The sequence below is a fragment of the Lynx canadensis genome, chromosome B1 (genome assembly GCF_007474595.2).
Source record: "Lynx canadensis isolate LIC74 chromosome B1, mLynCan4.pri.v2, whole genome shotgun sequence".
NCBI classification, from domain to species: domain Eukaryota; kingdom Metazoa; phylum Chordata; class Mammalia; order Carnivora; family Felidae; genus Lynx; species Lynx canadensis.
The window spans coordinates 198,105,690-198,177,392 of record NC_044306.2 but is presented as its reverse complement, the minus strand read 5'-3'; the positions used below and the strand labels follow the sequence as shown (position 1 = coordinate 198,177,392).

The 71,703-nt window shown below is 48.3% G+C and overlaps 1 protein-coding gene across 1 annotated transcript; it reads right to left on the bottom strand.

Annotated features, from left to right (window-relative positions):
• Positions 1–20,641: 20,641 nt before the first annotated feature.
• HS3ST1 (heparan sulfate-glucosamine 3-sulfotransferase 1) lies at positions 20,642–49,670 on the bottom strand. The gene is made up of 2 exons (XM_030314194.1): positions 49,393–49,670; positions 20,642–22,063 (listed from the first exon to the last, which is right to left on the bottom strand). The coding sequence occupies exon 2, from the start codon at positions 21,964–21,966 to the stop codon at positions 21,007–21,009; it is 960 nt and encodes a 319-aa protein (XP_030170054.1). The 5' UTR covers positions 21,967–22,063; positions 49,393–49,670; the 3' UTR covers positions 20,642–21,006.
• Positions 49,671–71,703: the final 22,033 nt, after the last annotated feature.

The following is a 71,703-nucleotide window of genomic DNA, read 5'->3' as shown; positions in this document are numbered from 1 at the left end:
TTTAATGTTATTCAATTTTTCATCTTAAACAACCAGTAAAAAATGGTAGGGAGGGGGGCGTGGGGAAAAGGAGAAAGCAGAGAAAAGGAAAAAAAGGACAGAAGTGGATCTGATACTTGCAAAATATTAAATCAAAACCTAACCTACATCAGGGGCGCCTGAGTGGCTCTTGTTGGTTGAGCGTCCGACTTCCACTCAGCTCACGATCTCACGCGGTTCACGAGATGGAGTCCTGCGTCGGGCTCTGTGTTGTCAGTTCAGGGCATGCTTGAGATTCTCTCTCCCCCTCCCTCTGCCCCTCTCCTGACTTGCACTTTCTCTCTCTCTCTCTCTCTCTCTCTCTCTCAAAATAAATAAATAACCTTAAAAAAATCTAACTTACATCAGTAAGGTCCTCTCAAAGTGCCTATGAAACGTTGGCTTGTGGTTTTTGAAAAGCGTATGCATCTTGAGAATGTGAGATACAGAAAGAAGAGAGATTCTCCTCTTAACATCTCCCTTAAAAGCCACCTAATTAAGTTCCCTCACATAGTTTTCTTTTCTCTGACATCTAGGATGCTTGAGGAACGACAGTCCATGTGAAGTGCTGTTCACACGGTCCAGCGTCTGATTGCTGCTTAAAGAAGGATCATGTATACGTTGACTCGAGAACTGCCCCTGTAGAGCTGTGTGACTTCAAGTAGGCAACTCAACCTCTCTGGGCTTTACTTGTTTTATCTACTGAGTTAAGATGTTATGTGAGCTCATTTCAGAGAGCTCCGTGATTGAGTGGTGTCAAAATCTATGAACCACAGTCCTAGATGTGACGGGGAGCTGTCGGACCCGCACCCTTCGTTCATTTAGGCCTTATCATGGAGAGGAAGAGAATGATGCTTGAGCGGGGACAGGCTGAGCCCTCCATCTGGGCTCCTATGCCCGCTCTACCACCCACCACAACTTACCACGGAGAAATGGCACAGAGACAGAACATACGTTATTTCTCCGCCGGGCTTTGCTCCGCGCCCAGATAACAGGTCAGGAGTGTGTGCGGGGCACAGCTGAGTTGAAGAGCTGAGCCGGAGTAGGGGGGATTCAAAGACAGCAGACACATCAAACCCATAGCAGGTGCTTCACTGGGTTGTCCTGCAGCACTTTTTCCCATCTCAAGGCTTCGCACTTCACGTGTCTGGCTCCTTCTCACCCCTCAGAGCTCAGCCCACATCTCACTCCACCCCAGATGCCGTCGCTGGCACTGACGACCCTATACCCCTCCTCCACCATGACCACATCATCCCGGGATGCTGTCCGAGGAGCAGTGGTCACCCCTAAAATTGCATGAGCGTGTATGCTCATCTTGTTTCCTGGGCCCCCTACTAGAATTCAAGCTCCACGAGATCTGGAATGCCTCTTTCCTGTTCATCATCATGTACCGATACCTGCCGTGTACTATAGCTGCATGAATATGTGTCAAATGAATAAACGAATGGGCTTCAGGAGAAAGCCCAACAGAAACAGGGTGCAGGACGGAAGTAGTCCGCAGAAAGGAGGAGATCATGAGCGATCCAGACGGTGACCTATAAAGTGGAGGAGAGGGGCAAGAGTGGTCTGTATGGAAGAATATTTTATCACTCATGTGAGTTAGCATCACCAGTGCATGGGAGTAATAAAAAGCAGACCTACTTTTACTTCCTTTCACTATTGGTTTTAAACTCTGGATAGACAATGTGCCCATCAGTGCCCACATCCAAGGCAGACTGTTCCCCCTGCCCTGCCCTTGGTACCACAGGATTCAGAAGCATGTCTTCTTCTAGATGGAGAGAAAGAAATATCCTCCCCCTTGGAGGACACGAGTATTTGTCTACTCTCTATTGGCTCTTGAAATATTCTCGCAGCAAACGTTTGTTGGTCACCCGCGATGAGGCCAGGGCTGCGTGAGGTAAAAGAGAGAGACAAGACGACACAGGCTTTGTGCCTGGTTGGGGACTCCAGCCAAGAATGACCGGGACACTGAATGATAAGGTCTGGACACACTTAAAAAGTGCTTCAGAGACGTTGTGAGGGTGTTTTCTACCTATGGGGTTAAATCCAAAAGGTGCATATCAGCTGGGCTCTGAAAGTCACACAGGCCACTGTACCAAGAAGAGGAAAATGTTTCGAGCCAAAAAGGCGTAGAGGTGTGAAAAATTATGGTCTGTCTGGGAATCCCGGCTGGTGTATCTGCCACTCTCGTGGCTTGACATGCCGCTAAGTACGTGGAGGAGTAGAGAAAGGGGACAGGAGGGTAAAGTCAGGCCAAGCTTGCAAAAGGCCTTGAGTGCTGCATTCAAAAAGCAAAAAACAAAAAGCAAATTTGCCTTCCCTCAACGGTCAGCCAACAAGGTACGTAAGTGGGGAGGGATCTCCTGTGAAGCAGAACCCCGTGTAAATGGTGGCCAACCGCGGAAGTGGAGCCCCAACGCCATCCACCTGCCTTCTGCATCTGTGTTCCTATCCCTTATTGACTGCCGTGTATCCACACCTCAAATACCCATTCGTGTTTATTAATGAGAGTCCAGAGTACATCACAGGAGTGTGGCGTTTAAAAACTGGAGGTTGTTTAAAGGATGAGATTTCCGGGCGCCTGGGTGGCTCAGTCGGTTAAGTGTCCGACTTCGGCTCAGGTCATGATCTCGCGGTCCGTGAGTTCGAGCCCCGCGTCGGGCTCTGTGCTGACTGCTCAGAGCCTGGAGCCTGTTTCAGATTCTGTGTCTCCCTCTCTCTGACCCTTCCCCATTCATGCTCTGTCTCTCTCTGTCTCAAAAATAAATAAATGTTAAAAAAAAAAAATGAAAGGATGAGATTTCCAAAGAAAACTAAATTCCTCCACATTTGAACCCCTCTCAGTTCTACCAGCTCCCATCACTTTGCAGCAAGAGCGTAAGGGTTTTTAAACTCCAAGTGCTTCTTACAGGTTGAGGACCCAAGCTTGAGGTGTTCCCAACATTGATTGTTGGCCTCGTATGCCATGCATATGACAGGGTCTTGGGCAGGAAAGGTCCATTGTCTCTTGTGTAGTGCTAGTAAAATATATAACGTGCTATGATTACGCATACATCGAATGCAAATGTAAAACCTTGCTTTGCGAGCATAATTCGTCCTGGAAACACGCTTATAATGCAAAGCACTCATATATCAAAGCGACTTCCAAGAACCATTGGCTCAGTTGTGACCATGTGACGTTTGATGTCACATACTACTCGTACTGCAAGACATCGCTCATTTATCGAGTTAAAATTCACTAGGAATGTTTGCTCGTCCTGCAGAACACTCGCAGAAACCAGGTACTGCGAGTTACAATCCAAGTTACAAACCAGTTACGATCCAAGGTTTTACTGTATTAAAATGACGCACGTGCAGGCAAAGGGAGCAGAGCAGAGAGAAACGGAGGACAGATTCAGTGTCCTGTGATGGGGAGAATCTGCCGGAGAGAGAGACCTTCCTGGGCTCAAACCCCAGCTTCAATTTCCTCTCCTCCAAGGAGGCAATCAATGTCAAGGTTCACGGAGACAGAATACACCGAAGATGTCCGCTCTGCGTCCAAGCAAGGCCACATATACATTTAGTTCAAAACGATAGTGCCATTGACGCCCCTGGCTTGATGGCAGGGTCCCGGTTCCTCTCATCCATGTCTTCCAGTTCTTTCCTCCATCCCCAACAGGAGCATGTCGCATGCTCACAGTGTACAGCTGTCATCACTGCCCAGTGAGTTGTCTGCTTAAGCTCAGGTTGTATCATACAACCCAAGGCATCTACAGTGGCAACGTCGCTGAATCTCAAAGGCTTGGTATCCAACCTTTGTTTCTAGCTCCCACAAATCCGCAGAGCATCCAGGGACTTCGGCACAGTTGGCCCCTTGTAACTTGTCCCTGCTGCCCGTGCGGCTGGGGAGGAAAGGGGCTGGGATGTGTACACGGAGCTACCATTTCGTTGGACTGCAAAGAAGCCCTGTGCCGCCCACAGCCCCACCAAAAGATCTCATGACACCAGATCCTTCTGCTACTCTCCATGCCTCCTCTCCTGCACGCAAGTCTGAGAAAGGACTTTCAAGGACCATCTCCATTTCCCCAGCGGTAAGGTACAGTTTAGAGCACATCCTACATCCATTGCCCTCTGCCGGTCCCTGCCAGGCCCCACTGGGGACCAGGACAGCGCCGACTTAGCCTCTTCCACTGCAATGACTGACTGATGTCCCGTGTGAAATAAAAATGGCTTGCCCTCCCAAACCATTGCTAACCACCTCCACTGAAACCCTCTGCAGGGCAGGGGTGACTTTTCTAGAACAAGATTTGCAAGTAGATGTGTCTCAGGACAGAGGGAGCCACGGCTGCGAAGAGATCCTCCAGTTTCCTCATCTAAGAGCATCCCAAAATGGTCACAGCTCTTCAGAGATCATTTTTCTGGCTCCTACCCAGGATGATGTAAAAAACAAAAACAAAAACAAAAACAAAAAAACAAAACTAAGGTACTAATTTCAGCCAGAGCGGCCTGCGAGTTAAGATCTTGGCACGTGACAAAAAGAAAAAGGAGAAAGAAAGACAAAAGGGAAAAAGAGAGGAGCACGGAGGAAGGAAGGGAGGGAGAGAAGGGCAGATAGGAAGAAGAACAGACAAAGCTCCCCTCTTTTTCTCACCTAGGAGAAGTCACAACTTTCTGGAACTTGCCAGGACCTTAAAGAGGTCTAGTTCTGTGACCTTTACCGGAGAAGGAAATCTGAGCCTTGCAGAGGCGAAGGTATTGGTCTCAAATCACAGAGCTGGTGAAGAGCTGGACCAAGACTTGGTGCCCTGCTGTTGTCTAGAGAAACGCCAGCTCGGGTGAGTATCGCTTCCAGGCTGGAACCAAAGATTCCAGCCTCCCGTCTGTACAGAGGTACTTGGTTTCTGCGCCGAGAGAGAAGTGCTTGTCTGAGCCCCTGGCCACCAGCCAGAGAAGCAGGGCCCTGGAAAGGGTTCAAGGGGACCGCAGGAACGGGAGGGAGCCTCCTGGCTGGGAGGAGTCTTGGCTCCCCACCGAGGAGTGCAGAGGAATCCTGCACAGGAAACTATTAAGAAACCCCTCCAAGAGAGTAAACAAGTCCAAGTGTATAGTTGCCGGCCGAGGATGAAATACTGACGTGAACACAAAGTGGGTTCAATGTCTTACTTTGTTACTTTCTTTTTTCTTCCTCCTTCCCTCCTCTTCTTCGCCCGTCCTTCCTCCCCTTCCTCCTCCCCTTGCCCCTCCCCCCGCTGCGCCCAGCTTTCTTCTTCTTCCTCCTCTTCCCCTTTCTTTCCCACCCCCCAAAGTGATTTATCTCTTCAGGTGTTCAAGCCCTAGCTGTCTAGAGATGCCAGCATCTGTCTGCTTTCCCTGGAGTGTCGCACACAGACATGCGGTGTGTGACTGAGGTCTTTGCCAATCCTTCGCGATGCCCTCCGGTCACTCAGCAGTAAGTTTGTGCCATTCTGAGTTCCGACCCTGTCCGCATCTGGCTGTGTGTCCTCGAGGAAGCTACTTGCCGTCTCTGCGCCTCACTTTCCAGAGCTGACCGCAGGGACAAAGCACAGACCGCAGGGAATCCTGAGGGTGATGTAGGAGATGCATCCAGTCACTCAAGTTCTTTGTCTCTTGGTGATCTTCAAAGTTGGCCTTCCTGTCCTCTCTGGTGTCAGTATCTATGCGCCTGATAAAAAAAGAAGAGCCATTTGTCCAAATATCGGCAGCATAAACCAGGCACTGTTGTAGGTCCCGAGGCTTCAGGAACGAACACAAAACACGAAATGCCGAACCCAGAGACTCGAACGCAGCAGCCAGACTCGGGCTGTGATTCAGCCACTAGGAGGCGCCCCTTCAATCCCATCAGGTAGGGGTACACTCTCCAGTTCCCCTCCTGAGATCCCAACTACAGAGCAAGTGTTTGATTACTCTGTGTGTTTCAGAAGAACCCATGGCTCTTAAAGAAAAAAAAAGAAAAAATCAGATTCCCTAAGCCCAGCCCCATTCCTGTAACTCAGCATCTGTCGGAAGTGGAGTCTACTTAGTTAAGCACTTCTTTTTAATTCAAGTTAGTTAACCTACAGCGTAGTCTTGGCTTCAGAAGCAGAACCACTGATTCACCACTTACATATAACACCCAGCGCTCAACCCAACAGGTGCCCTTCTTAATGCCCGTCACCCATTTAACCTACCCCCACCCACCCACCTCCCCTCCAGCAACCCTCAGTTTGTTCTCTGTATTTAAATGAGTCTTTTACGGTTTGCCACCCTCTCTGTTTTTATCTTATTTTTTCCTTCCTTTCCCCTGTGTTCCACTCTTGTGTTTCTCAAATTCTGCATATGCGTGAGATCATACGGTATTTGTCTTTCTCTGACCCACTGATTTCGCTTTGCATAATGCACTCTAGTTCCATCCATGTTGTTGCAGATGGCAAGATTTCATTCTTTTTGGTGGTCGAATAGTATTCCATTGTGTGTGTGTGTGTGTGTGTGTGTGTGTGTGTGTGTAGCACATCTCCGTCCATTCGTCAGTCAATAGACATTTGGGCTCTTTCTGTATTTTGGCTATTGTTGTTAGTGCCGCTGTAAACATTGGAGTACATGTGCTCCTTGGTACCTTGTATGTATAAGGCATCATTAGAACACAGAAGGAGGAGGGGAGAGGGGATTTAAGAAAACCTTCAGGAATCTACTGAAGAATGGGGGCTGTGGCCAGTGGTAGGAGGGAGGCAAACTCAAGACCATCCATCAAGTCTTGGGTCAGATGTCCCCTGTCCTGTGATACCTTCCCCAATCCAGGTGACCACCATGCCCCCTATGGACCCTCTGTCTCTGTCCACCACTCTATCAGGGCTTGAAGATCCAACTGCAGTCTTCCTCTCCTTTCTGTCTCCTCCTCTGGGCCATGGCCTCCTCCAGAACAGGAACTGTCTGAGCCATTGGTCCCCATTTTGATGTATATCAGAAGCCTCACGCAACGTGTCAGAAGAATGCCCAGAAGGACATACAGTAGGGTTTCAGGGTGCAGACTTAAAGACACAGACTGAAAAGGGGAGATGGGACAGGATGGCCTGGGAAAGGAAGAAAATGAGCGAAGACTGGCCTGACTTTACCTTTACCTGCTCCCATCTCTCAAAGTGCCCCAGGGCTGAGACTCAGAAAGAAGCTCCAAGCAGAACTCCTTAAACCAAGGATTCTCTCCCAGCCACCTCCATTCGCAAAACAACTGCACTCCCTTCCAGAGGTCCCCGGGTGTGGCTGGGTGTGACCCTCCTTTTATCTTGTGTTCTAAACCTGAGGCCCTTCAAAGATCAAGAGTCTGCATCTTGGGGCACGTCAGAGATCTGCCCAAGCCCTGTGGGAGGCCCCATAACGGTCCCAAGATGTCCACACCTTGATCCCCCCAATCCCTGTGAATATGTCACCTTACCTGGCAAAGGGACTTCGCTGATGTGCTGAAGGTAAGAATTTTGAGACAGGGAGGTTACCTGGGTTACCAGCGTCACCCAATGTAATCACAAGAACCCTTTTAAAAGGAACACAGAGGTCTGAAGAAGACTGAGGTGATGTGGGACGACTGGCCAAGGAATGAAAACAGCCTCTAGAAGCGAAAAAAAGACAGTTCCCCCGGAACCTCCCCACACTTTGACTTTAGCTCACTGATTCTGACTTTGGACTTCCAAGATCACGAAATGTAAGATCGTAAACGTGCATTGTCTAATGCCATCAGTTAAGTTTATGGTCATTTGTTTGTGTCCATAGAAAATGAATACAAGTGCCCTGCTAGATCTTTCGGGTTAACAGAAGCCCACTTGTAGGAGAAGATCCCATTCCTATACAAGGCAGGCATTCTGGGACTTCATTGTTATAAAAAAAAAAAGTAGAAAAAATGACCCAAAGCTGGCCTGTGTGCATTGGCACCTAGTTTGTTTACTTCTTCATGGCAGGCTGAGACCCCTGAGCTCAAAAGCCCACTGGCCCCTAACACAAATTTTTACATATCCAGTTATTTTTAACAGCCAAACAAGCAGATTTTCAGCCCTGGGGACACTGCCTGCTTTGCGTTCTCAGGGAAAACCTCACCCAGCAACTGTTAGCCCTTGATAAGAGACCGCCCTGTAGTTACAAGTCCCCAGGCAGCTCCCGCCCTCCAGAGTTCTCTGACTCAGAGACTGCTGGCCATGCTGTTGAGCGACATCCTCCAGATTTGTAAGCCCCATTGGCTGAGTGACATCCCCTAGATTTGTAAGCCCCATTGAGATACCCCTCTCCCTCAAGGCTCCCCTGCCCTCCTCCCCCTCTGGATGGTGACCCCCTTGCCTACGCTGTGTGGACTCCCCTCCGATGCTACCCTGTCCAAGTGCCACTCAGTAAATAATATTTTCCCTTGATCAGCCCCAAACGCCTCTCACCCTTTATACCTAGAAGTGTCACTTAGGAGAAATGCCCCCTCACCCGCCCGCCCTCCCCCCCCCCCCACCCAGGACTTCTTTTAAACTACTGAACTGTTATAGAAATCAAACTATAAACTCTAAGGTGTCAAATTCTCTCCTTACAAGACTGTGTGTATTTGCACAAGTAACTCTCTATGAAGTTAAACATAGAGCAGTCTCATTTCTAGTTCTACAGCTTTTTCGCACTCAATATCTAAGAAGTTGGTTTATGAGACATAATGATAGGTACTCAATCACTGCACCTATATGAATGATGGATAAAAAGCAAAAACAAACAAACAAAAACCTGGTATGTTAATGTGTCCCCCACTATTAATTTGTTCTTTCAGTTACTTTATTTTTTTTCAGTTCCTTTTAACAGGCATTAATTAAGCACATCATTTGTTTTTGCTTACTACTGACCTCATCTTTTTAGCGTCTATTTCAAATAGTGTGGTGAGCTAAGCTCAACCGGTGATGGTAAATTTTTGTCAAACAGAACTGACAAGGCCAGGGGTTCATTTTCACCCTGGAAAGATCAGACGGATGATGAACATGCCCTGCAGTTGTGACGCTGACCACTTCCCACATAGATTGGGAACAGCCTCATCTGGAGAGGCAGTAACGTCCTTTGCAGGATGGAGAGAATGTGAAAACTCTGTACAGTCGCCGAAATGATAAGGATGAATGATTTATTTGGTTTGAAGCTAAGCCAGCCACGAGTTAGGAACACAGAAAGTGGGTGTAATTAGGTCTGCTTCACGTCAAGTATCATGTTTATTTCCCATCTATAAACTGATAAATAATGTAGCAATTAGAAAGTGCAACCGTCAGTCAATGATTAGGCACAGAGTTAGCACTTTCCTGGAAGTCCTTCTGCATATATTGCAAATGAACCGAGAATGTGGTTGGGCTGGTTGCAATTAAATACAGGTAGTATAGAGCCTAAGGGTGCATTTTTGCCTTCTTATTTGGGTGTATGTATTTACGTGTGTGTATGTGCGTGCGTGTGTGTGTGTGTGTGTGTGTGTGTGTATGATAAAAATACAGCATAAGATTTGACGTTAACCTTTTTTAAGTGTACAATTTGAGATCATTAATTACATTCAAAATATATACCGGTCGCCCTGTCTATTTCCAAAACTTTGTCATTACCTTGGCAGGGACTTGGCACTTACTAAGCAATGACTCTTCACTCCTTCTTCTCTCTCCAGCTCCTGAGAACCTCTACTTTACGTCTTGTTTCTATGAATTTGCCCATTCAAGATATTCCATGTAAGTGGAACCATACAGTATGTGTCGTTTTGGGTCTGGTTTATTCCAATTAGCACAATGTTTTCCAAGTTTGTCCACGTGGTAGCACGGGTCAGAACTTCCTTCCTTTTCATGGCTGAATAGTGTTTCACTGTGTGGTGAGACCACGTTTCTTTATCCAGTCATCTTCTGATGAACACTTGAGTTGCTTCTGCCTTTTGGTGATTGTAAGATTGGAGTTTAATAAATAGATTGGCATGGCTAAACTATCCCCTGAACCTTAAAACTCTTCACGTTTCTTTTCCAAAGTTACCATAACCCCCCCTCCCCAGCAAGGTAAAAAAATACTAATACTAAAAATAAATAGGACATTGTACATTGGGAAGTGGGAAAAACCAAATTTTAAAGGAGAAATTTTGGTAAAAATGAGAGAAATGGAAGCTCATTGAAAACTAGTCATTTTGGATCCTTGGAAAACAGGAGCCTTCTCTACCAAAACAGGTACATTTCCAAACTATTTTATTTTTTAAATTCCCTTGAATCTGCATCTGTCATGTACAGAGAACAAAGAAACAAAGAGACCATTTTCTTCTTCATTATTTGAATATTTCAGGAAAATAAAAGGAGCTTTATGATCTGGGTAACTGTCTCAAAGATTGTGTTTGTCTATGGTTTGGATTTATATGCACGTTTATGTTTAGAGGCACAGACAAACTCGCTGACTTTGGATGTGTTGATTTTGAGGTTCATGATGAAAGGTAATGCTGAAGCTCTATTCTATTACCAACAGTGGGTTCTTATTCACAGACCCTTTGGATGGGTCCACAAAGGGTATATTAAAACAACATTGGGGGTGCCTGGGTGACTCTGTTGGTTAAGCCTCTGACTCTTTTCCACTCAGGTCATAATCTCGCAGTTTTTGAGTTCTAGCCCCGTGTCAGGCTCTGTGCTGACATGTGGGCCCTGCTTGGGATTCTCTCTTCCCCTCTGTCTCTGCCCAGCCCCCACTCGTGGGCGCGCACGCGTGTTTTTTCTCTCTCTCTCTCAAAATAAATAAACTCAAGGGAAAAAAAAGGAGCAATGAATGTACATGTACTGAATGCTTACTCGGTCCCTGGATGGGATCACAGCTTTTAAGATGCACAATAATTCAGGAAACAAAATCTTATTCCCATTTAATACGTGAGCAAACTGACCCTCTGAGACGGTTAATCAAATTTGCCCAGAGTTAGCCACATTTTAAGTGATTATGTCAAGATTTAGAAACCCAGTGTTCTTACTGGGAAGCAGATAAGCAGATAAATAGAGGGGGAAAAAATGTAAATCACAGCTGAATTGGATACTTGAAGTGCAAATCAGACCTAGGTACAGTCTTTAATTGTGTGGAAAATGTAAATTGCTACTAAAGATAGAACTTCCAAATTAAGGCAAGTGGAAATGGAGTCTGCCATGCATTCTTTTTTAAATTCTGTATAAAGCTTTTTACATGCAGAGTTCAAGGTCCCAGCAGCATCCTCTCGCGCTGGACAAATGATCTAAGAGGTCTTGTAGGTTTGCCAGGGTTCTGACCTACATAAGACAAAGTTTTCCACGCTGATCCCAGTCCACAGTTTGCTCTGAGCATATTTTTTTTTTTTTCTCAGATGGTTTGGCTGGGCTTTATCAAAATACAGAGAAAGAAGCTCAGTGTGCATGCCCGCACCCTACTTCTGGAACAAATGATTCATGCACAATCACTTCATCACCATCACCCACGATCAAAAGAGTGAACTGAAAATAGTCAAATGCTTTAGGTCAAAATAGTTGAAATTACATAGCAGGCCCAAGGACTTACAGTAATGATAGCTTACATTAGTATAATGGACTCTAAGGTTCATGAAAGCTTACACCTATATTAATCTCCCTTTTAAGTATGACCAAAGATCCATTAGGTGGGTGTTCTGTCCATTTTATTGTCAAGGAGCAACCAAGTATGGTAATGGGCCTCCAAAGAGGACCCACCCCCGAGGACCACACCCCTTATTATTTAGCTCCTTTTGTAGTCCTTTCCCACACCAAATCTGGGCTGGCCCTATTGAAACAATGGGATGTGGTAATAGTGTGGAACGTAACCCTTGCAACTTGGGCTTTGGGCTTCTGGAGCACGCACTCTTCGGGACAGCCAGCTGCCGTGTCAGAAGTCCCACCCATGACCCTAAGGCTGCCACCCTGCAAGGAAGCCCAAGCTGGCCACACGGAGCGACAATGATGCCTCGGCAGCCCCAGGGGATGTAGTTATCCCAACTGAGACATCGAACGTGCAGTGAAAGAAATCCCTTGGACATCCAACCCAGTCCAGCCTTCAGACAGTGTCAGTCCTAGCCACCGCCTGACCACAGGTGAGCGTCCAAGCGGGACCTGCACAGCTGTTCCCAGACCACCCACAGAGCTAGGGGAGAGAACAGATGGTGGCATTAAACCACTACATTTTGGGGTGGTTTCTTACATGGCCACGGGAACTGGAACACTTGGTCTGTTTAGCTTTGATTGCTTGTCCCACTGCACCAGAAACATGACTACGTGAGGTGGGTAACTTGCATGGACCACTATCAACTAGATATCCGTGTTATGCAAATGACTGTGGGAGGCACTGTGGTCCGCCTGGGGAGCAAACTGTGTAGGTGGGGAGTTCGATGGGTGATTGGACAACAAGTATACAGTGTGGAAGGCACCAGGAAGTCGTTCTGAGTTCTCATCTGGTTTCTGCTATTAGCTACGTGAGTGTGACCAGCGACAACCTCTCCACACCCTCACCTTCTTCGTCCATAAAACAGGAAGATTGGCTTAAATGACCTCTAAGATCCCTTTGAACTGTATCGACAGATATCAACTGTTGTTTTTTTCTTTTTTTAACTCCAGTTTTGGGTAAGTTATCAAAAAGATGTAATTTAATTTTAATATATACGCACAGATGCAAACACATTCATGAGCTGGAAAAATCTGGAACCATGCAAACCAAAATGTTGGCAATGGTTGTCCTGGAATAGTCTCGCTTGAAGGATCTGGTTGTCATAGAACAGATACGTATCCCTTGGGTGACAAAAAAAAAGCCCTGTATTGTGTTTGTTTTTGAGAGAGATTATAAAAAAGTGAGCGTGAGCCAAGATGAATGGCAAGAACATAGACTTGTCTTTGCCTTAGTTATCCACACGTAACAGATGACTACAAACTCAGCAGCTTAAACCAACCTACATGTAGCGCCTCGGTTTCCATGGGGCAGAGTTTGAACAAGCCCTAACGTCGCTTCGGTCTCACAGGCAACGCTCAATGCTTCAGCCAGGCTGCTTTGTCATGTGGAGCTTGGGGCCCTCCTCCAAGCTCACAGTCTGTTGGAAAACCCAGTTCTTTACAGAGGTGGAGCTGCGGGCTTTGTTTTCTCGCTGGATGTTGGCTGGCAGGGGTGGAGGGCATGGGCGGTGGGGTGGAGCCCTCTCAGGATTACTGGCCACCAGCGTCCCTTGCTACGCTGCCCCCTCCTAGGCCTCTCACAACATGGTAGGTGACATTTCCAAAGCCAGTAGGAGACTCTCTCTCCAGTCCACTGAGTTAGTCTCATATACCATATATGGTCCAATGTCACCATCTTTGCCATCTAGAGTAACCCAATTAAGAGAGTAAATATCTCATCTTATCTCAAGTCCTACAGACTTTCAAAGGGAGAGGACTATACAGGATGGGTCCAGCAAGGGCTGGGAGCATTGGGGAGCCATTTGTGAATTCTGCCCTTCGTGAATATAGTCTTATTGCTGAGATTTGTCTTAAGTTCCTGATCTCTGTTTTTGCCTTTTGGGTTCTAGCTGTTTCCATGGGCAGATAAGTTGGAGAAGAAAGTCTATTTTGCATTGAAAGAGAATGCAGCCTGGAGGGTAAGGATCGTAGCCCTGAAGACGGACTATCCAGGGGACAAATCTGGCTCTACCATTTACTAGCCATGCGACGTTCAACATTTCTGTGCCTTGGGTTCCCCATCAATAAAAGGCTGATAGTAGTACCCATCTCATAGGCTGATGTGAAGATTAAATGAGATAATACCTACCTAGCTTTTGAGTAAACACTCAGCTATTATCGCGTTAACCTCTACAGTGGATGACACCGATCATGAGAGTTGAGTTGCTTTTTAATATCAGAAGAGTGCTTACAGAATTATGATCTCTTTTATTTGCACATCGTCCGCTAACCAGGTAATACTCCAAAAATCTCTGTAAAGCAGGCATCGCTTATCCTGTTTTACAGATAGGCACCACACATGAAGAGAAGTTAAGGAAATCGCCCAGCATCACACACACACAGCTATGGAAAAGGCTGAGCCAAACCCGTAAGTTCAGGTCTTCAGCATCCAAGGCTGGCGTTCTTTCCAGTGTACCGACATGAGACTTGTTCTTCCTGACACCCGGTAGTAGAGTTCACATCCACGGGAAGAATCTAGGGAGTAGAGGTTTAGGTACAGGAAGCGTGCATTTTAAGAGCCAGGTTGGAGATGTCCTGGGTTGCCTTGGAGCACACTAGATTCTCCGTTAGTGCAACACAAGTACGGCATAGTGGAAAGAGCCTGGGCACTACAGTGAGCCATTCAGTGAGTACCTATCTGTAACTCCTGTGTCGAGCATGGGTCTTATTTGCTGGGGATACGATGGTCAGCCAAAGCACGGAGCTTGGATTATTTGCCCAGAGGTTTGTAAGGGTTAAATGAGATGGTATCTTGTGAAATGGTGTTCCGGGGAGGCAAGTCAGACCCCAAATCTGGGACGTGGTGGAGGGGGTTTTCCCATCCAACTGACTCCTGGACTCGAGTTACAATTCAATCCACAAACAAGTCCTTCCTATCTACCCTGCGCCAGGCACTGTGCTTGGCAGGAGGGTGTCACAGTCAAGAGGAAGAGACATTCATGGGCCAGGTCCCAATGAAATATTTGACAAACAAGAGAAATACGATGCCCTATAAGTAAGACGGAGTGATGCCTTCATATTTGTGAGAACAAGGAGGTTTTCAGGAAGGTGCTGCTTAAGTTTGATATTGATGCATTAACACTATTTTCATAATCGGAGAAGCCAAAAAAAAAATAAGAGACTATCACTTGGTAACAGTTATATCTACTATTAAATTCAGCATTTTTATGTATCAGCCAAGAAAATGGACTCATTCCCTCTTGTCTGTTGTTTAATTGGAAGAACTATAATAAGCCTGTGGGTTGGTCATATTATGCACACGAAGTACAGAGAGAATAAAACATTTCTGCCAACTGACTGTCTTAGGTCGGGCGCCGTAGAAGCAAAGTCTTAGGATGGGGATTCTTGTATCCTTGGGCGAGTCACCTGTTGAGAAGAGGATTGTGGAAGAAATGGGTAAGGCAATGAAGGGCACAGGACAAGGGAGGGAAAGAAGCTTCAGCAAAAGTGTGGTTTCGGGGGGCATCTGGGTGGCTCAGTTGGTTGAGTGTCCGACTTCGGCTCAGGTCGTGATCTCACGGTTCATGAGTTCGAGCCCCGCATCTGGCTCACTGCTGTCAACACAGAGCCTGCTTCGGATCCTCTGTCCCCCTCTCTCTGCCCCCCTCTGCTTGCGCTCTCCCAATAAATAAATATTTAAGAAAACAAAGTGTGGAGTCAGGAGAAGCCTGGCCTGGGCCTGATACCACAAGGAGTTCTGGAACTTGCGTTGTACCACAAGGGTTGTCTTGCCCCGAAGGTAGGAGGCTGGGCTGCCGTCCCCCAACCCCACCCCCTCCCCACATCCATCAGTCATTAGTCATAAGCAACCACCAAGAAGGCAGGGAAGCTGGCTGAGCTCAACTCCCCAGGCACCTCCAGGTAAGGCAGCTCCTTCAACTCAGGGGAAGCCTCCAGAAAGTGGTACAGGGTGAGCCCTGAGCAGCCAATCCTTTTGGTAGGTGGAGGTGGGGATACTTCCCCCCCTAGTGGGATCTGAATGGGGTACGAGCAGCAGTGGAAACAGTCCCACAGCCAGAAGTGGACAGGGAGACAGCAGCAGTGGGTGTCTGTGGACCGGCTCAAAACCCGTTTTGGTGTCTCTCCTAAAATCCTAAATGCTTTTCACCACTGAGCCACATCCCCACAGAGTTTATAGTTTTTCCCTACTTTAGCCCATTGAATACTACCCCCCACCCCAAAACAGAATCAAGGAAATATCAGCCCACTTATATCGAGAAGGAAGTTGAGGTTCTGAGAATTTGAACCCAAGGCCACATCACATGTCCGATACTCGGCGACGAGGTCGGGACACCCACGGGCACAGCGCTCCTGGCTCTAAATGCTTTTTCTCTCGGGTGACCTAACGGGGACTTGGAGAAAAAGGAGTGAAGATCTCGATATGAACACGAACGGAAGGACCGAGGCCATTTCCTACATCTAAATATTTCAGCCAAGCAACTCAAAGTTCCGGTGAGCGTTTGTACCTGTGGTTCTCACTCCTTGTTTGCCATTTGGAGAGCTCTGCTGGGGTTGCTCTGTGTTAGCGGGAAGGAGCCTGCTTTAGCATGGGCCCCTTGTATCAACTCCCCAGCCACTCTTTTTTTTTTTTTTTTTAATTTTATTTATTTTGAGAGAGAGAGAGAGCCCCAGAGCAAGGGAGCTGGGGTGCGGCAGAGAGAAACGGGGAGCCTGATGCGCGAACTCACGAACCATGGGATCCTGCCCTGAGCCGAAATCAAGAGTCAGACACTTAACCGACAGAGCCACCCAGGGGCCCCAGCCAGCCACTCTTTTTTTTGAGGACCTCCCGGTATCACCCTATCTGTGCATCGTCACATCCTGAGGGCCCGTGATTTCTCTTACATGTTCTGCTCTGCGTAATAGACGGATGTTTGTGCCTTACTTCTTCCTCCCTTCGCCCAAGATTTCACGGGCCACAAAGTAGTACAGCGAGGTCATCGGAGACTAAGTTCCAGTTGTAACAATCAGTTTCAGGCTCTGACATCCTGGGCAAGCCCTTCAAGGTCTGAATTTGAGTTTTCCTCCTCTGTAAAAATAGCACAATGGTATTTCCTACTTCTTGGAACTGTTCTGTGGATTAGAAGCAACGCATTTAAAATACCAAGCACAGGGGCGCCTGAGTGGCTCAGTCGGTTGAGCGTCCGACTTCGGCTCAGGTCATGATCTCACGGTTCGTGAGTTTGAGCCCCGCGTCGGGCTCTGGGCTGACAGCTTGGAGCCTGGAGCCTGCTTCGGATTCTGTGTCTCCCTCTCTCTCTGCCCCTCTGCTGCTTGCACTCTGTCTCTTGCATTGTCTCAAAAAGAAACATCTTTAAAAAATTTTAAAAATAAAGAAAATACCAAGCACAGAGTGGGTGTGCAATAAATGAGAGTTATTTTTCTGGGACAGACACACCCGTGCAGGAGACTGAGCTACACGGGTGGCTGCAGAGAAAGCTTCTGCCGCTCGGAAAGCAGATGTCGAGGCCATAAGTGCGTGATGCATAGTGAGCTGTCAATGTGTTTAAAGTCTGTTGCTCACCTCCCCTTCCTCTTTTCCCCTCCCCATCACTGCTGCCTGGATTCCTCAAGCTGCCCTTGTCCAAAATGCCTTGCTTTGGTTACGTCCGTTGCCTTCCATGCTCCGGCTCCATAACAATCCTTCACAGAAGCTTTTCCTCGCAAAGACCAGGGTCCTGTGGCCCAGGAGTTAAGTGATTATGCCCTTTGGGGATGCTCCTTTTTCTCTTCCTCCTCCCGAGTAGTGGCATTTGGAGACACGCCTCTGCCATCTGTCTCTCGCCTTCTGTTGAGGACCGTCAACGCCACGCTTCCCATCTCCGGGACCACGATACCCCCAGAGAGAGTGAACGAGGGCAGGTCCGTTTCTTACACCTGTTCCTTTCTCTCCATAACGGGGCCTGCTGACTCCTCCCAGGGATGTTCCCGAATGGTAGGAAAAAGGGCGGAACACACTGCATTGGCCAGTCCCCACACAGCTAGGTGTCCTTCTTCCTTCCTAGGCCCTCCATGCTTTTTATTTAAACCCACAACAGTTAATGACAATTAGTTCCTGTTGCACTGTCTGTTACGCTCCTGAGGCTTAATCCCATGCGAAGCACAGAGTAGGTCTCAAAAGAAAAATCGAATTTTAGCGAACACCTGAATTCTTGGTGGTGATCTTGGATCCCACGCCTCTATACGGCAGTCACCCGGCGCTATGGACTCTGCGACATCTCCCTTTAGGTGGGTACTAGTCTCCCAGGACTCAAAGGGCAAGCCACCCTGTATTCAGAGGCACATCATCATTTTTGCTAGATTAGCGCATTTTTAGGCTGTGAGCTGGTAGCTAAATACTGTCCGCGGGATTCTGGCGCTGATTCCTGGAGGAAGGGAGGGGGCAGGGGCTGTCCTGACTCAAGTGCAGCGAATTTTCCAAATACAATGGCTGGGGCCCTGCTCAGCTGTTCCCAGCTGCCTCTGGACGGCCCCACCTAGAGGCTTCCTGGGATCAGGGGCTCATCTGGCTCCTGGAACATTGCATTTGTGCCCCTAGGAAGGCGGGCCCAGGTGCAGGGTGGGGCCTCCTCTGACTCTGGGAAGGCTCAGGTGAGATGGAAGGGCCCAGGCTACTGGAGCGATGGTTCCTTCCTCCTTGTACTTTCCGAACAACTGGCTGGGGTTCTGCCATAAATAAAAGAAAACCACCAGGACCCCTGGCCCCTTGCCCATGGTAGACCTCCATGCTCAGTCAAGACCCCACACCCAAATCAACAATTACTGAATTTGTACCCACATATCCACCCCCTACCAGGAACTGTGCTGGCCTGAGCCCCTAGATCATGTCGCCAACACTCAGTCCCTCCCTTCTACCCGTCACCTCTGGCCCCAACACTGCATGGCTTCAGTGTTGAGCATACCATCCCCATTAGGGTACAGGCTTCCATAGCTATTTTGCAAGAAAAAAACAAAACAAAACTCACACTGGAGTCTCCACATCAAATTCCTGGGCAATCTTGAAAACTCACAACCTCTCTGGATGTCTCTACTCTTTAGTTCTTTATTTAAAATAAAATAAAAAAAAAAAAGTCTTTATTTATGTCTGAGAGAGAGAGAGAGAGAGAGAGAATAAGCCGGGGAGGGGCAGAGAGGGAGACACAGAATCTGAAGCCGACTCCAGGCCACCCGCACAGAGCCTGATGTGGGGCTCGAACTCACGAACCACAAGATCATGACCTAAGCTGAAGTCGGATGCTCAGCCTCTGTACTCTTCAGTTTTTAATAGGTGTGAAAACAGCAAGATCCAGCAATGTGTTACAGAAGGAAGCCCTCTCTCCTTGCAAAGTACCCTGTCAAAGTGAAGTCGGCTATGAATATTTTGGCCACCCCCTCTGCGAGTTGGTTGTTTAATGGCAATCTTAATGGGTTCTGAAGAGGAAGGCGGTCTCTCCACTGTCCCTGCAGGGCCAGGGGTGGGGCAAGGGCCACGCTAAGGTCGGGCCAGGCTGCAGCTGCCACAGCTAATAAGGTGACTCACTTCCCTGATAACGCGGCTGAGAAAAGTGCAGGCTATCTCTTGTCCCTTTCCTTTGGCTCAGGCACACCTCTTGAGGCGGAAGACGTTTGGCACCAGGGAAGGAATGTGTCAGGTCAAGTCAGGAAGAGCGGTCTCTGAGTCTGGGCCTTTCCTTTGCAGTTCAGAAAGACTAGAGTAGGAAGAAACCAAAACGCCCGAAATCTGTGCTTTGGCTCTCAGTGGACTCCAAGCCTTGGCTTGGAGTCAACGTGACCTTGGCAAGTTCATTATCTTCCCTGGGCCTATTTCTTCCGCCTTGAACTCCTCGCCATAATAATTCCTACTTCCTGGGGCTGTTCGGGGGAGAACTTTCAAGGAGCGCTGATACAGAACGTCCATTTCACTCTGCTGCCTTAAATATAAACTTTGTCAGGAAACGGGTGTATTTTGCTTGTTTGTAGTTTTTGTTTTGCATAATGATTATGTTTTCTTTTCCTAGTAAGAAAAAACAACCCGCGTATTTAATCCTGTAAAAGGCTGACCGAATAAAGAGCTCGTGAGAAAACCGGGCCTGGGGGGCGGGGGGCGGGGCGGGGGGGGGGGGGCTTGTGTGATCACATCCAACAGGCCAGCTGTTCAGAAGCAGAAGTGAAAGTGAAATCAGGCCTCTCTCCTGTAGGGACAGGTACAAGGACTTCTTCCTTACACATCGCCACCCGCACTGGGCGTTTCTTTCTGCAGTCGTGACCCTCGGGGCTTAAATCTCCCTGCCATTTAAGGATTACACACTCAGACTTGAGTTTTAAAACACACACGTATTTCTGTCTCTGTGCGTACGGAATAGGCATCTATAAATGGATATAGATCATTCAGGAAATAGACGACGCTTTCAACCTAAGCAAACGTCTACACCATTAGGCGGCTTTTTCACAGCACCTACAAGATGGGAACACGCACACTTTGCAACTTCTCTTTTCTGAGTTTCCGGAGACCCCTTGGCACGTGGGGCCAAGCACACAGCCCCAAGACCATGCTGAAGGCCAACGGTTTAATCCCCTTTATTGTGTCGTTTTGCCCATTGCCGAGCTCAGAAACGGATGCAAGCACTCTTTGAGGCAGAGATGTGTAACGGGGAGCCTCTTGCGGGTATTAACGACTCTTCCAGTCTTAATATTGCTTTGTCCACGCGGAGTCTACGGGGGTTAAAAAAAAAAAAAAAATCCACACTCCGGAACCTGCTGTCAAGAACGGGCGAACCCGAAACCTCCAGAAAATAACAGGGGGTATCTCAGTGAAGGCAGATCTCACAATGCAAGTAAAAAATAAATCTGATGGCCACAGCGAGACATTAAAAATTAAAAAGAACAACGAAGAAAAGAGAGGGCAAGAGAGAAGCATAATTGCCATGAAAAACATTTCTTTTTAAAGTAACAAAGGAATATATAGATCTCGCAACGAATATAACACAGACAGCTAATTTTGAGTCGGGGCAAGTTAATCATATTCAAAAAAGACAGGGTCTCCAGATTTCTGTGGTTTTTTTTTTTTTGTTGCTTTTTTTTTTTTTTGCAGTGAAATAGTTTAGTTCCTTCATATAGAGACATATTACACAATGTTAACAACCATGAAAAACAATACAAAATGCCCTCAATTTACCAAGTAGAAAAATATAACTAGTATATATGGCAATTGTGAATCTAATACTGTACAGAAGTAATTTATGGACTTTACAAATAAATTATAGCTTAAATGCCCTTTTAAAATTCTTCTTTCTCTCTCTCTCCCCCAGACGTACACCAGAACTTACAACGGGAAAGGTCCCGCGCCTCACTTTATTGCTAATCAGTGCCAGTCAAATGTCCGGCCGACAAGCTCGAAGAATTTCTTATTTGGCTCGTGAAAGTATTCGTGCAGTTGACTGAGGAGTCTGGGGTCCACTCGGGGGTGCGCCCGGCCTTTGGACTCGTGCAAGCAGCGGTCCCGGCCGCCGTCCCGCAGGCAGTAAAAGCCCTTGGTTTTGTTAAAGTAGAAGTTCGAGGCGTTGATCTGCGGCGACAGCTTCAGGAACCGCTCGACCTTCTGGATCTCGGGGAAGGGGTCCCTGATGAGGCGGTCGCCGTCGACGACGTGGATGCGGCGCAGCGGGAAGAAGCGCAGCCAGTTGTGCAGGTGCACGTGGTAGAGGCTGCGGTTGAGCGCCTTGTAGCCCACGTTGAGCCGGCCGTCGCGCACCAGGAACTCCTCGATGGACGGGTAGGGCTTGCGCTTCTGCACGTGGTTGTAGAACACTTGGGTGTAGTCGGACAGCACGCGCTCGGACGGGTCGCGCAGGATGAGCAGCAGCCGGATGCCCGGGTTCATGCTGTGGACGCGCTCAGGCACTTTGGGCGACGTGAAGTACGCGGGGGTCTTCTCCACCGTGAGCTGCTGCGGGGACGAGAAGGGCATCTGGCCCCGGTACCAGCCCAGGCCTTGGCTGTAGTGCTCCTCCCAGTCGAAGAAGTGGACCTCGTTCTCGGCGGCCGCCACGTCGGGGTGCAGGCTGAGCATCTCCAGCAGCGCGCGCGTGCCGCCCTTGCGCACGCCGATGATGATGGTCTGCGGCAGCTGCTGCGCCGAGCCGTTGGGGGGCGCGCCGTCCCGGCCGTCGCCCTGGACGGTGGCCGCTCTGCGCGGCAGCTCCGGCTGGCCCGGCTCGGCCCCGGGCGCGGCGGCGGCGGCGGCAGGGCGGGAAGGCACGGGCTGCAGCTGGGCCACCAGGAGCACGGCGCCCAGGAGCAGCGCCGCTGTGCTGGACACCATGGTGGCTTCACTGGGCCGGGCGCCGCTGGGTCATGAAGCGCTGCCGCGGGGAGAGCCTCCCGATCAGTGACACATGGGTGTCGCGGGCCGCCGGTCACTAGGAAACAAAGGGGGGAGATGTTAACCCCAAACGCACACAGGCCTTCGTGGAGCTGCCAATGCCGTGTGATCCCGGGCAGGGCGGTCACCTCCCTGGGGCTCCCCCCACCCCCCTGTTTCTTTACCCCGTCAGGCAGGGCCGGTGGCAAACACTTCCTGTCTAAGGGGCCGGATGGGAAAGGTTTTCGGCTTTGCGGGACACAGGCTGGACGACGGCCCCAGGTATGCCCGTTTGGCTCCAGAGGCCACAGACAATTTGCAGGGGAATGGGTGTGGCTGTGCCCCAATGAAACTTCATTCACGGATGCTGGAATCTGAACGTCGTTATCATTTTCATGCATCACTTTTGAGTTTCTCAACAACTGTTTTCCACAGTCTGTATGCTCAGCTCTCTGCACAGACACGGGGACAGATTTGGCCCTGCGGTCAGAGCTTGCCCAGCCTCTGCTGTAAAGGAAAGGGCCGGAAAGGTCTTTTGGACCTCAGCAAACATCAGTGAAATACCTCCTACCTGCCAGCCCCCGGCAGTGGAGCTGGTGATACAAAAGCAGACGCTGTTCCTGACCCTTGCCACCCCCCAGGGGCTCCTGATCTAATAGGGCAGGTGAACCTGTATGGAAGACTGAATGATGAGATCTATTTTTTTTTTTTTAAGGTTTATTTTTGAGAAAGAGAGAGAGCAGGGCGAGGGCAGAACGAGAGAGGGAGAGAATCCCAACCAGGCTCTGTGCCGACAGCAGTAGGCCTGGTACAGAGCTCGAACTCCCAAACTCCGATATCATGACCTGAGCCGGACGCTCAACCGACTGAGCCACCCGGGTGCCCCGACTAGTCCCGACTCTTCTACGCCTCCTCTCTCTGCATCCAGCCTTACCACGTGGTGGGGTGTGCTCCCCGACGATTTGATTTGGGTTTGGCCAATGGCCCGTGAGCGGCAATGACAACGTGCCGGTGGCCGGCCTAGGCCTTGAGAAGCTTTGCGTGTTGGCACTTGCCCTCTTGCTACTTCGGCCATGACCACGAGAAGAATGCGCCCCGGCCAGCCGCTGGGCCCCAGAGGATGATGGGAGACACGTGTAGCAGAGCCCCCACACCAGTGCACCGTGCACAGCACAGCCATCCTGGCTCGAGTGACAATGCATCACCGTGGCCGTAAGCCACTGACTTGTGGGGTGGTTGGTACCGCAGCATAAATTTGGCAGAGGCTCATTGGCATGACCTGGCTGCAGGCGTCAGTGCTGGATGTGCTCCGATTATAGTTTGCGCAAGGCAGCGTGTGGACACAGGTCCGCTCATTTTGCCTGAAACGACTGGGGACGGCTTCCCGGGAGAGGAAGTGTTTGAAGCGAGCCCAGAGGGACAGACAGGTAGGCTGGCTGGAAAGAGCAAAACTCCTTCCTGTGTGCAAGGCCGTTCTGCTCATCAAGTGGTTTTACGGTCTGCTCAGTTGATTGGCACCTTGACCCGACAGTTACAAGGTGGGAAGGAACGGCAGGTACTGAGAGGAGTCTTAGCCAAGGACACAAGAATTTAGTCCGCTGCAAAATTCATAGCCCCCATTCAAAACTCTGAACGCAGGGCCCTCTTTGCACAAACTGCCTGCCTTCTCTTCACCTGAGATTTATGACACTGAGGCACTGAAGTCCCACAAGTACACAGCCACTGCTGGGCGAAATGGCAAGGGGTTCCCCAAAACAAGAGGACTCATGTCCATGTCTCAGGGAGCTGATAAACAACAATCATCAAGAGGCGTTTGGCCATCTTCCAGAAAGAGGGCATTGGAAGCTCTTGTCTGAACACAGTTAAGGAAGGGTTAGTGACAGACAGGCCTGCCTTGGGGACTATGGGGATTATAGAGCCAGTAAAAGTGTTCTCCACCGAAAGGGTCCATCATCTTCTTTATGCCAGGTTTAAAATCCACTTTAATAGTTTAACACTGTGTCCGGAATGGATAAATGAAGAATTTTTATGGTCTTCTATTTTTATAATCAAACCTATCGAATTCCCTGCCTCAGAGATCAACTCTATTAACTGCTTTGAAAAATGTATATTAAAATGTATTAACTTAAAAAAGCAATTAAAAACTGGAAACGTTTAGGGGCGCGTGGTGGCTCAGTCGGTTAAGCATCTGACTTCGGCTCAGGTCAAGATCTCACGGTCTGTGAGTTCGAGCCCCGCATCAGGCTCTGTGTAACAGCTCAGAGCCAGAAGCCTGTTTCAGATTCTGTGTCTCCCTCTCTCTCTTCCCCTCTCATGGCTCTGTCTGCCTCTCTCTCTCTCAAAAATAAACAAACATTAAAAACTGGAAATGTTTAGAGAATCACAGAGCACTTGAGAGGGAACCTTCAAGATCAGTTGACCTAATTATTTAGGGGGGAAAAAGCGAGAGACAAAAAAACGTTTAAGGAGAGATGACCAGGCAAGATGTTGGTGCAGAATGTTCTACTGATTGAATGATATCAAGCGAATGGAAATTTTGCTTACTCAGTAAATGCTTTAGTACGTTTCAGTCAAATTTCATTTCCTTCTCAATGTGGGACTGACCCATATATGGATGGATCCCGCTGTGCTTGCCTTTTACGTGCCTGGGGTATACGTGTATGCCCACGCATATGCATACTTGTATATGTTTGTACATATATGAACGCACTCACATGCGTGTGAGCCCGTGTGAGCCCATGTGCAGGGGGTGAGGTAGGTGAAACGCAGGAGAGAGTAACTACTCCACACTAGATCGTTCCACTCTTAGTGATGAGTGCTGCTGACCCCATCCCATACCTCTGGATTCGGACTCAGGAAGCAACCACACACCCCAATCCTTCCACACCTAAGGGACAGAATCGGGCAAGATCTGAAATTCAGATTTTCTAAGTATTCACGCTTTTCTTTCGCTATTATGAGGCATCCTGCTTAGTACAGTGCACATCTGAGTTTTTTTTTTTTTTCCTAAAGGGGGAATTACCAACAGCAGAGGAGAAGCTAAATATATATGTGTGTGTGTGTGTGTGTGTGTGTATATATATATATATATATATATATATATATATATATAAATAACCTGGGCAGTTAGTAGTCTAAAAACTCCTCACTTCTACTTTAATACTTTCTAAAAATGTATTTACTTATGTCTAAAGTCTTGTACATTCCAAAAATATTTGAGGTATATAGGAAAAAAAATTAGCTAAAGTCTCATACATGTATGCTATATATATAGAGGAAGAAAAGCATGTATATGTATCAGCTATATACATATGTATAGCATGTATATGTATGGAACTTTAGCTAAGTGTGTAGATACACACACACACACATATATGACATCTAAATACATATATAATATATTACACACACACAGTGGCCACTGTGAGACAACTTTCTCGCGTAGTAGTTTGGTAATTTGAACTCAGTGGCACAGCCAGAATTTCTGGGCCTTTAAGTAACACTCCTGGAAAAGAGAAGACCTTCCAGGTCAGGTGAACCTGTAAGCGAGGACATCGGAGCCACACTGATCCTGACAACGGGACTGTGCACATCAGAGCACACGAGGGCCACAGTGAGGAGGCCCAAGATGGCTTGTCTAAGGTCACAGAGAAAATCAGGCCTGGACCTCATGGTTCCAGCATTCCAGTCCTGTTCTCTTTCCGCTATTGTTGCTGTCTCCCTAGCATGTGGCCTTAACAGGTAATAATGGTAAAGTTTTGGGCATCCTAAAGAGGAAAGGCCCTCAAAAATCTAGTCAACAGTGACAAAATCCCAGGCCACCTCCTCCAGAATCAGCTGACACACAGGGTAGGAACAGGACAGCATGAGGTCAAACTCATTTGTTCCCTTCAGTGAGGAGTCGAAAGGAATCAGCCAGACTGTAGGGTCAGGAACCCTGTCTCTAGGTTGGATTTGTTCAAAGTGACTTAACCTGTCTTAGCCTCAGTTTCCCCATATGTAAAATGGTAATAACTGTACCCACCTGAAATGATTTCCTTGAGACTGAAATGAGGTGATCTGTATTAACAAGCCCCGTCCATTAGAAATATGAACGTGAGCCATGCATGCCCTCGTTCATTTATCAAACAAATATCTAAATTTATTGAACGTATGCTACCTATCTGATATTTTAGTGAAGTTACGAGATTAACTTTCCGTTTTTACCAATACCTTCTCCCCTCCGTAATGCGAAACAGCACCTCCCCCTAGTAGCTGTGCAGGATATAGATCATAGAAATAAATGTAGAACACACAGGTTTACTACATTTCCAGAAAAATTCCATTATTTATAGGCAATCAAGCGGCGCTTATGAAGGTAACAGTCACCCCTCCTAAAGGTGGCAGAGACCATTTATTTAGACATCCCTGACAGTCCCATCTTGCCCTAGGACAAAGCATCTATTATTAGAGCTTTTATTGTAAGTGTTCAAATGACCCAGGAGCCACATTAAAATTTTAAACTTTCAAGAGCCACATTCAAAAACAGAAATATTTTTATGTTCTCCAAAACACTATCACTTCAACACATAATTCCTATATAATATTAAGGGGATACTTTCCACCTCTTTTGTATGAAGTCTTCAGAATCTAGTGTGTGTCCATTTATTTACTCCTACAGCACGTCGCAAGGCCACACGTGACTGGTAGCAGCCGAGGTGGCCGCTCAGAGGTCCACAGCGCTGAGTAGGGCTGCAATTTAAGCAAAGAAAGTGCTCTCTGAAAGTCAGATCCCGCCCCCCCCCCCCCAATGCCCCACTCACGAAGTAGGAGGAAGGCAAGTTGGAACATTTAGGCAGCACAGAGATGAACTGATCATCCTCCCTCCAGAAGCGAACTAACGAATATTGAGCAAATGGAACCTTCTAGAAATGTGGAGCCCTGAGCTGGCATGGGCAGGGACAAGAATGCTCCACGGCACCTGGAACCCAGGCCACCTGCCTTGCCAAAAGCAATGACGGCAGCTCCCGTTTGCGGTACCTGCTACTGAACAGACCCCGGGCTGGCATCGTCCCACACTGGGCCCCCGCGATGTTCACTGCAAATCTTCACCAGAACTGATCTCACTACAAGAAAGAGGATCAGAGAAGTTCGGTGGTTTTTCCAGAATGGTCGAGGCTGAATGAGGATCCAAACTCAGTGTGAGCAGGCAAAGCCAGGGATGTCGCTGTCCCTGTCACTCCCCGGCGATGCCTGGAGTGAGGGTACGAGTAGTTCCTCCCCTGACGGAATGCTTCCCTGGTCCTGTTGAACATTCGTGCCAGGTAACGACCCTTTGATGAGGGACAGGATTTCATGGAAGGATGAACAAAACAAACCCTCTCTTTCCTTTTGTAGATGGGTTAGAAGTTCCCAAAGAGAGATCCAGCCCCCTCTCTGTTCACTCCCCTTTATCAAGGACACAGTGATCAATCAAGCCCTGAGCTACGAAAATTCAAAAGACGAGTCCTTCCCATCAGCAACACGAAGCTTCCTTGGCCCCCCCCCCCCCCCGTGAAGGTGCTGACCACCTGCCAGGGACAGGAGGCACAGGGAGAGCCCACGGGATTTCTCAGATGGAGGTCTCCTGGTACCTGAAATTAAATCCAAATTCCTTTCCAGGCCTGGGGATTCCCCCAGGATGGGAGCTGCCGGTCTGTCCCTCTGGCCTCAATCTGCTCCTTCAGGCCACACTCCCACCTCGCTGACCTTTCGGTTCCTGTGAACACTCTGAGCTCCCGCCAGCTCTGGGCGCTGGCATTTGCCGCTCCCTCTTTCCAGGATGCTGGGTCCCAAGGCTTTCTGGGGCTGGCTCTTTCCTGCCAATTAGCTTTTATTTCAAACACCGGCTTTCCCTGCAACACGGGCCCGCCTGCTCTCTTGTAACCATATTCTCTCCCATCACCCGGTTTCGTATTCCTCATGCACTAGCCCAACCCGGATATGCTTGTTTATGGTCTGGTCTGCCCCTCCACCCGAGAATACCAATTTCAGAGCCCCCCATCGGTGTCCTGATGCTTTCTCTCCGCTGCCATCCCCCCAGGGCCTGGCACGATTTCTGTGCACGGTAGGTGCTACAGACCTTATTTGCTAAATGAACATATCGACGGCAGTGCAAGGTTAAGCGAATGGCCCAAGGTACTGAGAAAGGCTTTTAATTCACTAGAAAGACAGACTGAACAGTTTGTCCGTGAAAAAGACTGTGTCAAACGGTAGTGAGGTTTTCAACCTGAGAGAGTCAGGCAGGAGCCAGGTATTGAAAGGGGGACTCAAGATTTCTCATGGTGACTGGACGAGATCACCTGAGAATCTAGAAAATATTTTAATTAAAAAAGGGGGGGGCGATGCAGCGAAATAACCCTTCGAAATATTTTAATTTTCTCCTTAAGTCTTCTTATTACATAATTCACATCATGACCTAGATTTCAAATGTAATTAACTACAGTATATTCCCCGACTCCCACCACTGCAACATATGTGTGGATAAAGTGGAATAACGAGAATATTCCACGAGAGGGAAGTTTAACGCGTCGGAAATAGTGCTGCCCGTAAGCCCTCTGTCTGCCCTGTATCTTCCCAACCCCTCAACAGAAACTAGTGGTGCAGCTGGCACAGACCAGAAGCTTCTCTAGGATAACAGGGATTCTCGAAACAGTCAACCACAAGTGTTTTCAGGGATGTAGCAAAAGGGTTGGAAAGGAAGACATTTCTTACTTGGTGCCCACTGGGTGCCAGGTGGTGAGCACCAGTGTATAAATCATCTCTTCCGATACTCGCAGCAAAACTGAGCAGTGGTTATGCTAATTTTATGTGACTTCTCTGAAGCAACGAAAAGGTAACGTGCGGTAGTGGGAAAGCAAAGGCACTGTTGCAATGGGGCAGATCCGGGCTGGTTTGCCTACAGCTCTCTGAACTCAAGTGTCCTTACCTGTCTGGGGCTCAAAATGCCATTCTGAAAAGTGGGTGCCATCTACTTCCATATGATGAAATCAAATCACCGGGGCCAAATATACAGCACGGGGGAGGCGTTCAACAAATGGGAATGGCCTGCCTTTCTCCCTAGGACACGTATGGAAACACGCTATTCAGGTTAGAAGACCTTCTCAAGGTCACAGACGCCGGGGGTGTGGGAACTAACACTCCGTGGGCCGTCTCTAAAGCCGGTTGTCCTTCTTTTCCTTTGACTTGGGAGGTCTCCCCATGGGCAGTGGGGAGTGCATTCGGGGCAGAGGGGAGAGCTTACACGAGAGCATAAGAAGAGTAGACAGGATGGGATCTATGCTACTACCAGACAAGAACAAGCATCCAAGAGTGCTGAGTGATTTAATCTTCTGGAATGTTGGGGCGCCTGGGTGGCTCAGTCGGTTAAGCGTCCGACTTCAGCTCGGGTCATGATCTCACAGTCTGTGAGTTCCAGCCCCGCGTCAGGCTCTGTGCTGACAGCTCAGAGCCTGGTCCTGTTTTAGATTCTGTGTCTCCCTCTCTCTCTGCCCCTCCCCTGCTCATGCTCTGTCTCTCTCTGTCTCAAAAATAAATAAAAACATCAAAAATTAAAAAAAAAAAATCTTCTGGAATGTACTGAAACCTCAGTAAGACAGTTTGAACAACAGAACTGTCATTTCCGCATTCAACCAAAGTTCCGGGCAATCAACAGTGAAGGTTTTTCGTTCATCTTTAGGAGTCAACAACGTCTTCACTTTCACCTTTAAGCAACTTCTTAAGGGCACGTCGCGATGGTGTCGAATTTCCATCCTTGGCAGATCATCTTGGAAAGCAAGAAAGAGGAAGGAGATTCGGCTTGCGCCTGTCAGTCTATGAAAGGACAGTGATATCTCAAGACTTCCATAAATATTTATTTTCTTGAAATTGCCTGCACATGACACTCTTCAACAAATGTTGACACTCACTTTTGTTCGGATTTACTTATGGTAATTGCTGAGAAGCCTACCTCACGTGGGGTGGAAAGGGTTCAAGTCAGAAAAGACCCAAGGTCAGTCCACATAATGTAAATAAGTTTCCGCGGGTCACATTTACTCTCTGGGGAAAGGAAGGGTCACTGGCCCCATTCTCCCCCCCGAAACACAAGAGGACTTTTCGAACACTGCCTCCTCCGGCCTTTCTACGCCTCCTAGCATCCACAGCAGCGCTGGGAGTTTCCATATTTACAAAAGGCTACCAGGATAATGCACAAAATTCTGCAGGAGTCAAGGAAGAAGCTATCTGGGCAAGCCAGGGAGGGCAACGTGGTGGGGAAGGGGTTTGGGACCAGAAGATTTCAACGATAGTGTTGTTTCTGAGCCTCTGAGAACACCACGGTATCATGAGGCTGACAAACGCAACCTGTCCCATAGGAAGTCTGAAGCCAACCCACACAACGTTCTTCTCCAAACGAGACGAGGTATCGGGGTGGAAGGACCTTCGTGAGGAGCGGCCGGTGTGGGGTGAGGAGAGCATCCTTCCCAGGAGCCCTGGGTGCCCCACTGCAATTGCCTAGCACAGGGCTTTCCAAAGGCAGACGTGCCCACCGGTCCCCCGGAGATCTAGTTCAAAATGCAGACTCGAATGGAAGGGGTCTGAAGACAGGCCCAAGAGTCTGTGTTTCTAACCAGCTCCCAGGGAAACCGGCCTGCCCACCCTCAGCCCTTTAGAATGGCAAGGACTCTGTGAGCTCCAAACGCTCATGCCCATTCAGGTTCAGATCCCGATTGCGCTGGCTTTAGGGGGGGGGGGCAATTTTCCTCTGGTGTTTGTTTCTTACCATTGTTGGGGCAGTTTGTTTTTAATACCGGGATTTTAACAACTGTGGCAGACGAACTAGAGAGGGATCGGTCCGGCCACAGAGGTAGAATTATCTGTAGAGCAGGGTGGAGGGGCCACGCTGGAATTAACAGAGGATTCAGAGCCAAGAACCCCGGCTCACATCTCTGCTCTGTGATTCCAAACCCCCAAGACAGCCCTGAAGCCTGGGAGCCTCAGATAGAAGGCACCGGCTCCATATACTGATTGCAAGGATTAAATCAAACACCCTACGTGGATGCCGAGGATGTTCCCATATTGCCTGGCCCATGGCAAGCCCTCAAATCATGGTAGCTATTCTGGTCCCTAAAAAAAAAAAAAAAAAAAAAAAAAAGGCGGCTGTGTGGTATAAATGGGATCTGGAGATGATAATTAGTCAAACACATTTGTTCATGATCCAAAGTACTGCGGTGACTCAACCAGGCAGGGGCTCAAGGAAGAAAGGACAATGGCAGGTAGGAAGGCTCCAGCTCTCTGTGACTGAAGGGGTGTGCGGTGCAAATGCCCCCCTTGGTGGATCCCGAACAGCCAGGTGAGTGCAGCGGTGAGGCCCCGGGGAGGGAAGAGGGAGGAAGAGACACTCAACATGTTTAATCTGCGTGGCTGTGCACAGAAGGCAGCAGTGACCTAAATAAATCCTTCATTAGAGGCAGAGACACACTGGCACAGGCAGTGCTCGGCAGAGCTCTGTGACAGGAGGGCGGACGGGGCCTCTCTTATTACTCGGTGCAGCTGAGTGGAAAAGGGGCCGTGCTAGCAGACAGAAGACGGGAGACAGGCCTCCTCGGCGTACCTGGGTGTGCGCAGCGTCAGGCCAGGGGGGACCCAACCTCCCGACAGGGGCCATCTGATTGGGGGGGGGGGGGCGGGCATGGCTGGGCCCCATAGGTGGGGACAGCCATGAATCCCTAACATGTCCCCAGAAAAGACACACAGGGCGTCCGCAGCCAAAGGGCCATCTGCCATCATCCTGTCTCACCCTTATCCCGGCAGAAGGGGTCGGTGGGTAGGGGGAGCATGCGGACCCCAAGGTCAAGCACGCAGGGGGCTAAACTGAATTGGAAATCCAGGTCTCCCGACTCCTACCCCACTGGATCCCAGAGACATGGAAATCGAGGCTTGTCTCGTGCTGGGGCAGCGAATGTTAGAATAATTTGCTGCCGAAATACACACGAGCACAGCAAAGGACATCCTTCCCCCAGACGAGCAAGGCGGAGGGAGGATTTATCTCATTTCTTGAGCCAGCTTGTACGGACGGCGTCTCTGTCTCCCCTCAAAATCCCCACGTTGAAGCCTCCAGCCACGATGGGATGGCATTTGGAGGTGGGGATTCTGGGAGAGAATGAGGTTTCGATGAGGTCATAAGGAAAAGGACCCAAGATGGGGATAGTGACGGGGTAAGAAGGGAGACCGGAGCGATCTCTCTGCCAAGTGAGGACACAGCCTGCAAGCCAGGAAGAGAGCTCTCCGCAGGGGCTGAGCCTGGGGACATCCTGGTCTTGAACTTGGCAGATGCCAGAACTGTGGAAACGTTTGTTGGTGTTTTAGCGGGTCGTGTATGGTACTTAGTTACAGCTGCCCAAGCCCACCGACACACAGCCCTTACCGGTAAAAGCAAAGACAAGTGGGCTTCCTGGGACCGCTGTGTATTTCCTGGGGTAACAGGTGACATCAAGGGACAAAGCTGGCTGGACAGTGTGGACCGCAGCCAGCACCCGTGGATGTGATCTGTCTTAAAGAGGCAGCAGCTGCCAAATCCCCGGATGCTGGAGAGGAAGGACCCGTGTGACCTGATCTTTGAGGTTTCCAAGATTCAACTGTGAATATTTCCGTGAAGGCTCCTGATTTTCATGAACGTCACGGACAGATATTAGTTGTCAAGTGTGGTGAAGGTCGGGAGGTGGGGAGGCTGATGGGCGAGGCTGTGGAGACTGATGCCTGAGGTCCAGACTCTGCCCAGAGGTGATCACTTGGGCAAGGCACCCACAGTGTTTCTAAAACTGTCCTGAGTTACTGGGGATATAGAAAGAATCTAGCCTCTGTCCTCAAAGCACCCCGCAGAGGAGAAGACAAGCATGGAAGGGAAGTGATCACCACATTCAGTGTGAGCGTAGACGCAGCCACAGTTACACGACAGCCCAGAGGCAACGCTGAGCTGGAACGAGGGCGGGGACGGCCCGGTAGAAGCCCTCGGAAAAGGCAGCCCATGTCCAGGCACCATCTGGGAGGAGACCTGGGGTCCGTTTCTGCACTGGGGCTGCTTCGGGGGTGCAGCCTGTGGGACACGGTGGTAAGGCTGCCCCAGCCGGCAGGCGTGGGGTCCGGAGAGGCGGCAGGCTCCGGGATTGAGAAAGACGGGGAAGGGGAAAAGAGCCTTGGCAATGGAAGGCAGCATCAGGTCCTGAGCCTGAATCCCAGCAGCACCATTCACACGCTCCAAGTGGGGGCGGGTTAACGGAAAATCTTGGAAACTACCGCGCACGTTTGGCCCAAGAGTCCGTCTTTCCTTTTGAACGTGCCTGTTCTTGGTTTCACACGATCGTTTACAACCAGACATTGAAGTGAGCACTTGGCATTGACAGGCACCGTGAAACTCACCAGCGGGTCAATGAGGAGGCCGGTCCTGCCTGAGAGAAGCTGAGGGGAAGCAGGCATGTGGACCGTTAAAGCCGGGAGGCCATGGCTGGTTTGGATTTTATACCGGCCGTATTGCCTCCCGTCCTGAATTAAAGTGTTGCTCTTCACGTGATGGCACCGACTAAAGCAACAGCTTGTAGTGTTTTCCCCCACCACACACATTCCCACACGTGATCATGATTTCCTTCTACCCCTCGCTTGAAACAACTTGAAAAACACTATTCAAGTTGACTGATCCTCTACTCTGAAGCTTTGGGTTCTACGAAACGAGCCAGTATTTCATCTGCCTCTGACGGAAGCATTACGTTCTGTATAAGGAGTTTACTTAAACTGGGAGTTCCTGTCTTATTTTCTCTCTCCCGGAGTGCCCCTGAATGTAGCCAGAACACCTGGACCCTGCCCTTGACCCAACTGTCTCTGTGATCTCTTGTCATCTCTTGTTTCAGTACCTTCAGATGAAGCATCCGACTACACGTGAAGTTAAATCTATCACCACCCTGATGATTCTCTCTGAACGCTGATGCCAAAATGATTTCTATTTTATACTCTTAACACAGTATTTACTTGTTAGGTCTTAAAGTATTTGAAACAAGCGGGCCTCAACAAGGGGAGGACATTCAGAGATCATCGCGACGGGGGAGGCTGGTGGTTCAGAGAGCGGGTTTGAGTCCTGGCTCATCCCTGACTCCCACTGGGTGACCAACAGCGAGTGATGTGGCTCTGTGTGCCTCATGTCCTCCCCTGAAATGTTGGGGTGGTGAGAGCGCCCACTCTGCAGAGTGCCATGAGGACGAAAGGGCACGTTACTACACGAGGTGTAGCTTGTGTGTTCGTGTGTGTGCGCACCTGTGTGACAGCTCCAATGAGGATCTGAACTTTCAAGACTTCCTGCTACTCTCACACGCCTTCAAGGCCATTAACGCATTAATGAAGGCAACCCACACCTTGAGGCCCTGCAACCCGCTAGCCCATAGGATGCTTCCGCAACAGGAGTCTCGACAGGCATCGAAACAACAAAACTGACGGACCCCACGCTGCCTTTCGACTTTGACAACCACCTTCACCTCCCCCACCAACTGGTCTGAACATGCAGACCGGGCTTTGGACTCCAGATTGGCACCCAACTTAAACCAGCAGGCTCATTAGCATCCAATGTACCCCAGAGAAGGAATAGGTTTGACAAGGAACAATAGTTCAAATTAAATGAGGCTTGAAGATCGTGCTGAGATTTCTGGTTTGGCTTTCCATCATTTGTCTTCAAATGCTGAGAGTCATAAAGACTAAGACATTGAATAATGTTGAGTCACTAAACCGGATTCCAAGAGGATTGCCTCTCACCATTACTATCTTCCTTCTTCCCTCAGACACAACCCAGGAGCCTAGGTCATCCACTCAGGACACGGATGCCAGGCCTCCTGCGTGCTGGTCCTCTCGCTGGCATTGCCCAGGGACACGGGAAGATGTGTCCTCTCGGCCCCAAGGGGGCTCACTGTGTAGGGGGCAAGACAAGGAGACAAGCACTTCCAGCCCGATGAGATGTAGGAGGCTATGGGAGGGACACTATTTTAGCAACTTAAAAACCATCCAAGAAGAGGGTAGTTTGGGACATGCTTCATGGAAAACACCCCTGAGAAATATTCCGAGGTCTGGTGAGGACAAAAACCAAGTTCAATGCTTTTTTTTTCTTTTTTCTTTTGTTGAGAGGGAGAGAGAGTGCAAACAGGGGAGGGGCAGAGGGAGAGGGAGAGAGAATCTCAAGCAGGTTTCATGCTGAGTAAGGAGTGTGAGACAGGTCTTGATCTCTTGATCTCACCACCCTGGGACCAAGACCTGAGCCAGACTCAAGAGTCAGATGCTTAACCGACTGAGCCACCCAGACACCCTCACGTTCAATGCTTTTAACTGAGGTTCAGTGTAAAGCAGTAACAAGGAAATAGAGAAATGAATGCAGGGGTGAGGGAAGATCAAAGGGAAGATCAAAGCAAGGGAGTTCAGATCTACCAGGATTTAGACCCTGCCTTCGGTATTTGCCCGTGGAAAAGTCACTTTCCTCTCTGGGCCTCAGTTTCCCCACCCAAAGACAGAAATCTTTTCTTATCATCTTGAGTGGCTACAAGAATTATAAATGAGAGGGGCGCCTGGATGGCTCAGGCGGTTAAGGGTCCGACTCTGGGTCAGGTCATGATCTCATGGTTCGTGGGTTCCAGCCCCGGGTCGGGCTCTGTGCTGACAGCCCGGAGCCTGGAGCCTACTTCCGATTCTGTGTCTCCTTCTCTCTCTGCCCCTCCCCTGCTTGCACTCTGTCTCTCTCACTCTCTCGAAAACCAATAAACATGAACAACAAAAAAAAATTTTTTGAAGAATTAAATGAGGTATTGCAGGGGACAACAACAACAACAAAGCAACCCTGGCCCACCTGTACAGGACAGGTGGATCCTTCCTACACAATAATATCTGCTCAGTCAACGGTGCTTGATGACATCGGCCTGAAGAGAAGCACGAAGGAACAATAATCACAACAATTTAGGTTTTATAACAACGGGTCTGCTTACATAACTGTCACTAGTAATGAGAGAACCGCACCCTTCCCAAAGTTGGCAATAAGAAAAAAGCACTCTTGGGTGCAAACAGGAAATTCTGCTGTGTTGATAGCCAGGCAGAGAGATACAGATGACAAGAAAAAAGGAGAATTAAAAGCATAAAGTGGCTCTTAATCTAATGTTTTTAAAGGACAGCCATTATGAGATAATTAGCCTTTGTGCCATCTTTAGCGAAGGACCATAAAGCACCATTCGAGTAAGAAAAGGCAGCAGGTGAAGCCAATTCTCAACACATGGGGTCGTGGAAACCAGCGGGGCCCGGTGGCCTGTGTCACCAGCATCCTCACGAATGGCTCCCTGCCAACCCAGAGCCCTTCTGCCACTTTTGCTGAAATTGACGGTGAAGGAGGGGTAGCTGGGGAGCAGCAACGGAGAAGGAGTAGCTGGGGATCGGCCGCGGAGAAGGAGTAGCTGGGGATCGGCCGCGGAGAAGGGGTCGCTGGCAATCAGCAGCCAGCGAGGCAGGCCCCACCCCTCAAGGCTGAAAGTGTAAAGAGGTCCCCGGACCAAGGCTGGGCGAGGCCGGGGAGGCTCGCGTGCACACAGCTGTTACCGGAGCTCTACAAAGGACAGGCCACTGGGTGGAGGTGACTCTACCCGGGGAACATCTTCTTGGGACGAAGGAGAGCTGCCCATCTAAGCTCGAGAAATCTGAACGCAAACATCAGCCTCCTCTCCAAGAAAACAGAAATATCTCTATTTATGGTAATGGCACTTTCGGGGCACCCGGGTGGCTCTGTCGCTTAAGCGTCCGACTGCAGCTCAGGTCGTGATTTCACGGTTCGTGAGCTGGAGCCCCGCATGGGGCTCTGTGCTGTCATCGCAGAGCCCGCTTCCGATCCTCTGGCCGCCTTTCTCTCTGCCCCTCTCCCGCTCACGCTCTCTCTCAAAAATAAGTGAGCTTAAAAAAAATATGTGTTTATAATAATGACACTTTCACTTCTCAACTCCACTGGAAACCCTCCCACGCCCCTTCTCACCATGCAGGTCCCCACGTTCTTCAGCAGTCCTGCATCGATCTCCTGGACCAGGCGCGGGGGGTGCACAGCTCTAGAAGCGGGGGTTTGCCCCGCTCTCCAGGGAAGCTGTTTCCTGAGGGATGCGGCCGAACCAGCAAGTGATGACAGTAATGTCACCTGTGTGGGAAGGCACACTCCAGGACAACTGCAAAGGCAGGGCCACGCTAGGGTAAGGGAGATGAACACCCCCTCCCCAGGCAGCCCCTCCTCCCTTGGCTGCTCGTCCCAAGTGGGCTGGTGGCAGGTCTCGGTTCATGAAAGTCTCCCAGAGACCTAGAACGACAGAACACCTGCTGTCTCAAGCAGTGCACATCACAAGCGAGAGGGGAAGAGAAAATGCACAATGCATGGGCGGTTCTCAAAGCTCTGGGCCAGATGTGACACGCGTCACTTGGCCTCACTGTCCTTGTGCACAGCAAGTCACACGGCCACGCCCACCTTCCAATAGGAAAAGTGCGACCCTCGTGTGTGTCCACGGGGCTACCACACGCACATTTATTCATCACGCGGGGGGGCAGCGGATGGCGAGGGCATCCAGGACAAGCCTGTGACACGGCCCATAACCGGGGAGGATGGGGAGAGGGCAGCCGGGCACAAGACTGCACAGGGCAGAATTCTTGTCCACATTCCTGATTTATCTGGGGGAACGCGGGGTGGTGGTGCTATGGTCTGAATACGAGGCATTGGACGGAACAGCAAACAGTGAGCGTGAGGCTTGAAAAGACGGGAACGTGGACGCCATGCTGCGGGGACTTGAATTTCACTCCTTTTACTATATAAAAAAAACAAAACGGCCAAAGGAAAGCTAGCCTCTGATCACCCACTATGCACGTGAAACATCCCGTACGAATCACCACATTTAATCCCGACAACCCTGAAACAGAGGGTACTGGGGTCCTGCATTATTTCTTAGGTGCCACCTGCCTGCCAGGCACTGGTTCAGGCTGGTTCCCAGTTTGGCGGCTCTAGACAACACCTCCGTCCTCCTACAGTTTCACCTACTGAAACAGATGAAACATTAAGTAAATAAGTGTATAAACACGCATAATTAAAAATCACGAACAATATGTGACTTCTGGAGAGACTACCTTGCCCAAGGGGATGCCGCCGTGAAGCGAGGCGGCCGGGCACGGACCTCTCCCTGTGTTTCAGAGTCCTGCACTTAAACGCTGATACTGTAAATAATGGGGCTCCTTGGGATGTTCTGCATCGGGGGACAGGGCAGGGACCCGATTATGTTTGTGCGAAGTCTGCTTGGGTCAGGGGGAGAGCTTAACATAGAGAAATACTGCAGACTGCAAATAGCTGTAAAAGTGACAGAGCTGGGGAGGCAAATAAAAGTGAAATCAGAAGAATACAAGATGTGTGTTTCAGCTGAAGACAGCAATAAAAGAGACAGGACGCGGAACAGGATCAATTCCCGGACTACGATGTACAAACATGAGCGTAATAGTTGCTCAAAGGCAACAGGGACCAATTCAGGGTTACGTAGTTGATTAATTGTCCCCTCCCACTGTTTCAAATGTCTGTGTGCCTCCGCTTCCTCTTCTGTGATTCTGGCCCATGGCATGTGACCAAGTTTTTGGCTAATGGGACCTATAGGGGAATCCTGCACAGGCTTTTGAGAAAGGTTTCCTTCTCCAATGAAAAGAAGAGAGTCCCCCCCACCTTGTTCTTTTTGTAAGAGCAGAACACTGAGAGAGGCCACCCCGGGGACAACATCATGGACCTCTCACCTGCTGGGGGGGGGGTGGTCAGCCGGAAGGAGGAGGCAGACCGGAAGGTGAAATACTATCCTTACGGACATTCCTGATCTGCTTTTCAAACAAAATCAGCCTTACCAGCAAGAAAAGCTAACCGGGGCCACTCAGTACTGCATTATAGACATTTGGTCTGTACCAGGCTCTCAAATAGGTGTTCTACATGCATCATATAACGCGACTCTCACCTCAAAAGTCCATGAGAAGCATAAACCCAGTGAACAGGTAAGGCGACTACATATAAGGCTTGGAAAAACAAAATCATTTCCCCCAAGTCAAATAATATACTCCTTTCTGGGGCAAAGGGTATCCTTTTGTGCCCAGAGTCACTATGAACTCTAGACTGGCCTGGCCCCAAGGATGCTCTCCCCTTGAGAAAGACTGAGGAGGGTGGGTCCATCCCCCATGGAAATGGTGGGTTCCTATGATGTGTGTAGACGGGGCTTAGAGACCGGGGAGGTGTAACCATTTCATAGGGAATAATCAGGCAGAAGAGATGCCCCCTGAAACCCTCTTTACTAAGGGCTGATGTTTAATGAAAGGAGATTTAAAGCCAACTCAAGAGCAAAAAACTCCCTTGCAGCCAGAGGAAGACGACGAGGGGCACCGTGGCCGGTCCCTCCACCAGAGAGCACTGGGTCCCCCGGTCTTCAGTCTGTACCTGTGATTTTGTGCTGTCACTGAACTGGAGAGAGGCCCCAGCTTCACCTTTTATGTCCCATTCTCCGTTCTTTCCAGGACCACCATTACACCTGTGTGTCTTTCCCTCAAGGCCATGGACATTCAGTTGGGGTCCTGAGAAGCTTCGGGGATGGGAGTGGAGGTGGCATTGACTGAAATGACAGCACTGGGATTTAGTCGGGGGCTTCCGAAGACTGCCCCATTACAACAGGTCACGGCCTTCCACGTTCTTCAAACTCTGCTGTCTGCTTTTAATGGTTTCTCCGTCCAGGCTGCTTCTCTAGTTCCTTTCTCTCCCCCTCCCTCTTGCCCAGGTCCCCCTCCTCTACTCGGTTCCTGCCCTCACATCTCCTTCCTTACCTTCTCTGCATTGCTGCTTCCAATCCCTTGGCCCGGAAAACGAAATAATAAGGTTGGTTTAAATTCTATAAATGAACACTCGAGAAACAAAGAGCAAAAGACTCAGACAGTCTCCCCTGAAAACGACGCATGAGATCAGTCCTGGTCCCTGACATTCTAGATACAGCCTGTATCGCTTCCTTCTGTCGCCTTAATAATGGTATCTTTTTTGGTAACGTTAACTGTGAGTCAGGCACTGTGGGATGCTTGCCTTGCTTGTTTGGTTTAATGTGCACTAAGCGATCCTGTGCTATAATTGTAATTATGCCCATTTTGCAGATGCGGAGACGGAGGCTTAGCGATGAGAAGGAACTGGCCTCTCCTGCTGTTTTGCGGCGAAGAAGCACCCGTTGCTTTGTGGCTGAGAAGCAGCAAAGTGGATTCTAACTAGATCCCTGGCTGGGTAAGCCTGGGCGCTAACTGTTGTGCTGTTTCGCCTATTTTCTGGCGCGCGCTGCAGGTAAATAAACACTGCTAGTGAGCAGCTCAGGTTAAATGAAGACGTGGTAATGTTCTATGAAACAGAAACGAATGACCTGGCCATGGGCAGTATCTCACTACTGAGGAAACCATAAAACTTCTTTGGAAAGTCCACGAGCAACGGAACCCTTGTTAATTTCCCTCCCCACCAGGTTATTACCTAAAATGGAAACACAGCATTTTCACTGCCATCCTCAGAGCAACCTACTCCAGCAGTCTTCAGGGAGCTTTCTGACTCAATTTATCACCTGAGGTCATCTGCTGGGAGGAGCGAGTCTGGAAGACCCTGTAACAGTTGTATTAGCTTTGGATTCGGCGGAAGGGGGAGCAGTGGCAGGTGCGGGTTTTCAAAGCCCAAAGTTTCCTTCAGTGGCCTCAGCAGAGCCCTTGTCTGGGCCTTGTCTTTGCAACCCCAACCCTACGGGAATGTGCTCGGTGCAATATTTGACTGTATCCTGGTGGCCTCGCGGGGTTCAAACCCCGTCTTCCAGAAGTTGTTGGGAATAATCTGGTGCACGCTGTCACCACTTGGGAGAGAATCTGTCTCACTTATTAAATGCACTGAGAGATCTGGTTAGAGCCACAATTCTTTTGCTTCTGTGAGCAAACAAACAAGCTTGCCTTGGATTGATCCCCTGCTTAGCTCACCAGAGAAAACAACCCCTCCTTTTCTCCTTGGACCACACCCCGGTCCAAGGTCAAGATTACATCACCTTCAATATTACTGTTCTCCCCTCTCTAACTTCTTAGGATTCTAGGACTTTCACCAAAATAATCTCTCAGAACAGTCCCCACGAGAATAGGAACGTTTAATAAAATACAGTTCTCCCAGTCAAATTTGTATTTCATAAAACAATGCATAATTTTTTAATACTTAGTATGTGGGATACACCTGTACCAAAACATGACAGGTTGTTCAAATTGAAATTTAACTGGATGTCCTATATTTTTACTTGTAAGATCTGGCAACTCTACACAAGAAGAATATAGGTTTTCTGGAGATTTTGCTAGGCATTTTCTAATGGCAATCTCCTGTAATTCTCATTAGAACGTTAACAAAACAGAGGCCCAGAAAACTGTATTTCTCAGGATGACGGTCGGTGAGGGGGACATCAGCCATTCAAACAGATGTGACTTCAAAAGCCACGTGCTCTCCACCACAACAGTAACTCCAAAATCTAATCCCAGAAATCTGTCACTGTCACCTTCTCCCTCCTTCCGATCCTGGACGCTGGGGAAAAAATACCTGGTGTAAGACATAATTTAAATAAAGTGCCAGCAAGTTTTCCGAAGGAGACGCCCAGTCCGTGCTCACTCCTCGCCACTCAAGTATTTATTTTTCTGAGCACAGCAAGGCAAGCATGCTTTTCATTTCAGCTGCATCCGCAATCACCTTTCTCCCGCTGTATTTAACTGCTGATACAGGACTCTGATTGACTCTCCTAAACTAAGGAGTGGAGACATTTACATGAAACAGCTTACTGCGCGTGTACCTAATCGGCAGGAATTCTAGGGGAAATTCAACAAGACACAAAATGCATCTCGGAAAGTGCTGAAATGGAAGTTCTTGACAAATAAAAGGAGATGCGAATGTTTTAAATCTAAATATATTTCTTCCTTTAAAGAAAATGCGGGCTCCTCGGTCCTCCAGGGATTTAAGGAGTCTCCACCTTGGGCCATCTGCTCACTGCAGGTGGGGAATCATGGCTGCAAATCTGGGATCTGCCTCCCTCGTTCTGGGGATCTAAGAAAAGTTGCCTCAATTCCAGACCTCAGTTTCCTTAAATATAAAAAAAAAAAAAAAAAAAAAAAAAAAAAAAAAAAATGAAGATGCTAAGAGATCTCCGGCTCCCTTGAAGGGCTGGGTGCAGGAAAAACAACAACAACCAAAAAACAAAAAACAAAGGAGAATATGGGTATTATCACTCTACATAGAAGTACGGAATTATCAGTGTCATGATTTTCTTTTTTTTTCCCCATTTTTTTATTGTTTTGAAATCTTTTTTTCATTCTTTGTATGCCAGAATGCTTTGGAACAGCCCAGATCTGTTCAGCAAAGGGTTCCTGTTAACCCGCTATTCACCTGGGCTGACCACATTAGGAATCCCTAACTTGGACAAATGACTCAACGAGGGCTTGGGGGTCTATACAAAGGGTGACTCCGTTTTATCATCCTTCTTTGGCTTTTCTCTCCATGCCTCTCTCTCTTTCCTTAAATATTTCTTCCCCAAGAAGCCTTGCCTAGTTCCCCCGGAAAGAAATGTTGCCTCTTGTTTCTTTTCTGAGCAACCACTTGGAACCAGTAACACTGTTCTAGGAGCTGGTGGGAGAAACATGCCTGCATGCCAGATGTCTGCCCCCCTGGGGCACATGTTCTGATGGGGAGTCACAGAATAAAGCAAGAGAGCCTGAGAAGTTAACACGATGACTCCAGATAAACATTATTGCTACAAAATCATGCTATGAGAGAAAAGGACTGCAATGAAAGAAATCAACACATTGATTGGAGGGAGGTATTCTCCAGGAAAGGTGTGTCAAGGACCCAGGCAAAGCCCCAAGCACTATGCATTTACCCCTCCTGTGTAAAAACATGCTAATTGATCTGACTGCCATACTCACTCTAAGTTCCTTAAGAGTAAGATCTATTTTTTAATCTTCTACACTACAGTCAACATCAAAGCCCAGGGTAAATTTGGCAGAGTACGTATCAGAGTTTCAAAGGGCACAAGTACCTTTCACACATAGAAACAATTTTTAAAATACATTTTGCGGGCACCTGAGTGGCTCAGTTCAGCGCGCAGAGCCTGCCTCTTTTCTTCTGTTCCCTTCTCTCTCTCCCTTCCCGGCTCATGCTCTCTCTCTGCATCCTCTGTTCCCTTCTCTCTCTGCCCCTCCCTTGCCCATGCTCTCTCGCTCAAAAAGAAACATTAAACAAAATTAAAATACTTTGTTTTTGTGATACAAAATGAACTTTCAGAAGGACACAAAATGTCATTGCCAGGTAAAGAAATTAAAAGTTCAAAAAAATCTTCACTGATGGTGGGGTCCTGGCTTCAACCAGGCAGAGAAGCAGAGACAGAAAGGGTTCCTAGCACAGATCAGATGCTTGATTTACAAAGGTACTGAATGCCAGAGTTCCAAGTGCCAAACCTCAATAGTTAAGGCGGACGTCCCACAATGCTTGCTCACTTTAGTTACCTACTCTTCTGTGATCATTTATTAATGTCTTCCACGCTGGTCTCCAATTTCCTTGAGGACTAGTCCTTGATGGGTTTTGTTCATTAATGGATTCCAGCACTTACTCCAGTGTCTGGCACCCGATAGACACTCAACAAATGGACTCAATAGTCGATTTCATTAAAATTAACAGTATAGTCTGGGGCGCCTGGGTGGCTCAGTTGGTTAAGCGTCTGACTTCTGCTCAGGTCACGATCTTAAGTTCCGGCCCCAAGTCAGGCTCTGTGCTGACAGCTCAGATCCTGGAGCCTGCTTCGGATTCTGTGTCTCCCAATCTCTATCTGACCCCTCCCCTGCTCTCTCTCTCTCTCTCAAAAATAAACATTATTATCATTATTTAAAGAGTACAGTCTGTTATCAGGGGTTTACCTGCAACAGCAACTCCGAGAATACGATCAAGGGTCTAAACTCCCACACCAACAATCTTTTATGTCAGATTATGACATTTCACTTTGATTACATTGAGTCAGAGACTGAACTTTGAGATCCCTGGCTACTGGCCTAAGGTATCAGCCTAGCACTCTAGCTTTTCATATGGCCTTCTCCTGATTTCTCCTTAGCATATCACTATCCAAAGGAGGACAGATTATCATCCATCTTGCTTTAATCTGTCCTGTCCCCTGGAAGGTAAGTGCAAGGTCAAGGATTTCCACCTGTGTTATTCCCTCCTGTGCCACCAGTGAGTAGTGCAATCCTCGGTCCATGGCTGGAAGTCAGTACACGTGTGTTAAAGGTCTAAATGTGATCGCTGTAACTGCCTCTTAGGACAGGGAACAGGAACCGCCAAGCAAACGCTCCATGAACATGAAGGGTAACTCACTGGAATGCTGTCTACACAGCACGCCCGATAACACCTTTGCTTCAACGTTCTGGGTAACTGATTGTACATAGTCTCATAATCCAACCGATTTCTTCTCTCTGCCCAGAAACCAGAGGCCATACACTGGAGGCCTGTGTGGCAGACAGAAAGTCTACTTACAGAAGTGCTCTGTTTGGCCCACATGGTATTATTTTTTTAAAAAATCGACTCAACTGCGGGTACTTAAAACTCAGTAGATTCCTTGCAAAATGGTGAGCTTACAGCTCTTGGAAAAAAAAAAAAAGTCAGATGTGGCTGGACAGGGCCACAGGTCCTGGCCACCCCGATGTTGGGCTGAGCTCCAGTGCCCAAACCCCACACTTCTCAACCAGGCACCGGCTAAGGCCTGTTTCACTCAGGCTCCTACTGGCCTGGCCTCGGAAGGCATTTGAATGTACGACCCCTGCTGGAAAGCTACCAAAAAGCAGGCAACATGGAGGAAAAAAAAAAAAAAAAAGTAAAGAAAAGATGCCAACTGGGATCTATTTCCATTATGTTCAAGCTATTCCTCGGAAGAATAATGTATTCATTTTTCTAGAACTCTGGTGGTACCACATAACCATTGACAAACTATGGCCCAGTAAATATTATTCTAACGGCCTGAAAAAGCTATGAGCTTAATTCCCTGTGGGGAGAGGAAGCTGAGAAAGCTTCATGCCGGAGGCAGGCCTGAAGACGGATCGGGAGAGGCTGCACAAGAGCTGGTTACGATTGCTGCTAGCTCAGAAAAAGGAGCTTCCTTGAAGACTAAGGGTTACCTCCAGGAATTGATGAGAAGCTGAGAAGCTAAAAAGCCAGGCTTGGAAAAAGAGAAGGAAGGCACCTGGGTGCCAGGGAACATGTCAGGGTCATGCCATGGGAACAGCACCTCTGGGAAATCCTGAAATCTCCCGCTGCTGCTGACGCCACTTGATTCATGACTCACGGTGGTAAATGAACACTTAGCTGTCCTGACGTCCCTTAGCAAGTCCCTCAAGATGCCAGGTCCCAGGTGGGATCCTCCAATCGAGCCTCCGTTCAGGGCCCAGAGAGATGGACAAGGAGAAAGAGCGCCCCACCTCCCACTGACAAGTCTCTCCAGGGGCACCTTCCAAAATGCAAAAGTCCACTGTGGGGTAGGAGGATCTTAGGTGGTGATGGGAGGGATGGGGCAATACGATCGGTGCAGCGGCACAGAATGAGAACAGACAGACCCGAACTCCAATCTGGAATCTTCTGTACCTTCAAGAAAACCAGTTAACTTTTCTTCTGATCTACACATTCCAAATCTCTAAAATAGAAATCATGCCATCTGTCTGTGCACAACACAGGGTTGCTGTGGAGATTCCGTCCAATCGTTCATTCAAAACTACTTGTCGAGCCATTTATTAAGTGACCAGGCACTTAGCTAGGTCCCGGGGACAAATCTGGAACACCCACAATGCAACAGAGACCCAGTGCTTTATGCTGATGACAGATTTAGACAAGGGAGACCCAGCTCCGGTCCTGAAATTGATCACATATTACTCTGCCCCAACTGATGCACTCATCTGCAACTCTTCTCCTTTTCTGATTAATCAATTTCAGCTCCCTTCCTCGAAATATACATACATACATACATAGGTTAAGATACAAAATCCATTAAGTTAACTCTTAAAAAATACTCTAAAAAATTTAACTCTGACCCTGAAAACAAGAAACTAACGGTTCTGAGGAGCAGGGAGGCCTGGTGCTGACGAATTTTAGGTGATCACAAGGAGATACCAGCCCATTATATGAAATCCTCTCCCCCATTTAACCTTTAGCATATGTAATTGACACAGGCATTAGCAATCTGTAATTAACATTAAAACAGACCAAATGAAATTTGCAGGAAATACGTGGTAAGTAGCCCTGAACATTTTTCACCCTTGTTTCACAATTGCCAAATGCTCTGCACATACGTTTTCTCACTTTCTCATAAAAAATCTTTCAGCCTCTTATTTTTCAGAGGAAGAATTCAAGGCTCCGAGGGAAAGCTAATTTGCTTAGGGCCTGGGGCAAGAGGCGGCCTGCAAATCCCACTAGCACACTCACCACTCTCCCCACTTAGAAAAGGGCAGCTTCAGTAGGAAGCACTGGTTCATTGGTGGAGTCCAAAGAAGATACACCAAAATCACAGAGGACAACTTGGTCTATTCCAACGCCCACTGAAAAGTTACTGCATTTGCTACATAGCAGCTAGAGCATTACAACTCTCCAGCTTTGTCTTCACCCCTCCAAGACTGTCTCTCAGAACAGGGATCCTGGCTTAGAGACATGCCCCGGAGCCTGCTGTCTGAGCCCTGACCCTGGGACAGGCTCACCTACAGGATATCAATACGTTGTAGTGTTCTTCTCTCCAGTCTCTAGGCTCAACAGAGAGAACACGACTCACGACTCAGTACTCAAGGTGGCTGTGTGTTACCCTGGGTAGATGCCCTGGCAGGGGAAAGGCAGTGTGCACAGATCAAGCAATTCTACATCAGCCCGTCTGTACTTTCAGCCCCTTCCGGTCACTATCAGATGGTAATTCAAGGTAAGAAAAGCTTACACATTGCTTTTCCCTTCAAAGGGCTCTCTCGGGGCTTTTCCAGTAAGGAACTTTCTTCTTTTGACAACGAAAGCACACGCCTCAACTGTATTGGGGAGTCCAAGCAAAGGGTTCCTAAGCATCTACACAGTGCAAAGCACTGCTTTGGACTGGAGGACTTGTGGCTTCATACTAGGGGTAGCAACAACAGAGCTTCGAGCCCTGGGATTTTCCCAATCCCATTTGCAAGTTCAAGGTACCACTTTCTCATCAGCTTCCCAAGCAAACAAAACAAAACAAAACAAAAATCCAAACCTCCCATTTTAAAGCTACAGTGCACCATACACCAGGCAGCTTGGGCCAATCCTCACTCAATGCTGCTGTCCTAATTAACTGTGAGGACTTAGGAATGCTTAGTCACGAAGTTGTGAATCCCAGATCCCCATCAACACGGGCTGAGAGTTAGAGGGACCCACTGGAGCCCAGAAAGGCTCCTTGAAAAGCTGATCTTTCTCTTCTAGTTCTGGGGAAAACCTTATGTAACACAGTGGTCCATCTGAACATGTTACTTCTGCAATCTTATGGAAGTAAAAGAATGTAAGCCCTGGAAATGCAAAGAATAACGCGAGGATTTGCAGTTGAAGCGTCCATCTCCCGGAATTTCACGAGGTCAGGCTTTTCTAGTTGCACCCAATCTTGCTGAAAACAAGAGTATTTCCAAACGCCAAAGGATGGGCTTTCTAAACACAGGGAGACAGAAGTTAGGTTATGTCCCTTCCTCCCCCACCCCTTTTTAAGACGGAATTCCTGGAATTAACCCTTGAGTGGAAGTTGGTAATTGCCTTTCAATGAAATCGGGTGAGATGTGGCTGCAAAGCGAGAACGCAAGAGTTAGGACCCAAAGGATCCTGCGTGCGCCCGGGCTGCAGCCACGAAAGCCAGCCAAACGACGGCGCCCGGACGCAGGGACTCCTCCCGGGACCGGCTCCCGTGGCGGGCGGCGGGCGGCGCAGCCGAGCCAGTAGTGCCCGGGTTCCGAGAGCTCTGGCTGCGGGAGGAGGAGCGGATACTCTCCATCCTCACTTGGCTGTTCCTCGCGGCTGCTCCCTGCCAGCAGGGTACCGCTTCTGGGCGCGCAGTGCGAAGAGAATGGATTTGGAGTCGCCTCCCCAGAATCCCCCCAAAAGCACCTTCCTGCAAGTAGTGGCTAAAAATAGCCGGCGGATAACGCTGGGGGAGGAGCGAGACGCGCGCAAGGCAAGGCGAAGCGAGGCAAGGCTACGTCTTGTCCTGCACAGTGGAGGGCGGAGGAGAGATGCAACCCAGCTCCCGAGAGAGGGGCCTGGGTGCACAAAGAAGCGGGGACGCCCGCCAGCGAAGGGGGTGAAATGGAAGACGCACAGCGCCGGCAAACAACCGCGCAGCCAAGCGCACCCCCCACCCCGAGCCTTGCAACCCCGCTCCAGCTCCCGCCCGCTTCTCCATCCTATGCCCGGCTCTGGAAGCCGGCCCTCCGGCTCCCGGGACAGGCTGGGGCCAGAAGGGGGAGCAGCGCGCAGTCCGCCGGCTGGCTCAGAGAGCGCACCTGGAGATGTCAGGCTCGCCTAGTTGTGCCCCCGGTTCCGAGAGGGGGTCTTGTGCGCTCCCATCGCGGGTGGGCGCCCCGCCTCCCCCCACCCTCATCTGCCGCCACCACCCAAGGTGGTGCTCGAAATAGAAACAGAAGCAGAAAAAAATCGGTGAAAAGTACTATGAAAAAGCAGGACGGTGTAGAACTGGCATTCGGGAAAGAGATTACCTATGGTCCATCGCCTTAATCTCTCTCCGCCGGAACATCCCCGCCCCTTGGGAGATGTCCCGTGTCTCCTCCACTCCATCCAAATGCAAAGGCAAGGCAGACCTAGGTTTCCCCACCCGGGGTGCTCTCTCCACCGACTGACTTTTGCTGACTGTATCCCTGCCCCAGTTCCCGGCCAGAGTGGTACCCGGGCTTTGCTGCGCGCTGCGCTCCGGCCGCCCGGAGCCGTCCCGGGGAGATGCGCTGGGCAGGAACTAGCCCCCTGGCTCTGCTGGGGGAGGATCCAATCCACAAAGTCAAAAACCCGAAAACCTGCCCATAAGGGAAAAAAAAAAAAAAAAGTCCCTCGGGATTTGCAGAGCTGAGAGGGCAAGGCAGGAGGTGAGAAGGATGAGAAAACCCCGGATCTCTCCTTCCCTGTTCCCCCAAATCCGCTCCACTTGCTCCAGCCTCGACTCACCTTGGGCTCTGCGCTCGCCCTTAATCCGGGACGCCGGTGAGGGCACCCCGACGGCCCCAAGTCTTGCCACTCCCCAGCCTGGGAGGCCCCCGCCACAGGCGCGCGGCACTCACCTGAGCTGCGCCGCGGTCCAGCCGGTCCGGCGCCCGAAGTCGGCTCTCGGGCTGGGCCATGGGCAGCGCCGCGGAGCACCGGCGGCCGGCGGAGCGAGCCGGGAGGGAGGGGGGCGCCTCGGGGCAGGCGGACGAGGCTGGGGCGCAGGCACCCACGGAGATCCAGCAGAGACGGCGGCTGGTAGCTGCCGGCGCGCCGGGGACTTTGCAGGCGGGAGGCTCGGCGATCAGTCCCGCGGAGGGGAGGAGCGGGAGGAGGAGCAGGAGCAGGAGGAGGGGACGGAGGAGGCCGGGCCCTGAGGGAGAGCGCGTTGGGCAGAGGAGGATCGCGAGCGCCCACTGCTGCCCGGCCCGCTCCGGTGCTGCCCCGAGTCGGGCCCGCTCCGAGCGGCCGCGCCGGGTTCTCGCCTCCCGCCGACCGGCAGCGGACAAGTGCATCAGGCCCCGCGGCGCGGCGGCTCCTCGGGTTTCAGTCCAGAGGGAGGGGACCCGCGCGGCCCGGAGGGTGGGGTCGGCTGTGGATTGGGTGACGCTGCCTGCGCCGCAAACCTGGGACGTCCCGTCCACGCCCTCTCCCCCGCCGGGAAAGGCTAGGTCCGAACTCCAGCCTCCCTCCCCCCTTTTTCTGCACCCTCCAGCTCGGCACGGCCCCGGGGTCGGCGCCCCTCCCACGTGCGTCTGCACCCCCAGTTTCCTCCCTGGCAGGTGACCCACCTTAGGCCCCGCTTGCGCCGCCCTGGAGGCGGAGGGGGCCCTCCCCGGGAGCTCGCACCGCCTCCCGGCCGGGACGCCAGCGACCCGGGAGCCCCAGCCGGCGCGGGAATCCGCGCCCGGAGCCGGCTCGGTTGCGCGTCCGGGAGTGGATGCGGATTTCCCGGGAGAGCGCGGAGAATTCACCTCTGCTTTTGCTGGCACCCCAGGGTCTGCTCGGAAATCAAGCAGGGATTCTCTGTCCCCTCCCCAGATCCAGTAGCTGGAGGTTTGGGGTGAGAATTCCACCAGCATCTCAGTAGTTCAACTTCGGAGTTACGGTTTCGAGGGGTGTGGGACTGGGGTCCCCTTGCGGAGGCTGGATCGCCTCCCTGCCCCGCCTACCTGAGCCAAAGTAAGCTGCCCTCAGAGACAGGTCGGCAGACAAACGTGCTGGTAAGCAGGAAGGGAGGCGCAAAGAAACACGCCAAATGCACCTCCAGATAATTAATTCTCAGTGAGATTTCAGCACATCTTCCGTCTCGTAAATATTGGAAGATAAATCTGTGGAAGAATTCGACTTTGTCATTCAAGTTTGAAAAAACAATCTTTCCTTAATTTTACTTAGTTTAGAAATACTTGCCCATTGAAGGAACGGTTGCCGGGGGAAATGGACCCCTTTACTCGAGGAAGGTTACCTATTTGCCCCCTTAGAAAGCGAGGCGATGACCATCAGCATTTTCTATCTGATAAAGCCAGTAGCATCTGGGAGCCAAGACCCGAGACTTATTTTGGAAAACAAGCTTTTAGGGGTTTTTGTGACCCTGGCTATTTCTCTGAGCCAGACTAATGCTGATATAGGTATTTTGGGTAATATATGCATGTATAGATGAATTTTTATGTCATTTTAAAGCCCTACTTTGAAAAGCCTCAGCATTTAAATTTACATTACCTTTAAAAGAACTGCTTCCGCCCCCCCTCCCCTTCTATGAAGCTGTGTGAAATAGTATATGAGGTAGTACAGGTCAAAAGGTCATCTGAGATAACCCCTTGCCAACCTCCTTTAGCTCCTACCAGCAGCTAAAGCCAAGTGCAGATCAGGGGTTCTTTCAAAACAGGGGGCAGCTTTGATGTTCTGTGTTGGTATGATTACTTTTTTTCCTTGAGAGTTCAAATTGCTTGTGTGCGTACTTGGGAATCTCACCTCTCATTTGCAAGATGCCCAGGGAGGCTGCCAGTCATTCCATTTAGCACCCTGGGAGCCAGAGGGCAGGTTCACTGATCCCCTTAGTTCCCCACTACAAGTCCTGAAAAGGAACAAGAACCTTAGGCCCCAGCCCCGAGTCTCTTCTAGAAACTTCACTTCTTGGAGGAAGCAACTCCAAGTAGATCTGGCAAGTGACAAGAATTTGAGGACTGAGGATTAAGTGTCTCTGACTTCGGCTCAGGTCATGATCTCGTGGTAAGTTGGCTCGAGTCCCGCGTCGGGCTCTGGGCTGACAGCTCGGAGCCTGGAGCCCGCTTCCGATTCTGTGTCTCCCTCTCTCTCTGTCCCTCCCCCACTTGCACTCTGTCTCTCTCTGGTAAATAAATAAAACATTAAAAAAAAAAAAAGAATTTGAGGACTGAATTTTCAGCTTCTCTCATTTAAACAAAAAATCAGTCAATGTGAATTAAAAATGATCCACGTTCTTATGTTTAGATAAATAAGAAAGTGTTATTGGCCTTTTTGTTCTTTGTTAGCTTTAGGTCTCTGCCAAGACATTTGTCATTTCTCTTAAGCAGCCTCATCTGACCTCTTCTGGGCATGAGTTAGGTTTCCTATTCAGGCATTTATGTATCACCAGGACTCAGCTCAGCTTTAAGAACACAAATATCGTATTGAAAATATCTGCGTAGAGATTTGTCTTCCCCACTAGACTAGAAATGCTTTGAGTTGTGGGGACCATTAAGGGAACCACAGAGAACTCTGTGTTCGGTCCCCAGAAGCTTGCCTGAGCCAGGGAGTGGCGGAGAGAGAGGGAGAGAGAGAGAATCCCAAGCAGGCTCCGGAGATCATGACCTGAGCCGAAATCAAGAGTGGGATGCTTAACCGACTGAGCCACCCAGGCGCCCCATGAAATTTAACTTTTAATTGTTCGTTAATTAATTTAGAAGGCTAGGTCCCACAAAGGTCAAAGTTATAATTCAACCCTGTAACCACACATGCCAAGAATAAATTTGGTGTCATAAGGGGGTAAAAGTCTGGCTTTCAGAAAAGCATAAAATAATCCGTTAATCATGGACGCGTCGATTGTTTGTAGGGACGCATGTCAAGTTGGGAGTTGGACACTGTGGTTGGGGGAGGTACATGATGGGTGGGGTGAGTTGGGAGGAATTGCCATCCTACATGTTTTCTGGATATGACCCTCATTTTCTCTCTCTAGAGCCAACTGAGCCAGCTAATTAGCAAATCAAAAGAAATGGAAACAATCCTAGACCTAAGCACAATCAAATTAGCGGAGTTATTTGAGGATACCATTTTCACACAGTGTAATCATGTTCTCTTTGTTTCGGTCAAATGAGCGAAAATCATCTTTCACACCCAATGCCCTCCCCTCTGCCCAGCTTTCTGGATGGTGCATTTGCCTATCTGTTCTCATCAGTTTTACACACGATCTTTTCTATAAAGGCAGGAACGCACAAGGTACAATTAGACAGTATCCATCAAGCTTCCCATACAACAAGGACCTTTTAAAAATACATCTGACTTTTCGGGTGATTCAGCAGTAAGAGCCATTAGTGCAGCATCTAAATCAGGACTTGGAAAGTTTATTAAAATTGGATTTTTAACCTGATCCCAATTTCCTCTGCTTATAAAGAATCCCATTGGACTCCTTAATATTCATGCTATTAACCTGAAAGATTCAAGCTGTCATTATGGGAGGAAAGACTATACAGGGTATGTAGCCCCACAGGCTGGAGTTATAGATAAAATCACATTGAGCCCAGGCAGGTGGAGGGACTATGGATCCTGAACGTCTTCAGGAGAAGCAAGCTCTCTCTTTTTCTCTCTCCTCTTCTCCTCTTCTCCCAACCGCCCTTTTCCATGACACATGAAAACAAACAGAATTCACAAAAGCAAACATAACCAAACCATTTAATTACAGAGAGCACTGGGCGAGGAGTCTAGTCCTTACTGGAAGGGTAGCTGCCTCAGAGAAATCACCTCTACCTCTGGGACCCTAATTACTCCCACTCATGTCATGGCTGTAAATCCGTGTCCCTTTGCTTTTGCCATAGGAGGAAATCACAGTTTTTGAGACGGTTGGTACAAGGACAAAATGTACACGTCCTGTCATTCGTGTTGCACGGTACCTGGCCCCAAAGCCTTGAAAAAAATCCCAGCCGGTGTTATTACTGATTGTTGGTTGAACCCGTGGCACGTTTGCTTTTGTCTCCATTTTCCTCCCTTTGTCTTCTGCAGGACGTGATTTATCTTCCTTCGCTTCTGCAGAACATAGTTTACAACTTAACTGATGCCAGTGAGTTTCGGTGAAGTCGGGGGTCAGTCCTGTGTCTCCTGGAGATAAGATTTTCTGCTCTCTTAGGACAGAGGTGGGGTCTTGACTCTCTACTTCTTGCTGAGCACCTGGCGTGGTGTTGAACACATACTAGGTGCTCAACAAAGCCTCTTGTATCTTAGGATATTGGCAGCTTACAGATCACCTATCAAGACCCTCTCATTTTGCAGCTGACGACACCGAAGCTGACGGCTTGGAGCCTGGAGGCTGCTTCGGATTCTTTGTCTCCCTCTCTCTCTGCCCCTCCCCGGCTCACGCTGTGTCTCCTCTGGCTCAAAAATAAATAAACATTAAAAATAAATTTTAAAAACACAACATTTTTGAGAGGCCCTGAAAGTACCTGGGGCTCCTATGACTCCCGTTGGATAAACAACTCCAGACAACAGATTGCGTTTATTTCTGATCCTGTGTCCAACTTTGCCCCAAATCACACACATCAGTGCTGCAGAAATTACAATATTGCAGGCCTGAAGGGGTCCTCTTGTTCAGATTATCAGACCCTGCTGAGCGCTGGGATGCCTTCGGGGCAGCGGGAAATTGTGGCGCTCCCTTGGATTTTAGGTTTGCTGGGACCAAAGCTGACCGATGCTTTGAGGAGCAGGTCTTTGCAGGTTTTCCCTTTTTAGGCCTTGTTCGAGGATACTGGAGAGTTCAACTCTTGGAAAAAAATAAATAAATAAAGCTCTTTCCCTTTCTCTCCAGCCCCATCGGTTGAGTTGAAACAACTGCTGAGTACTGGGTACGTCCCATATCGCAGCCCTGGGGTAGGGATGTTTGTGGAGAAGGTGCGCACAGACACGCATGAGCAGAAAAATAACAATTCGGTCGGATCATTCTCATGAGCTCCTGGTGCTCTGAACACCGGAAAGATCCAAGAAGAGTTTGGACTGTGACTATCATCCTCTCACATCCTAACGGCGTCCGCTTGAAGCAGCCCGTATTTCTAGCAGCTCTGTCCTCTGGGAACACCCTCTGAGGCTCTCCAGTGTGGCCCCTATTGTCCCTGAAAATGACCCTGTTGCCTTCTCTTCCCTAAGCCTTGTTTCGATTCCAGATTTAAAACAGAGGCAAAGATAAGCGTCACTTGAAAGATCCTAGAGTTCCCTTCCCCCAGATTTTTGGCACAGTGTTCTTACGAAAAGGTTGACCACGGACTCACAAGACCTAGCCATATATATGTGTATATATACATATGTATAATATATAATACACAAGACCTAGCCATATATATGTGTATGTATATATATATAATAAAAATATTATATATTATATATATTAATATTATATATATATAATACATATATATAATAATAAAATATATAGTAAATATTTTTTTCTCCTTGATGGTAGTGGTAAGTATTTCACTGCGTGCTTTGAAGCTCAGACAATGTAACTCTTAAGTAAACAAAACAAAACAGCCCTTCACATTTTCAATGATCAAGGCAGCATATCTCCATATATTTGTAATAACACGTTAATGTAAAATTGGCTAACTTGTGCGAAACGAGGAAAATCCATCAAACAGGATAATTGAGGAAGAGCTACGTAGAGGTAAATAAAACTCACGGCATTTGTTCACTAGCTTTGGGCTAGGCGATTTGAGCGCATTCTTTCTATCCCTGTTTTTCGTATGAATATAGGGATGTTATATAACTTCCCAAGGGTCACACAAGTAGCAATGCTAGATTTAGAACTGGTTCACAGTCAAGTCCTTCTATGCTCTCTCTCCGTCTCATGGTATAATTCTCTCCTTCCTCTTTTCACTGCATGTGTGCACTTCATAGAACTAGGAACAGGACTCCAGTGTATTTCATATTTTATCTCCCAGTGAAGGAGCAGAGACCAGGGTTCCTCTTCATGCCTTCCGAATGTACTTACATTCTAGGAATTTAACCAGCCATAAGGTATTTAAATCCAATATTCATGATATTGTTATAATTGCATTTAGTAAACTAATTGACAAAATAAAATGCCAAGCTTTAAGCTCAGTTCTCAGCGTAATTGGTTTTCTCCTCCCACGTAAGATCAGCCCTTAAAAATAAGAGCCGGTGTGGAGTTGCAGCTCCTCACCTTGGGGCCCTCGATTCCTTGTGGTGCTTCAGACCTCGGCTCTCCTGTCCACGGGCGATCATTCTAGCACCACCAAGTTCTATAGCTCTGACTCTCTGCCAGCACAGGACATGAGAAGGGAGCAGGACACGGTCTTCGTGCAGCGGAAAATCAGAAAGGCGTCGGGCTATCCCGTGGTAGATGTAAGAATGCCCTTCCCAGCTCTGGTGCCTTGGGTACACTCGGCCTGCCTTTATGGATTCACCTCTTTCTGGAAGCGGCTCTGTTTGGCAGGAACACTGCCTGCCTCCGGAGACAGATGGACCCATTTACTGGCAAACTTGGGAAGGATAAGGGTAGATGCTTCATGGGCTCCGCCCTTCCTCGTCTCGGGAGCAAGCTGTTTGGAGGGAGCACCCAACCTCTGAGGCTCCGCTGCTGTTCTGGGGTCCTCCCTGTGGGGGAGAGGCCTGCTCTGGTCTGGGGTTGTCTCTTCTGCCCTGGGTAAGTGTGCCCAGGTCTGGTGGCGAGTGTATCTCAATATATTTGTAACAGGGTGTATTGTAAAGTAATGTAGCATTGACTAACCGGTACGAAAGGAGGAAAATCGATCAAACAGGGTAATGGAGGAAGAGAACGTAGAGGTAAATAAAAATCATGGCGTTTGTTCATTAGCTTTGGGCTAAGCGATTTGAATGCAGTCTTTCTATCCCTGTTTTTCCCATGAATAAAGGGATGGTGAATAACTTCCTGAGGGTCACACAAGTAGTGGGCGTATTAATTATATATCGCTACGTTACAAATTACCCCCAACGTTAATGCCTTAAAACAACACACGTGTATTATCTCTTGGTGTCTGTGGATCAGGGATCCAGGCGTGGCTCAGCTGGGTCTTGTCCCTCACTCAGAGTAGCTCAGGCTCTGGTCGAGGTATATGTCAGGGCTCGAGTCCATGTGGAGGCTCCCCGAGGGAGGACTGCTCACTTACTCAGCTGTCGGCGGGACTCGGTTCCTTGTAGGCGGGGGTGGACTGAGGGCCAGCCCTCACTGGCTATTCCAGAGACCTCCCTCAGCTCCTGGCCACGTGACCTCTCCATCAGGACGCTTGCAACATGACAGTCGGTCTCCTCATTCTGAAAAAGCGAGAGAGCACAAGAAGGCCCTCGGAACGGAGGGCATTATCTTTCTGTCACCTAACCTCAGAAGCGACATCCTGCCACGTGTGTCACATTCTGTTTGCCGATGCAGGTCAGTAGGTCCAGCCCACACTCCAGGGGTCAAGGTCGTGGGAAAGCATGGACTCCAGGAGGCAGAGGTCATGGAGGCCAGTTTGGAAGCATGGAGGCCGGTCCATCAACGAGCAGGCAGGGACATCAAGGTCATGACCACAGCACAACCAACAATAACAGGAAGATGCCATCAATCACGAGATAATCCCAATTTCATAAATATAAAATGCAAAAGGAAAAAAAAAGTCTTAAAGTCAATGCAATGCAATGTGTTACATCTTAAGGTCTTGGGAACATCACCTTTAAGTGGTTTTTTATAACATTTCTTTTCCCCGTAGAACTTTCACATGACCTTTCGAATCACATGTTATAATAGAGAATCATGAAAGTACAAAATACAGAACCGAGTTTCAAGGCACTTATCGATTAGTAAGTCAATCCGTCAGTCAAGGGGCGGACACCGCTGGGTCCTAGGGATGCATCCCAACCATCAAAATGTATGATGGACTCAGAGGAAGAAAATCATTGTAACTCGACCGTTAAGGGTCTGTCTGCTTCCAACTGGCTGATCAGGGAAGGAAACCCCCACAAAGAGGTGGGATCTGGGCCGGAGTTCCAGGATCATGAGGTTGGTTTCAAGAGAGGAGTTTGAAATGGCAACGTTCTCTACTGGATTTACTGCAAAAGGGAGGCGAGAGAAGCAGCTGCAGGGACAGAGTGATACATGACAGAAGACTGTGTCACTTTAAACCTCCACCTCTCAGGACCCAGGAGTTAAGTCAGCTACATCGTATTGATTTTAAGTTTGTTTGTTTGTTTGTTTGTTTATTTTAGGAAAGCGAGAGAGAGAGAGAGAGAGAGAGAGAGAGAGAGAGAGGCAGAGAGAGGGAATTCCAAGCAGGTTCTGCACTGTCAGCGTGGTGCCCAACACAGGGCTCAAACCCATGAACCAATCGTGATATCACGACAGGGGCCAAAATCACGAGTGAGACGCTTAATCGACTGAGCCACCCAAGTACCCCAAGTAAGCTACATTTTAAGGGACACTTTTGTATTTATTTTATGAAAAGTCATACTTGTTCATGAAAGCCAATTTGGAAAATCGCAGAAAACTAAAAAGAAGGGAAAAAAACAAAAACAAAGAAATAATTCCACCAGCCACCCAAAGGCAATTCCTGCATTAATACTGAGTAAATAATGAGAAATAAAACATGAAGTTGAAATGGCCTGTTTGTCCTACTTAGAGTTTCTATGCTTAACTACATTAAGCATAGCATTTCTCGGACATTGGGATTTCCAGTTCCTTCGAAACAGGTGCAAGCAGGGGCAAGGTCTTTGGTTTTAAAAAAATCAATTAGCATGTAATACGTTAGTATTTACCTGTTAAAGGAAAAAAACAAAAATACCCCTCTCATCTGATTGTGCATGGAATTATGAAGACGGGCAAGTGACACTTTAAGCCAACTCTTGAACCAGAAGTAAAGATGTGGTTCTTTAAAACATATGGATGGGTCTTCCTTTGCCACTCAGGTCAAGGCAAGGAACACTGAGGTCACTCCAAAAGACCCCCGTGCCTCTCCCTCATCATCCCTCCCTCTGTCCTTCCCCAAGGCCACCACTCTCTTGACTTTTAAAACTAGAGATTAATTTTGCAGCCTTTGGAACTTTATTTAAATGCAATCACCCAACGTTCCTCTGTGCTTCAGTCCTTTGGTCAGTGTTGTTTATGAGATTCACCCATGCCGTTTCATGGAGCTGAAGTTCATTGTTACCGCTGAATAGTATTACGTTGTATGTGCATACTGAATGTTCGTAGTCATCCTACTATTGATGGTATTTGGATTGTTTTGAATTTAGGACTTTCCCAGATCATGCTTCTGTGAACACTCTGGTGGGTGTGTTTTGGCACACAGGTGCAAATATTTACATTTGCTCCGCTTGGGCAAAGAATTGCTGTATCACGGGGCTTGCAAATGTCCGACTTGAGTGGTGAAGGTCAAACTGTTTTCCAAAGAGGCTGAGTGGGCTCCTTCTCCGCCAGGAAGGTGTAAGTGAGTTTCCATCGCTCTGCTTCTTCTCCAGGACTTTGTACCATCAGTCTATTTAATTTTAGGCACTCAATCGAGTATGTAGTAATGTGTCATTCTGGTTTTAATCTGGATTTTTCTGAGGGTAAATGAGGTCGATCACATTTTCCTGTGTTTAATGACTGTTTGGATATCCCCTTTTATGAAGCGCCCGTTCATGCGTCTTGCCCATTTTTCTGTTGGGTTGTTTGTCTTTATGTTATCGACTTACAAAAGAGCTTTATATATTTGGGGCAAGTTATTGGACCTCAGTTTTCTTATCTATAAAATGGGAAGGATAATCATACCTATCTCCCATGATAGCGTTAAAAGGATTATCTGAGTTAAGACATATGAAAGTTTTTAGAGCCATAAGTGGCACACGACAAGTGAATCAATGTTTACTGTTGTTATTAGCCAAGCTCCCTACTAGAAGGTTGTGAACACAGAACTCCAAAGAGGCCTTCCTCCTTCTGTGAAAGTTGAAATAAAATAGAGCTACGTATGTCAAGCGGTTTAAAATGGAGCCGGGAAGTCATTCAGAGTGTGGGCCTTATACATGTTCTCACTGGGTAGAACCATGAACTTTTGAACTGGGCCTAAACGCAATTCCAAGAACTGTTCACAAAACCCTGCGAGTTGCCACAGTGATAGCCTTTTACTTAGTGAGTGAGAGCCTTAACGGCCAATTACATGGAGCCACCAACATCAATCAAAATTCTTTGTCAACCATGTATACGAGCGTTCCTCTTTGCCTTTAAAAACCCTTGACTTTTGTTCCCTGGCGGGACACAAACTGGGTTGCTACCCAAATCCCTGCTCCCCAAATTGCAATTCTGAGACCCCAGCTAAATGCTTTTGTTTTGTTTCGGATCTGCCTCTTTCCCAGGTGGACCCTTTTATTTATCGTCTTTGTCTCGTGTGTCCCGAAACACTGGAACTCACCACCTTCACCCTTCGCTGTGCCCACCCAGGGCCCCAAGAGTAGCTTTAGAGGGAGATTCTGCTGTCATTATATTACCATCACCACACTTAAAAAAAAAACAGGGGCGCCTGGGTGGCGCAGTCGGTTAAGCGTCCGACTTCAGCCAGGTCACGATCTCGCGGTCCGTGAGTTCGAGCCCCGCGTCAGGCTCTGGGCTGATGGCTCAGAGCCTGGAGCCTGTTTCTGATTCTGTGTCTCCCTCTCTCTCTGCCCCTCCCCCGTTCATGCTCTGTCTCTCTCTGTCCCAAAAATAAATAAAAACGTTGAAAAAAAATAAAACAAAAAAAAAACAACAAAAACAAAACAAAACAAAAACAAACAAACCCCAAAACATTAAAATTGTGCGTTTCCTCTGAGGAGAACAAGGTAGTTCTCAAACTGAAAATTACCGAAGAAGCATCTCACAGCCCCTGCACGTTGCAGTTGGTATTTGACATGTTAATTCCCAAAGTTTTAACGGAATGATTTTGCACCAGAAGTTGAAAAAAAAAAAAACCGAAACGTCTCCGAACACAGAAATACAATGTATTAAAAATTAAAGGATGTGCAATGTGAGCACTGAAGTATTTTAGGCCAAGTGCCCAGGCCCCGCCTCATCCACCTTCCCTCGGTTCGCCAACCACACTTCGGAAAAAAAGGGATAATTTTTCTCTTCCACCCCGCTGGGAATTGTTTACTTCCAGTGGCCAAGGCGGCAGGGATTTCTTACACACAAATACACACACGGTAACCGGCCCGCTTTGCTCCCTCCATCTGTGAAATTTTCACAGATAGATTAAATAAATTCTTTTTTTCAGGAGGCAAGTGGGAGGAGGACCATAATTTAGGCCTTTACAACCCCAAAAGACATGCAATCTTTCATTTATTATTATTCCTCTTGGAGAATGGCTACTAATATCTCCCTTCTAGGTCCCTTAATTAAATTCAGCTTCTTATATATATTTTTTTCTCGATTCACTCCCTTTCGTCCCTGGATTAACCTAGTTCTCCATCGTTGTAATTTCTCAACTGTTAAATTTCATTTAGCTCATTTAAATTTCTGTAGATGTTGCTCCCCGAGTGGAAAGTTTGTTTATTTTTTCACTTCTCTCCCCGGGCAAGAAAGCCATCTCGCTCAGACCAGAGCTGAGTAATTTATGAACATTCACACTAAGGTGGATTTTGCCATATAGAAGTGTGAGCATAGGAGAGATTTTAGAAAGACAGGGGGGTTGGTCCCACGCGGCCAACAGTGATCCCCCTCTTCCTTGAAGCCCCCTTCTAAAGAGTTGCGTCTTCCACAACATCTTGTCCTCGCAACGCCCACACGGTGACTCAGGGGACACTGCAAGAGACTAGGCTGTTTTTGCTGATTATTCGCTCCCCTTTTCTTCTAGGACCTAATACACACCTGCCTGTTGCTGTGACTCACAGCGCCCCTTGTGGCAAGACTTAGCAATGACATGCTGCCGCCGGTGCAATGCGCGCCGATGAGTCTCGCTTGAGGGGGAGCTTCCAAGGCCATCGCAAGTTTCCACTAGCACTTTTGTTCTGTCCCAAGTTCCCGAATGAGAAGGCACATGGAGCCACGGGAAGTGAGCTGGGGTCTCCTACGTATGACGTGACCAAGAAATAAATGTCTGAGACTCGGGGGTTGTTGGTTACTTTCAGTCTTGCATTGAAATTACTTCACTGGAATTATTATTTGTTTACTGGTCTTCAGGGTACAGTCCTTGAAGACAGGGGATGCATTTTCTTTGTGGGGCATCTGCATAGTTTGGTCCTTGGCAGTCAGTAGGAAGTAATAAGTGACTGTGGAATACACTGGATGACCCAAGGGAGACCTCCAATGATAAGCATCCGTCCAATGATTTATCAGCTGTGCCCTACTGGGTGATGTTTCTAATTCCGAGCAGACGTCCGATCCTCCAGGATGTCCACCGTGGACGTTGGTTCTATCCCTTGGGCTCATAGAAAACCCCCTAATACCTTGTCATGTCTTTTGCAACAACGATCCTATCCCCTTCAGGGGTGGCCTTTGCAGATGAAATGTCCCCAGTCCTCAGCCCTGTTGTTATCTTCGGTGGTTTCAACCTCCTTAACGTTCTGGGGACTCTCCTTTGCAGGGACACTAGTTTACCCAGGTCCCTCCTAGAATGTGGGATCTGGAATTAGCACCAGACTCCGTGTGTGGCTACAGGAGCGCAAAGTGAGGAAGGGTCATCTCCTCTGGACTAATCCTTCATCTGGGCTAATTACACTGAGTCTAACACAGCCTTTGCTGTTCTTGGCAGCCGCATCACACTGCTGACTCACACTGAGTCGACCAAATCCCTGAAGCTTTATTCACACGCCTTTATTGCCAAACTTGGCCTCAACTTGTGCAGTACGTTTTGGGGACCCCAGTATAGATCCTAACACCTTTCTTTGTTCGGTTCTCTGCCTCATTTCATTTGGTCCATGGTTCCTGTCTGTTTGGGGAATGGAAGGCTTTATTCCTAGGGATAGAAATTCAGCTACTGGCCGACAGGAAGGAGAAACCACGTTGGGGCATCACCTCTGGCATGCCTAGTGAGCCCTGCTGTCTGGTTCAGGAGCCTGTCCTTGACTACCACAGCATACACTATGGTGTCTTTGTTTAGTTTTTCAAGGAGAACAGTAGAGTAGCATTGAGATCCAGCACAAACCAGCAGCTTATTTATGCGAGACAGATGCCAAGATGGCTCCCATAATCTCCACTTCCTTGTACGCATGCCTTTGCATAATTCCTTCTGCCTGAGGGTGATGTGTCCTCTAACTTGCTTCAAGCCAGCAGAATACGGCAAAGCTGATGGAATATATGTGATTGCATCCACACAATTCCATTACATGAGAAGATAACGTTGTCTTGCTAGGAGACCCTTGCTGGCTATGAAGAAGCCATGCTGATTGTGAACTGTCCTGCGGGGAAAGACATGGCAAGGAAGCTTCTAACTGATAGCGGGAAACTGAGCCTCTCTCTCTTATAGCCTGCAAGAAACAGTATGCCTCCAACGATCGCGTGGGCCTAGAAGAGGATTTGTCTCCAGTTGAACCTTGGGGTGAGGCTGCAACCCTGGCCAATACCCTGATTACAGCTTTCAGATAAGACTCTGAAGCAGAGAACCAAGAAAAGCTGAGACTGGATTCCCGATCCACAGAAACTGAGATATAATAAATGTGTGTGGTTTAAGTGTTTTGTAGTTATAACTCAGTAACTAGTATATCATGCAATTAGGTAGTAGAAACCAAAATCAGTTGGGAGCCCATGCATCAGAAAACACATGCCCATTGTCTCTTTTTGGTGAGTTGGATAGACTTATAGAGACTTTCATGACTCCCGTGTCCTATTCCACTGGGATATAAAAAGCCACCTAACATCCAAACTCAGAAATAGAGATTAGTTTTTTAATAGTATTTGCCCAGAATGACCTTCGGCTCACCCATCTCATTCAATGGTCCCAGCTCCCCTCTTCTACCTTTCACGTCCTTTGGTCCTATACCCAGGTTTGACTCTTTGCTTCCTGCCTTCCTGATCTCCTAACTTTAACTCACTATTGGAGCAGCGGTTCCAGTCTTGATCCTGACTTTAATCTTGGGAGCCATTTCCATCTTGGTTCCATTGTATCTTCCAGGTCTGGATCTCCCAGACCTTCTGCCAAAGTAGAAGCATGCAATGGTCTAGGCCCCTTATTGGTGACAAGCCTCTAGCCAAGAGTGTGGCCCTCAATACAGAATAGATATGATGATGGTGATGTCGATAAGGTCACATCAAGCCGTTTTGTTTTTCCACTGGGGCTTTTTCCTCTTTGAGCCTGAGCCTTATCATCATCATCAACATCATCATTATATTCAAATTTTATCGCTTCCCTTCATGAGCTAATGGCCCTTTGGCAAATGACCCAGGGCAATGGTTTGTAGATCCTGGGAAAGCGCTTGTCCAATCGTGCTTGTCATTTCTGATGGCTCACAGACTGGACCCTGGGACCTGAGGGAGAAGCTGATGACTCAGCCTTTCTTTGTACTGGCCACACTATTTTTACGTGGGGCTGACCTTGCCAGAGGCTGAAAGGGCCCCTGGATTCCCTTGGTCCTAATGTATCTTTCATACTATCTATGCAGGTCTAGAGAATCCAGGAGCCCGGGTCCTACTCAACTCAGTCGAGTTCTTTGAAAGCAATGAATCTTTGAGTTTAGGGACATGGGCGCTCCTCATAGACTTGACTTTTCAGGTTCAGGCCATTTTCCTTAATGTATTACTGCTGAGGCAAAACATATATGACGAGCCCTGCATCGGGCTCTGTGTCAGGCCCACGGATATCAGAAATCGGACTGAGCTAACCACTGATTCACACCCCTAGGTTTACTAACAGAAAAATAGGCACCCAGGAAGATTAGGTACCCGGGCCAGAGTCATGCAGTTAATTAACGGCAGCATCCGAGCTTGATTTCAGACAAGGTAGCCATGGTGTTCTTTGAAAGGCCGTAAAGAAAAGCCCAAAGGAGAGAGTCAATTACTTCCAATTACTTGGAGAAAAGATGAGTTAGAACATAGAAGGCTGGACCTAAGAGGGCGGGCACCAGATCCAGGGAAGATCATTCTCCACCTCCTTGTCTAGACTTTGAGGAGTCCAGACAACAGACAGGGATGAAAATAGCATTTGCGAAGCCAAGGAAACCAGGGTCTAAGAAGGGCAGGCGTCACAGGCATGATGTCCTTCCCCCAGGGTTTCTGTGTGGACAGAGCAGCCCTCTTAGACAGGGTTTTGATATTATAGGACAGTTTATTTTCTTGTTTCTGTGCCTGAGCATTTAGTGAAGGGCTTATTGATTTTCATTATTATTAATTCCAGCCTGGCCTCGGCCGTACAGTGGGGAGTTAATAGAAAGGTCTTTTTTGGTCTGGGCCAGAGTGTTTGAAAAAGATTACTGCCCTCTGAAGCCAGCAGGATGGTGACAGCGGGAACCAGAGAGGGATGCAAAGCAAAGGAGAATCTGCAAAATGAGGTCAGCACCTCAGAATCAGCTGTTTCTTCCTCCAAGATACCCTCTTTCAGGCGTCAACATGGGAGGGATTGGTTTTTACTTTATTATTATTATTATTGTTGTTGTTGTTGTTATTATTATTATTTTTTGCTTACAATCCACTTAGGACCTAGATGAAAGGATCACCGGGTCTCTAGACTTACCATCCACCCTCACAGCTCTCTCTCTGCGGCCCCATGGCACATAATGGAACATCGATGGAACGTAGATGCCTACACTTTTAATCTGTCTTGTCTCAGACTTAGCTGTGCGTGGGTCTGTCCATCGTACCAGATTTTACTCTTTCTCAAGGCAAGGGAAGTATATACTTATTTTTTTTTTCTGTTTATTTATTTTTGAGAGAGAGGGAGACCGAGCATAAGCAGGGGAAGGGCCGAGAGAGAGGGAGACACAGAATCTGAAGCAGGCCCCAGGCTCCGAGCTGTCAGCACAGAGACTGACGCGGGGCTGGAACTCACGGACCGTGAGATCATGACCTGAGCCGAAGTCGGACGCCCAATCTATGAGCCACCCAGGCACCTCAGTATCTATTTATTTTATGTCACCTTCCTCTTCACCTCCCCCCCCCCACACACACCCCAGTGGCTAAAATAATGACTTAAAGTTTGCTGACGATGAAGAAATAAGTGTTCTGTTCGGAAGAAACAGAGATATGTTTGGGCCTGTGGTCTCGGAAGTCAAATGACCTAGATTTGAAATGCGGCCCCATTGAGTGCTCACCTTGTGACTTCCACCAGGATACTTGGCTTTTCTGTGCCCCTGCTTCGTAATCTGTAGAAGGTGAGGTTCGTTGTATCTCCTTGTTGGGTTAGTGTATTAAGAGAATTATTTCATGAAAAATACTCAGAACATCGCATTGGCTGGCATTTACCCAAAGCCCTCCTGAAGGTCCATCCTTTGGGTCCTGTGGTCCTAACTCGGTGCATGACGCTCTGTGTCCCACCAGCGAACGACACGTGGCAGAGTGGCACTAGAAGCTCCAGCTGGCTCTGTCTACACACTGCAGCCCTGACCCTGGAATCATGTCCAGCACGACCTTCCCTGTGTCTCGGCCGTCCTTTCCCTGACATGCAGGGAAGTGTCGCAAGGCCCGGGGGGTTTTGCCTCTGTTTCCTTGCTGCAACTGTGCCATGGATGTCCCAAGGCTGGGATTCTAGAAGCATCTAGATGAATTCTAGAAGCATCACTTCTATGCAGGTGACCACCTCCCTTCCATCTCCCACTTTGCTTTTACTCCAAAAAGGGTTAGGATTGGGACTGCATCTCTGGGTCTCCTTGAGGACCACATTGAGAATTCCAGAGTTGATTTTCTGATATGTTGTGGGGGAGGTGGTCTCGTGCCTCGGGGTTTGTAATTCCGTACAGAGGATCCCCTGTGCTGTTCTGAGGGGTCGTTGATTGGAAGGGGGGTTTGCTTTGGGGGAATTGGTGACATGTGGAGTACCTGGGGACATTGTGTTCCTTCTATGTCAGTGGTTCTCAAAATGCGGTCCAGGACCAGCAGCCTCAGAAGCCCCTGAGAATTCTTCAGAAGTACAAATTCTCAGATCCCAGCCAAGACCTTTTGAATAAGAAACTCTGGGAGCACCTGGATGGCTCAGTCGGTTAAGCGTCCAACTTCGACTCAGGTCACGATCTCACGGTTGGTGAGTTCGAGCCCCCCATCGGGCTCTCTGCTGTCGGCACAGAGCCTGGAGCCTGCTTCGGATCTCCTGACCTCCTCTCTCTGCCCCTCCCCTGCTCACTCCTCTGTCTTTGTCTCTGTTTCACTCTCTCTCTCTCAAAAATAAACAAACATTAAAAAAACAAGGAAAAGAAACTCTGGGGGTGGAACCAGCAATGTGCATCTTCACAAGTCCTCCAGGAGACACTGGCAGGTGCAAAATCAATAACACCCACTCTGGGCCTTCAAACCACCCCTTTGGTGGATGAAACTACAAGATGACCAGGAAAATCCCTGCTAGGTGTCTATTCCCTACCTACGTCAGGCAAAAGACTTCATTCACAGGGATGTTTCTTAAACTTCTGTGATGACAGGATCACGTGACAGAACTTGTTAAAAATCATTCTCAGGTTCCCGCCCCCACCCCGTCCCCCTCAATCAGAACTTCTGAAGGATGAGCCTGGAAAGTTAATTGTCTTTTCAAGTTTATTTATGGAGAGAGAGAGTGCGCGTGTGCGTGAGCAGATTAGGGGCAGAGAGAGAGGGAGAGAGAGAGAATCCCAAGCAGGATCTACGCTGTCAGTGCAGAGCCTGATGCGGGGCTAACTTTTTTTTTTTTTTTTTTAATTTTTTTTTCAACGTTTTTATTTATTTTTGGGACAGAGAGAGACAGAGCATGAACGGGGGAGGGGCAGAGAGAGAGGGAGACACAGAATCCGAAACAGGCTCCAGGCTCCGAGCCATCAGCCCAGAGCCCGACGCGGGGCTCGAACTCACGGACCGCGAGATCGTGACCTGGCTGAAGTCGGACGCTTAACCGACTGCGCCACCCAGGCGCCCCAACGGGGCTAACTTTTTAACTGGAGTTGCAGCTGAATCTTTTAAAATTAAAAAAAATATATATGTTTATTTGTTTTTGAGAGAGACAGAGAGAGAGAGAGAGAGAGAGTGAGACAGAGTGTGAGGGGAGGAGGAACCAAGAGAGAGGGGGACACAGAATCTGAAGCAGCCTCGAGACTCCGAGCTGTCGGAGCCTGACACGGGGCTTGAACTCACGAACCATGAGATCATGACCCGAGCCGAAGTCGGATGCTTAACCGACTGAGCCATCCGGACATCCCGCAGCTGAATCTTATCAGCAAAGCTTTGGAAAGTCTTCTGGAAGGTGGGAGAGTGGCTCTGTGCTGGGGTGGCTTCTTTCTATGTAGCATGTCAGACACGGGCATTGAGGACTTGAGAGCCGCAGAAGGACACATTATTATCAAATTACTCATTATCTTTGGCCCCGTGAAGTGGACAAGCCGCAGCTGTGTGAGTCTACAACAGGAGCTGCAGAGAATGGATTCCCTGGCGTCCTCATCCGTCCTTGTAACTGCGTCGAGATGCATGTGGTTCCCTGATGTTCCTTCCCCGGGGTCCAGGGCCTCTGTATGATGCAGAAGTGAGAGCGTCCGTGCTCTCGGAGAGCAACCCGCTTTCTGCTCCTCACGGACCTGGAGCATTCACCTGGAGATGCCTTTTCATTCCACGGCCCCGCTTCCTACCTAACGCTCTTTTCATTCCCTAAGACTCTATCCTCCTCCCCTGTACCCAGATAATTAGTCCTGTGCTGAAAGAATTCTTCCTGATTAGCGATTTCCTATTGTTCTTTTTTTTTTTTTTTAATTTTTTTTTCAACGTTTATTTATTTTTGGGACAGAGAGAGACAGAGCATGAACGGGGGAGGGGCAGAGAGAGAGGGAGACACAGAATCGGAAACAGGCTCCAGGCTCTGAGCCATCAGCCCAGAGCCTGACGCAGGGCTCGAACTCCCGGACCGCGAGATCGTGACCTGGCTGAAGTCGGACGCTTAACCGACTGCGCCACCCAGGCGCCCCAACCTATTGTTCTTTTTAAAAGAATTTGTTTTCATGTTTATTTATTTTTGAGAGAGAGAGAGAGAGAGAGAGAGAGAGACAGAGCATGGGTGGGGGGGGGGGTGAGGGGCAGAAAGAGAAGGATCCGAAGTAGGTTCCAGGCTCTGAGTTGTCAGCACAGAGCCTGACACAGGGCTCGAACTCACAAAGCGTGAGATCATGACCTGAGCGGAAGTTGACGCTTACCTGACTGAGCCACCCAGGCACTTTGTGATTTCCTATTATCCTAAAGACAGAGTCCAAAATCCTACATGTGGTCTGGCGATATTGGGCTCAAACAGAGACTTCCTCACAAGCAACGAAGACTGACTCCTACTAACATCGGTGAGGGATTATTGAAGGGTTTTCAAGGGATCACTGAACAACGACAGGTGGGAGGACAAGACGGGGCGATGGGTAATCACCAGGAAGAGCTGACCTTCGAGGACTGCAGCAGAGATCAAACACAGGCATGGGCTGGCCTGCTCAGACCACCACGGCAATGACAATGATCTGTGCTCCCATACGATTGCGTTGCTCTCTCAAGATCCAAACCTTAGCATTAAATGTCAACTTGCTAAGCCCAGTCCACCTGCCGGCCCCCTGTTGACCCAAGCCAGGACTAGAAAAGCTGTGGTTGCTTTTCCTTTTCTAGTGAAGGGCCAGAGCTACTCCCCAGGACTCTAGCACATAGAGGTTTTCCAAATGGGAGCCTGCAGAGAGCAGGCAGGGGTGGTCGGTTATCAGAGAAGCTATAATTGATAATGTGTCCACTATGCCAATGGTCCAGCTTTTGACAATGCAAATATATGGAGAAAAAGTTAAGTTACACAACACTCAAAGACTTTCTTGAAATTAATGGCCTTCTCTTCTCTTCTCTCCTCTTGCCTTTTGTCTTGCCTTCTCTTCTCTTCTCTTCTCTTCTCTTCTCTTCTCTTCTCTTCTCCTCTTCTCTCCTCCCTTCCCTTCCCATTTTTCTCTTTCTCTCTCACCCTTTTCCTTACACTGGAAGCGATGTTCTATTGCTCAGCTGTTAGGGAAGTTCTAGACATTTGGAGGAAGAGATGGAAAAGTAATATTCCAAATCATAAACAAGGAAATTAGAAGTTTTGTTCATGGAAGTTGCTGAATTAAAACTGCCAAAAGTTTATCCTGTTTTGGGGTCAACTTGGGATCCTTCTCTTCACCCACAGCACACCAGTGTTCATTTAAAGTAGGACATTCTGGGCAGCCTGGGTGGCTCAGCTGGTTAAGCATCTGACTCTTGATTTCGGCTCAGGTCATGATCGCAAGGTCGTGAGATTGAGCCCCGTGTGTGGAGCATATTTAAGATTCTCTCTCCTTCTCCCTCTGCCCCTTTCCCACTTGTGCTCTTTCTCTAAAAAAAAATAAAAATAAAAATAAAAAATAAAAATAAGATAGGTCCTTCCTCAGAATTTGAAGGTACTCATAACATATAATTTAGAAATTACCTGATGGCTATTCCTCTGTGAGAAAACAATCCGAAATAATTGAGGGGAAGGTTTCTACAGAAAAATGCTCATTCAGCTTTATTTATAACAGCCTTCAAATTGGAAACAAGCTAAATGGGATGAATATCTATATGGTATGCTTTCTGGTACGCTATGCTTACAAAGCATTTAAAATGTGTTTGTTAAAAAGCGAGTGAAAAATCAGTGCATAAAATATAATCACAATTATATGAAAGAGATTAAAAAAGAAAACCCTGCCAAGTAAGAAGACATAGGAGTTAGACACACAACATTAGGATAGAAATTACCTTTAGATGATAGGGTTATTGGTAATCAATTTAAAACACATTTTTGTCACCTTCTGTCTTTCTTTAATTCCCAAACATTATACTTGGAGCATGTGTATATCAACTTACACCCAAATAAAACAAACTTTTGTTAACAACAGTAATAAATGTGCTTGCATTTTGCATGTGGGATCTTTAGAGATAGATCCCGTCTTGCTGAGGTCACCAATGGCATCAGAACATATAACCAAATCCAACAGGCATGTTCTGTCTTCATTTGACTAAGCCCTCCAGCAATAACTCAAGTGGTTAATCAGTCTTTCTTGACCCTCTCCCTACTATTTTCTGAAATACTATTTTCTCCAGGGAACGTGATTGCTTTCCCTTGCCATTCTTGACTCCTTTGCCTCTTCCTCAGTTTCCCTCCATTGTTCTTTCTCCTCTACTGAAACTCTAAATATTAAATTCCCTCCCATGAATGCCTTCTTTTGTTACTTGAAGCAATCCTATCCACTCCCTCTCTGTTATGGCACCTTGTTGGTTTATGGGTCCAGCCCTCCTTCTTTTGTGACTGCCATTCCTTTTAGTTAACATCTCCATTAAAATATCCCACAGATATTTAAAACCTGTTTCCAAAATGGAATTCCTTATCTTTCACATTATGTCAGAGAGACCCATGAAGACTCATGTGTCAATCGATACCCTCAACATTAGTGAAATGTGATCTTCCTATGTTTTTAATTTAAAAATCAGTGAAATAGAAGTTTTAATATTTTCTTACTGAATTTTAATGGCTCATCTTGGTTCTCCACTAAAGTATAGATAATCCCTCTCACAAAAAGTGTTTGCATTTCCCCAAATTATCAATGATTTTCTTCTGTGGCCTAGTAGGATTCCGATTCTTTCAAAATTAGAAAATGAGACAAATTCCAGGCCTCATACCGACTTGGGCAATAAAATCAGGTCTTAGGTTGGACACAGCTCACTCACTTCCACATCACGGGGAGAAAAATACAGGAACTTTTGACTTTAACCAGTGACGACATCAAAGTATTTGGGGGGTGAAAAAATAATTGATCCTAATAAGGAACATATGTCGCTATTTCTTTGTTGGAGTGACTTCAATGAGAAAATCCCTCTATTATTTAATAGCAAAATCATCCAACACGATATCATGATTTTGGACAGAGTTTTGGTATAGGAAGTCTGTGACCTACCTATTCAAGTTCTAGCAGTACATCTAGAGATGTAATTATCTTCCTGGGTTTATTAATTTCATGTTCCTTTTTCTTCCAAATGATGAGGTTTTGGAGTGGTGGGGGTTCGGAGCTAACGGTCAAGACAGGGTTTTTAAAGACATCTTTGGTGC

Bases quoted from the DNA above. Each gene is read 5' to 3' on its own strand.
- HS3ST1 (XM_030314194.1), bottom strand. From the start codon at position 21,966: ATGGTGTCCAGCACAGCGGCGCTGCTCCTGGGCGCCGTGCTCCTGGTG.